This window comes from Caloenas nicobarica, chromosome 1 (assembly GCF_036013445.1).
Source record: "Caloenas nicobarica isolate bCalNic1 chromosome 1, bCalNic1.hap1, whole genome shotgun sequence".
NCBI classification, from domain to species: Eukaryota; Metazoa; Chordata; class Aves; order Columbiformes; family Columbidae; genus Caloenas; species Caloenas nicobarica.
In genome coordinates, this window is record NC_088245.1 from 197,167,259 (window position 1) to 197,239,347 (window position 72,089).

The following is a 72,089-nucleotide window of genomic DNA, read 5'->3' on the forward strand; positions in this document are numbered from 1 at the left end:
AAAGGTCTGTCTGACGTATCGTAGCAGAGTTGCGTGAGGAAAGACGCCGTCCTGCAGGGAAGGAAAGCGTGAACTCAGTCACGCCCGTGGGTACCAGCGTGAGAGAGCGGCGCCTGCTCTGGAGGGCAGAAAGCAGCTCGATCAACGCTCGCGGCGTTTTCCTTCCTTCCCTCCCTCACCTCGGTGCTATTTCCACGCTTGCTGGCAGACCAGCGGCTTCTGTGGTTCCTGCAGAAGTTCATGGTGGGTCTTTCCTCTAATTTCACAAGTGGATGTCGCATTCGTGGCCACAGCCGGGTCTGGGTTTGAAGGCAGCGGGCAGGGGCTGGCTGGGGTGCAGACAGCCCGGCTCTCAGGGGCTCGGCTGCCCCGACTGCGGGGAGCAATATCATAAACCTACGCACATTTGGGTTTTTTTTTCGCAGTTTCTATGATGGCACGACCGGAGCGCTGCTGCCACTCTGCTTTCCAGCGTTGCTGCGCGCCGAGGAGTGAGCGGAAGCCTGCACGCCTGCCCAGCCCCGCTGGCAGTGCTGGCCCTCAGCAGGGGTTGGTATCCCACTAAATTAGTTTTAAATGTCAAAAGAAAAGGGTGAGGCGAACAAATTATATTTCATTAAAAGCCTGATCCAGGTTTAGCATGGCGCAGCAGCCCCACTTCCCAGCAGCACGTGGCACACGAATAATTTCCATTTTCATCATGCTGACATTTTCCTTTCTCTGAAATAATTCTATAGATGTAGCCCATGCCGACCACGAGCAGCTCTGCTGCGTCCTGTGTGCACGGAGTTTCAGCGTTAATTAAACCACTTTGTCGCAGAAGGAGCCAAGGGAAACTAATTTCTTCTTGTATAAAATAAATCACTAAACAAACGCGACGTCGTCCCTCTCTGCAGTTCCTGGATCACCTGCCTCTCCTCGGCCGTGGGGACTGTGAGGAGACCCCAGACCCTGAGCTCAGGGGGCGGGTCAGGAGGGGGGGTCGCTGTGCTCTGCACCCCCCAAGCCTGTTTAACCGGGGCTGGGCGCCAGCAGGTCAAGTTTGCAAATGTGTCTCACCGCAGAGCCACCGCACCCGCAAGCACAGCAAGTGGGGCTGCGAGACGGCTGCAGCGAGGGAGCAGGTAGGAAAATACGCCACCTGAAACGGGGAGTTTTGCTACTGCATTCAGTCCATTATTTTCCCCCAAGGAAAAAAAGAGAATTTCTACTTCCAAAATTGGCAAGATAGAAATTAAATCCAGGTTTGTGCATATGTAAAAGCTTTGTATAGGTGGATGAAAACCAAATTCCTTCTCCCTGCCTCCCAAGCAGCTCTGGCGAGGACCCTGTGTGGTTTTTGCAGTTTTTCCCCTTCCCAAGGGCTGGAGTGTTGGGTCACCCAAACCTCCGCCACAGATCCGCTTCCAGGCGCAATCGGGGATGTCTGTGAGCCGACCTGGCCGTGGAAGGAGCCTGCCTGGCAAACGCCTGTCGCCCGCTCCTCATCCCCCATGCTCCCGCTGCTTACGCTTCATCCCCCTCACGTAAATTAATAGCGGTGTTTAATTTCTGTCATACTTACCTGCTGCTCTCGGCAAGTTCTGCTGGGGGGAAGGGGTTGGGAAAGGCCAAAAAAAAAAAAAAAGAAAAAGGTCCAAGAAAAGCGCTCAACCCTTCCTGTGGAGGTGATTAAATAGACACTGGGAACACCTGTACACCTACCATACGTCCCAGCACCAGCTGTTGGCCATGGGGAGAGTGGGGCAGCCCAGCTCCAGACCCCAGCCCCGTCCTGCCCTGCGGGACGCCGGCGAGGACAGGTCTCCTGGGTCTCCTACGAGCTGGTTTTAGGCAGGTCCTCCTCAGTCTGGAGCTTTTCCCAAGCTCTTCTTGGGGAGCCGTGTGGGGTCGGACAGCAGCTCCTTCCTTGGTGGTAGCCGCAGGACCCTAGGAAGCCGCTGCCTGGTTGGGAAGGTGCAGGGAAACAGGGTCCGTGACAGGGTATTTCAATAATTTTCAACACATTGCTGCTTCCGCCATGCTGAGTGTCTCAGGAGTGGGTCCTGGGGCTACTGAACACTCTGTCCTTACGCTGAAGAGCAGGGCGATGCTGGCATTTACTGCATGCACTCGTGTGCCCACACTAAACCTTTGTAGCCAAAGGGACAGTTCACACACTGAAGCAGAAAGTCTCTCATCCACTTCTTCAGCACAGACTGATCGCAAAGATCCTGCAAGGCTGGAGGACAGTGCCTGGAGCAGCCACAGAGATGCTTTCTCCTGCTTGGAAATGGTCTTGCAAGCAGCATCCCTGTGTGGTTGTACAACAGTCACTCCTGTAGCTCCTCTGAACGAGGTCATGCACTCTGCACATTAACTCTTGCCTTACGACCCAAGCCTGGTGACAGCTCAGGACATGCTCTAGGGCCTGTTACCTCTTGCTTTTTGCAGGGACGAGCTGATGGTTGTGGTTGGGCTGCAGGTTCCTGCCCAACCTGCCCTCTGCTCCTCAGCTCTTGGGATTCACAGCTCTCAGCTTTGGAGCAGCTCAGCTTCAACCCATCTCCTGCCCGCAGTTTGTGTCTGCGTCTGAGCTGGGTGAATGTGTTGTGGTTTTTTTTCTTTACTTGCCCTAAGCTGTGCCCTTGAGGGAACTGTGACTTGCAGGAAAAACAACCTGTCTTCTCCTTAGCTCCTCTGGGTGGGAGCTGCAGGTCAAGCCGAGCAGGATGGGGCCCTTGGAGGTGTGTGCGGATTCTTCAGACAGCTCTGCTCAGCCTGATAAATGCAGCAGAAGCCATTTGCACCTCTGAGGCTATAATGTGAGTCCTTCCTTTACCTGTGCTTTGGGGATGGAGGCTCTGCCCTCCAAAATCGCATTTTTTTACCTGGTGAGTAACATGGTGCTATTTTTTTAAAGGGAAAGGGTGCAGAGGATGCTTTTTCATTTCCTCCTCTACTGCAGATAGATTTCTGGATCTATCATGCAGAGATGCAATGCAAATGCTTTAGAGCTGGAGTGCCAAATTCATTCTCACTGGGGGCCACATCAGCCTCATGGCTGCCTTCAAAAGGCTGAATGTAATTTTAGGAGTAGTCACATTTATGAAGTCCTAAAACTACATTTGGCCTTTTGAAGGCAGCCGTGAGGCTGATGTGGCCCCCGGTGAGAATGAATTTGACACCCCTGCTGTAGAGAGAGCCTTTGAGCAGCAGCCCAAAGAAGCCAGCGGCGCTGCTCTGTGCAGCTCTGCAACCACCGAAACCTCGCCTCAGGTCATCGACCCGTCTCTCCTGGCTGGAGATGCGCTCATTCGCCCTGAGCCCTCTCGCTGTTTACATACAAGCTCTTTGCTTAAGCTCCAAGCATTGATTTAATGAAAAGTAGCTGCGACAATTCAAACAGCGCTTCAGGAGAAATAATGTTGTATTTCCACGTGGTGAGCGTGAAGGCTCAGCTGAGCTGAAGGTGACGGGGGCAGCTGGGCCACACCGCCCTGCCATACCCCAGCTTGGCTTCTGGCAATAAGGCGGCAGCGGTGCTCCGAGTCCAGCAGCAGATCAGAAAAATGCACTGCGACCACAAACCTGTACACTCATGGCCAAGCAGCCTCACGGCAGAGCTTGCAGAGGAACCAAAACCTGAAGTGCAGCAGCTCTTGGTGCCTGGCCTGGGAGCACCCCGGGAAGCGCTTCCCACCCCTCACATTGCACACAGGCAGCTGCCACAGCTCCCCCTCTGCTGCCGGTGCGACCCGCCGTGGTTCGGAGCACTCGGTGCTGAGCGCCCAGAGCAGCATCCCACAGCAGCATCCCAGAGGCAGCGCTGCCGTGTTTCCACCCAGCTGCCGGAGGGGGACCCGCGTGTTTGCGCCGGTGCCTCAGCACAGCCACAGCGCGGGCTCAGGCTGCGCAGGGCACACCACCAGATGTTCACAGCTCTGCAGAACATCTGCATCAAGCAAATCGCCCATGGTCACAACCGAGGTCACAAGGCGTCGCTACTTTTTGTTTTCAGGCCAGCTGCTCATTCCACCTGCATTCGTGCCACCTCGCTTGGCTCCTCGGCACCGGGCTGGCGGCTGCTCCTGCGCCCGCACGCGGGGAGGGAGCGGGCAGGACTGCGGGTCCCAGCAAGCCCGGCACAGGGAGCCCAGCCGGGCAACGCCACCGGGCAAAAAAGCACCATCCAACAGCTCCATGTATTCTGAATAGTCATTATATCACAGCTTATTGCAGCTTCTGCCGTATCTTTGCATCCATCAGATGATAACTATTTTCATTCTCTTCTACTCTAAATTCTATTCTGTCTACCCCACAACATTCTGAGCTCCACCACTAATAATTGCACCATGAAAGACAAGCAGATGTGTAGCAGCACTTGGAAGGAGAACAGGTCCCCTGGCAGGAAGTCTCCATCCAAATTCTGCTACTAAGTAACTGACATTGCTATTTAACCCCAGAGTTTTGGGCTTTTCAGTTAGTGAAATGACAGGAAAGCACCTATTAAATATTAATTACTGCGTTAAAAATGAACTGATAATCTACAATAATTTCATATGTTTGAAATCCTGTTTAAATTTACTCAGAGTGAGCAGTTCTGTTGTGCAGGTAGGAAAACAAGGCTGTCTACAACTCACTGCTGCCTTCTATGCTGCTCTTGAGGTGGTGGGTTTTTTTTTTTTTATGAAACAAAACCAGCCCATCGATGAGAAAAATGAATCTTTATTTTCTTCTCTAAAAGCAGAATCCATGTACAATTTTTTTTTGTACGGTTTAGAAGGTGGTTTTAAGATGTGAATAGTCACATCACAGAAATCATACAGAATAACCAGTGAAGGAACAAAGAGCCAGTATGACAATTGCTTTATCAAGTAGTCCAAACATTATTTTTAACTCATTTTTTTTGCTGGAGTGGACTTCAGGACAATATTAAAATCTCACCTAGTCAACACAAGTACAGAGATAATGATGGGGAAATGAACTACAAAACACAATTATTGCTGCTGTATTTGCATTTCTGTTTCCTGGCAGGATGTTCTGTAATATGCTGGTAAAACAGTTTTTAAATATCAGTTCCATCAAGAATGTCATTCACATAAATAAAAAGTAACCAACCAGCCAACCTAACTTGGTAAATAAGACTTCATCTGAGAGCACAAGAAAAAGTCAGCTTACAAAAAGCAGTGAGGTTTTGTTTTATAAGGTGAAGAGTAGGTTGTTACACCTTTGATGTGCTTAAACATCTACACAGATTTGGTTCGGAGTGTTCCCAACAGCCACAAACTGCGACCCCGGCTGAACGGCCCGTCAGCACCAGCGAGATCGCGGCTCTGCGTGGGTGCAGGCGGCTCCCCAGCTGTGCTCCAGATGTGCTCCTCCAGCCCCCAGTCCTCCCGCACTTACACACACACCTGGTTTTACTCAGGTCTCCTCTACCGCCACTGGGATCAGCGCACGTGAGTAACCTGTGCCCAAGCTGAGCGAATGTGTGAGCGCGCGGGAGACCGGGCTCTCCAGCGGCCATTAAACCTGAGAGCGGAGATGAGAACTATTGCCATCATTTAGCTTCGAAGGCAGACAGAGGAATAAACATTTCAAGCACGAGTTGTGGCAACCCTTTAAAACCTGAAAACGGAAGCTGGAACATTATTTAAAGCATACTTGTATCTATGAACACCGCGCAGTATTTGACGGTGCCGCTACAAACAGCTGGTGTCCCCTTGCAGTGCCCTGCCAGGGAAACCCAGCGCACAGAGAGGGGGTCACGTCCAAACAGACATTTCGCGTGCGATTTCGTGACTAGATGACCGGTTTCTGATGAAACCTTAATGAAACGTATTCTAGAACGTCTAAAGATGAAGTCTGAACGCCTCTGATGTTACCTAGCAAAAGGTTAGCTGGAACAGTAACACGGATGACTTTAGGATTAGTTACATGGTTAGTCTAAACAATGTGCACATAAATACTCAATTCAAACAAAATTCTTAAACTGTATTTCTCTAAAATGTACAAAGTATATAAAATGCATGATCTGACATTTATAAAAACTCAGCCCTTGTATAAAAAACCAAAAGAAGGCCATAGAGCTTTTTTTTGTCTTAAGTTTAAATCTATTGTTTTTTATCCTCAGCAGTTTTAGTTCCTATGATAAATAAAACATATAAACAGCACTCCACCACGGCCTTATAATGCAAGGAATAAATTAGCAAGAGTCACACTGTAAATCAAAATAAATAATTTCTAAATTATTTTTATTTAAAAAAATGGTATCTTTAATTGCACAGTATTTTAAATTTTCAGTAGCAATGAAAAGTCAGTTGGGTATTTTTCTAAATGCTCCAGAGAGTACGAAAACATTGTGTCTCATTTTTCAAGCTTTAGACATCGAAAACACCTTGGTCAAACCATCAATTGAAAACCGATGAATGTTTGGCAGTCTCTCAGTGCAGCCGGATGCTGCAGCATCTCTCACCCAAGGCATTTACTCCTCTGGCGCTCACCTTGCTGGGGCAAACGCCCCCGGCTTTCTGTTCCGAGTGAGGTACTCTGGTTTACACCGACAGCTTTGATACTTTTGGAAAAGTGTCCACCATTAGCTACGACCTTCACAGCAGAAGATCATCAACAGCTCAACAACAGCCCACACGCTCCAAGGCTGCACAAGTCCCCTTCCAGGGCTGTGCTGGGCCCGCGCGACTCCTTTTTGGGGTGTCACGCCAGCACATCAGGCTGCTGGCTCTCCCCACAGCTATTCTGCAGTGGGGGACCAAGCTACGATTCAGACACACCACAGAAAATAAGGACACCTTGAAAGGCATGATCTTACCTCAGATTATTAGCAGTAGGCTTAAACCCACTTGCCAAGTGTATGTGAGTGTCTATATATACATATACGTATATATATACACACATATACGTATATACATATATACATATATACGCACACACACCTATATTGAAAAAAAAAAATTACAACAAAGCTATTAATACTGTCATAGCCTGGGCATATTTAGCTCACAGTTAGGTTTAAAACTCTAAATATTGGCAACATGTTGTATACAAAACAGTCGTGGGCAGATGCCTAATGTAAATGTGCATTCAAAATACTGTGTATCTATATACTATTACTGATATAATAGCTTGGGATCGTATCTAAAAATATGGAGGTTTCTGCTAAGTATCAAAACAGCTCTCAAGTACTGAAGACAAGGGAAAGTGTTGCCCTCTCCTTGCGGTGGGACAGGCCTAATCTGAAGGTACTTGATCCTTCGCTGCAGTTCCAGCATTCGGCTGGGGCAGGGACAGGATCACTGAACCACCTTCACTGTTTTAGTAACACGGGATGCTACAGTTCATTTATTTGCATCAATGCAATTACATTGACAAATGTAGTATCTGACCAGTATCATTGCTTCACGTTTATTAGTGGTGTCCTTCCTAAAGGCTGTTAAATATACAGACTGATGGCTTCGTCGTGGAGGAGTTCACACGCAACTCCTCAGTATTATCACAGCAAAAACCAAGGAAATATCAAGGCCAATACTTTGTCCACAGCAAATCTGCTTTACCCAACACAAGAGAGTCTAAGGGGAACTAGCACATCATTGCACAACATTAAAAACCACCAGATTACTCCTTTTCTTATACTTTTAAAGCATTTTCAGTGCCTGAGCACAAAGCACAGAACCTATTACAGGAATTCTCTAGTAATCCACACACTTCCAGGGATTCAATACTGCATTGAACGCCCGCGGACGCAATCAATACTGAGAGCACACAGTCCCACGCGTCTCCTCGCACCGTTTTAACACCATGGCTGAGCCTGCTGAGCCCAGACCGCCCCGTGCACACGGCAGGGAGCGTTCCGATGCTCACGCGATAGGGAAAAAGACCAAACGCCTCTACTACATACACATTTCTGTTCATGCTTAAAGGAATTCAGCTTTTGGCAGAAGTAAATTCCTACATAAAAAATAAATGTAGAAACCCATTAAAAACACAATAATTGCATTACTAAAACAGCTGCATCTACACTATGGTGTAGTACTTAAGTGTAATTCAATTTCAAAAAATCTTAGTGTACAACTAAGATGAGGCCCATTTCCCAGTTCAAACCTCAGCGTCAGCACTGCATCGATCTCTACATTAAAACATGCTCTACGGATGGCGACCAACCAAACCCAGGGAAAAACTGTTGCCACGGATGAAGAAATCCTCTCCCTAAACAGCCAGACGGGACAGCGGCGCCGAGTCCCCCGGCACCGCCGCAGGGACGGGTGACAGATCCCGCAGCGCATCTGCAGCGGGAGCTGCGTGAGCACCACCTCCCGAATCGGTTTGCTGAACATGGTTCAGATTATTGGATGTGTCTATAAGCACAATGCTCTTTAGAAGCATTTACTGTATACCCAAACCCTACTCGTTGCAACACACGGTGTCGCGCAAGTAGTGAAAACGTCTTCGTATTCAAAGGTGCTTGGACATCATTTTCAGGCAGCATTTTACCTTTATTTTAGTGAGTTCCCACTACAAAGATTTTAGAAGGAAGAAGATGCCAATACTTTCTTTTCTTCTTTTTAACATGTGAAACTGAGACAGACACCTAAATAAATACCTACTTTTACTTGCCTAAACCTGTTCTATGCCCGAAATCTCTAATTTTTTAAATAAGGGATAAAATGTTGCCCAAAAGACTAGTTATACATTTGTGTTTCTACTTAATCTACAAATCAAAATAGTTCTCAGTTAAAAAGATACAATTTGTATCAACAGTAAAAGGTACTTTCTGGTTCTTCAGGGCCTTACTTTAAATTCCAGCAAGCGTACCAAAATTATCAGCAGTAATAGTGTAAGCTAGTGATTTTTTTTAACACTGAACATCGTTACAATGGATGAAAACCTAAAACTGTTGGCAACTATGTCACATAAGTACATCTGACATCAATTGCAAAATCTATTTCTATTATATATATATAAAAAAAGCTTATGAAGTGCTAGTAAAACCCATGACTTAAAACCAGAAATATCCCTTACTAATACTAAAACAGACTTGGTTTGTCTGTTTCTAAAACTACACTATTTGTGGCAAGAATCGGGCCTACACGATGCAACAGGCCAAAAACTAGTATCAGGAACACCTACAGTATCTTCTCGCAACCCTCCCCTCTCCAACCGAAACAGAATCAAAAGAAAAAAAAAGTTTAAGTTATTATTTTGAGCTACAATATCATTACCATAGTGCAGTCAATAAATGTTGCATATCCTCAACACACAAAACCTTTTCAGGCCAGCCTTGATAAATAGCAAGAAAAATCAAACAGTATCTTAAATACAAAACTTGCATTGAGATAATTAAATTCATTTAAAAACAGGTAAATATTTTATGAAAAGCGTATTTTATCCAGTACACTTGTGCAGCAATACAAATTAAAAACACGCGAAACAAATAAACGAGACCCTACGATTTCAGGCCCCCTTCTACTGACCAGAAATACACAGAGCTGGGTAACAACACGGGGGAACTGAAACAGGGTGGCCTGGTTTGGGGACGTTCTGAGAGTTTGCAGCTCCCGCTTGCTTCAAAGGGGGCTGTGAATTCTCAGCATCTTTCAAAATCAGGCAATAAGGCTTTTACCTTGTCCATAAATTAGTAAAAAAAACATTTTTTTTTTTTCCTCTGACTGCATCTGATCTTACTGATCAACTGCATCAACAAAACATGTAACTACTTAAACGAAACAAAGAAAGCAATGAAAAGTGCCGTACTGTAAATTACCAATATATTGTTACCCATTTCACTGTCAACTGGTAACCTAATTATTTGTTTAAAAAAAAAATGAAGTCAGTGCTGTAGTAAATCTTTGTTTCCTATAAATAGATGATTATAGCACAAAAAAGCTCACAAAACCAACCAACCAACCAAACATACATACTTACGCTGTTGTAAAAAGTTCAAAAACTTGGCTTGAAAATTGCCTGCCAGAAGTAGTAAAATCCTCTTTCTGCAGGTTGTTTTAATACCACACAGCCCAAGGACAAACATCCAGCAAGTTAAAAAATGAAAACAAAAATCCCAACAACATGTAATAAGGATAGAAAGTGCTGCATATAAACCCCTGATGCACCAAAGATTATAACCAGAGACCACAGGTTTTTCATATATATATATATGTATATATATTAATTTAAACTGGAACATTCTCCAGCTGTGAAAATAGCCTTTTAAAATTTTTCAAACTAGAACACAAAACATATCTGGTACTTCCGATGCATGGGGCTATACATACAGACTCCATGATACAGTATTTCACATAAACGGATTACTATATAACCTCCTTGCTGAGAAGGAGATCGCAAATGCTATTGTAGCAAACCTCCCTCAGCGTCAGAGCTGAGCTGAAAACTACTCGACACCACAAAGATGCATCATCTCTCAATAACCCAGCTGAGATTTTTCCACCAAGATGGCTGCAGCGAGCTGCTGAGCGTCCGTCACGTGAGGGTTCTTCTTCATAACGATCCTCACAAGATCGGGGGGGAAGATGTTGCAGAGGTTAATGTAAACCTTCTCCCGGGTGTCTGGGTGCCTTGGAGGGTCTTGAGGGATTCCACAGTAAGGTACGCGCCAGGTCTGGTCCTGCTGTTCAGGTAAGCTTTGGAAGGCAAACTGCTCGTAACACGGCTGTGTGGGGTTACTGGGCAAGGAGTAGGTCTGGCGGAAGCCGTACGCATCCATCCCGTAGCTCTGCCTATCCCAACTTCCAAGCCCATCTTGGCCAGAATAAGGCTTTCTGTGTCTCAATGGAGAGTTATCATATAAACGTGAGTCTGAAATGCTGTCTATTCTCGTGGACACGAGGGCTCTTCCCAGATGCATGGTCTTTGAATGTGACGAACTCTGAGACGTGGAGTAGTCGTTCGGACAACTAGAGCGAGCACTGACTGTTGGATGCTGTAGATGCACAGCCATGTATGGAACTGGAGGTTTGTGGTGATGCTTTGGTTCTTCGTGACTATAGCTTTGCACTCGCGTGAGAGGCTCGTGGTAGCTCTGTAGGAAGGGCTGAGTGTTAAGGCGGCCATGGGGGTGCATGTGTTGGCACTTCAAGTTCTCCTCCAGCTGTGGGTCAGGTGAACTCATGTAAGAGCGGTCGCTGTAACCCACGTAGGAATCACTGCTACCGCAGCTAACACTCCCTTCGCTGCTGCAGTCGGAAGCTACAGAGCTAATCCTATAGTCTGTGTCCAAGGAGAAGCACCTTTCAGGACTACGTGGACCAGATATACTGAGATTTGAATACGCACTCAGCATAGAGTAATAGCCTACATCCACAGGTGACTCACATTTTGGATACGGGTCATAAGGCATTGGTGTTCCGTGATTTTTGGTTGCCATCATCACTGTAGGATACTGTCCCTGTGGTCTTTGATCCTGAGGTGGGAAGTGAACTCCGGATGGAAGGCCGTTAGTCAAAGGTGCAGTACTTTGGGGTTTTGCAGCAGGGGAACATGGTATACTAACTAAAGAAGGTACAGACCTGGTTTCCAACTTGTTTTTGGTGGGAAGCTTTTCCTCCAAGTCTTGATAGACTTGAGTCCTTATACTAGGATCCGATTGCCTCTTTGGAGCAGCACGTTTCAGCTCAGAAGTGCTGTCATTTTTAGTGCTACAGGGAACACTATTGCTTTTTACGAGTCCTCCTTCACTTGTGGTTTTGGCAGCTGTGCTTCTAGACATGGCACGAAGTTCATCAGCTACAGATCGCTGAGGCTGATTTCCTCTTTCTGGATGATAGTATTTGCATTTGTGTCCATAGGTACATTTCTTCCCTATTAATACAAACATAATCAGGTAAAAAAACTTCAGTGAAAATCTGTTAATAATCAAACAACGGAAATGCTCCTCATTAAAATTTTTATTGATGATTTGAAAAACCTTGCAAATGGTTTTGTGCGACACAGAGTGAGATCTAAGATCTCCTCTCTTGTATTGTGGGGCAAAAGAGGCAGTGGTGGTGTGCTGCAGCTAGTGCTCCAGGAATGCACACCAACACTATCAGCCACATTTTGAGCTGAACATGACACTGTCAGGGGGTCTGTAGACACCTGCTCTATTGGGCCAAGGAGATACACAGGCAGAAAACTTAACAGGAAAGTCCCACAGAGTCATAAGACCAGCAGGTTTCAGTTCAGTCCAGAAGGTTTTGTGCCTGTGGGGATGCTAATTGGCTAACGTCAGACAGCTCAATCGATTTTCTGGAAGAAAACTTGAATGTCTTATGACCAAATCACATTAGAAAAGGGCTTTCTGGAGCCTGCAGAATTTAGGTGCTGTTTTGGATCTATTCCTATGATTAATGAAGTTGCTCCTTTAGTTCAACTAGTAGATAGAAATGTTCTCTAACTAACGTGAAAAAAAATCAGTTCAGTTTCCACCATCAGCTCAGCATTTCAAACATTCTCAGGTGAAGGCAACAATGTAAAAACCTCTGTTGAAAAGCTTTTCTTTTTGGCAGTGTTAAAATAAAGTGGGAGCTTCATCCCCAGTCCCAGCAGTACAGAAAACCAACAAATTAAACCAAATTACCGTATGGACACGGTTGCTTCTTATGTTCTGGTACAATAGGCTTCTTCCTAAGAAAATTGTCCAGACTTGGGCCATGGCGGCCAAGAGGATCATCAGGAGGCATAAATCTACAAAGAAAAAAAAAATTATGGAGGCAAACAAGCCTTTTCATATTCTTTATGCAATGACCAAGAACCTCATGACTGTGTCCTACACCATAACCTTCCATGCTGGTATTTTTAAGCCTGGAAACTTTGAGAGCTCTTTTGAAAGGCCACCTTTCTGCTGCATGTACTGCCTGAGAGATGAGTCATAGAAACAGACTGTGTGGACACCCCTAGTCTGCTTCAGAGACCTTCAGTCCAGCTCAGCTGGCTGCTCTGTGGCAAAGCCAGGCTGCACACAACCCCTTCCCAAGCCAAAGTTAAGGGCAGCAATATGGGCAGCGAATTCGTAAAATGCGACAACTAACTTCGCAAAACTGTGCCCATTGTGTAGGATTCTTGGATCAGTACTTAGGCACTCAAATACGAGTGTGTGCTTGGCAGAGTACTGAGTCCCTCCCAGTGCAAGAAGCCACCAGTAGTAACTGCAGTCGATCTGTATGCCAGGGTATGAAGGTACCACAGATGGATCTAAGCAGACAGTTGAACTAGAGACCTCCAGAGCTTCATTCCAAAATGGGTTTTTCTATGACTCTAGGATTTAGGAGTCTAACCACAGGCACTCAAAAATGCTGGCTCAGTATATCAAAAGAATTTGAATATTATACCATAGCATACATCAAATATAGCATATACATTGGCATACACCAAAAGGGGAAGAAATAGCACAAAAAGACATAAAGACATTGTTATAAAAAAGCTATACCAAAAGACAGAGTTCTAGTATTTTTAATCAGAAGACCAAACCTATGATCAACCATTCCTCTTGTTTTCCTACATGTACCTAATGATTTGGGTGTAAGAGAAAAAAATCATACAAGTGTTCAAACTGTCCTTTCCTCAATTATTTTAGTGGCACGTATAAAGACAGTATGACTTACTTGTCATTAACAAATGAATACATCAGCAAGCGTTCATCTATGAACTTCTTCCATTCGGGCTTTTCATTAGCTAGATCCCTGTAGTTATCATTAGAAACAATGATGCCATCTGACTCAAAGGCCAACTTCACAATAAATCGGTCATCGTAGCACACCACCCTTCTCCCTTGCACCCGGCGGGATGGTGTGAACACAAGAATCTTCTCCTTTTCTAATTTACGCAAGATTTCTTGATCTACAAGGAATAGGAATCAACAGTTAGAAAAATAAAGGAAAGAAGATGTTTGTTTTATCTCCAAAGACATCAGACTTGAGGAAGAAAATCCAAGCATTTAGGACTAAACATGTCTTAAATGGTTACAGTCCAGCAGAAAGCGTTTGTTATACAATATTTGAAGTTACAGTCGGCAGTCAATTGGCAATACTTAAAAAAAACCAAACCCAAACCACACTGAAACCTCCTTCTCCACACAATTTCTCCGAGACCATCACAGGGGACTTTGTTCATGTTGCTGTGGTTAAAAGAAATGTGGCATCTCAAAATGCCTGTGAAAAATTCCTCCGGTTGACAAGAGGGGGAAAGAAAAATCTTCAATCTTATGTTTTGGCAAATAGAAGGGCTATACGCTAGCACAGCCAAGGGCTTCCCATAACTGAGCTCCTTGGTAAAGACAGACCCTTTGTGGTTCCCAGCAAGAAACAGACTTTGAAATAATTCCAGAAGCTCACATTAATGGGATTGTCTCATAAAAGTTTCTGCCCATCAAGAGAAGGGGTTACTACTAGTACCTATAAGGACTAGAAAATCCACATTCTGTGCAAACAGTCAGGCTCTTCACAAATCATCAAATCATTCCAGTTAGAAGAGACTCTCCAGATCATTGAGTCCAACCATAACCTAACTCTAGCACTAAACCGTGTCCCTAAGAACCTCGTCTATGAGCCTTTCAAACACCTAATGCTAACAGCATCCCCTAAAAAGACGTCTAATGTCACCTTATAACAAAGAAAAAATGTGGGGGGGGTTGTTTAATTTTATTTTACTTCCAGTAATAGTTCAGAACATATCTCTCCTTGAAGGGTTTACGGTTTTACATAAGAAGTCTTAGCAAATCCAAACAGATTTATCTTTAACCCTGCAAAATAACTAACATTTTAGCTAATTCCTTCTTATCTTACACAGTCCGTAAATCACCTATCCAAAAGCATTAGTGTGTCCAGTTCTGGGCTCCCCAGTTCAAGAAAGACAAGGAATTACTGGAGGGAGTCCAGCAGCAGGCTATGAAGATGATGAGGGGTCTGCAGCATCTTTCTTATGAGGAAAGACTGAGAGAGCTGGGTGTGTTCAGCCTGGAGAAGAGAAGGCTGGGACGGGACCTCATCAATGTTTATAAATATCTCAAAGGTGCGGTCAAGAGGATGGACCAGACTCTTTTCAATGGTGCCCAGCAATAGGATGAGGGGCAATGGGCACAGACTGAAGCACAGGAGGTTCCATCTGAATATGACGAAAAACTTCTCTACTTGGAGGGTGCCAGAGCCCTGGAACAGGCTGCACAGAGAGGTTGTGGAGTCTCCTTCTCTGGAGACATTCAGAACCCGCCTGGACACATTCCTGTGTGATCTGCTCTGGTGAACCTGCTTTAGCAGGTGGGTTGGACTAGATGATCTCCGGAGGTCCCTTCCAACCCAAACCATTCTGTGGTTCTCTGTGTGGGACCTGGAGATCCTGAGCAGCTTTGAAAGATGGCCTAAAGAGCTTGGTCTGAACTAAGGTTATGGACCTAGGTGCAGGTGCAGGGCACCTAGCACTGAAGCACAGACCCCTTGTGTTGATTCTCCTAGCTATCACTCTTCTCAGAGCACACAAGCTATGAAAGAAAAGTAAACACAAAGCTAGGCAACATCTAAAACGGCAGAAGATGCTTATGCAGTGAATATGAGTCACAGGTCATAATAATGGTTTAGATCTTAAATTACTCAACTGTTGCAGTACAAGAAACTTGACAGGGAACGTGTTCCATCTAGGGAAAAAAAAGACTCCAACAGGAAGAAATATATCACTAATGTTACATATAAGCACTATATTTGATACAAGCATTTATCTGCTTAGTAGAAAAAGCACAAGATTTAAAATGAAATCCAAACTTTTTGTATTTACACACCTCCACCCAACCATGTAACGATGAATAAGAGTGTGATGGAAGGTTATGTTTTTCCTCACTACCGAAGAATAAAAAAAATCTGCCATGTGATGACTGGCAGGTAATAATAAGAAAGATGCAGCTGTTGTTTGATTCAAGCAGCTTAGTAAGTTTGTTGATGACAGAGAATTGAGGGGAGCTGTCAACACTCTTGAGGGCAGAGAGTCCCTGCAGAGGGATCTGGACAAATTGGAGAACTGGGCAATCACCAACTGCATGAAGTTCAACAAGAGCAAGTGCTGGATTTTGCACTTGGGACACAGCAACCCTGGCTGTACATACAGACTGGGGGATGAGAGGCTGGAAAGCAGCTCTGCAGAGAAGGATCTAGGGGTTCTGGTCAGTGGCAAGTTGAACATGATCCAACAGTGTCCCTGGCAGCCAAGAGGGCAACCGTGTCCTGGTGCATCCAGCCCAGCACGGCCAGCCGGGCAGGGAGGGGATTGTCCCGCTCTGCTCTGCACTGGTGCGGCCTCACCTGGAGCACTGGGTGCGGTTCTGGGTGACACAGGATAAAAAGCATGTAAAGCTACTGGAGAGTGTCCAGAAGAGGGACAAGAAGTTGGTGAAGGGCTTGATGAGGAAGCCGTATGAGGAGCGGCTAAAGTCACTTGGTTTGTTCAGCCTGGAGAAGAGGAGACTGAGAGACCTCATTGCGGTCTACAGCTCCCTCACAAGGGCAGGAGGAGGGGCAGGCACTGATCTCTTCTCTTTAGTGACCAATGACAGAACCTGAGGGAATGGCAGGAAGATGTGCCAGGGAAGGTTTAGGTTGGACATTAGGAAAAGGTTCTTCCCCCAGAGGGTGGTGGAGCACTGGAACAGGCTCCCCAGGGAGGTGTCACGGCCCCAAGCCTGGCAGTGTTCAAGAAGAGAGTCTTCCTACTTTCTTGTAACTCCTATTGGGGCTTCTGGACCTATCCACAGCTCCAGCAAATGTCACAGTTTATCTCTAAATAGCCAAATCTTTATGACTTAGCCAATGCTCTTCTCATACCTCAAACACTAGTACAGTGAAAAAGAAAGGCTGCACAATGCCTGTGACGAGGGGAGAACAGCAGCTTTCCACACATTTCTTGCATTAACCTGGTATGTTCCAGTAGCAACCAAGCAAATGTGAAGATCTTTCCAAATATTCGAAAATGCATGTGGTAATCAAAACATATTCTTTTAAAATTCCATATTCTTTTAAAAGCCACAGCTACTACTCTCAAAAGCTTCTCTCCCTTTAAAAGTAGCCACGTTTAAAAACAAAACAAAACAAACCCCCTATAAACCCCAATTGTCTCTCCCTCCTTAATTCTAGGGGTGTTTTTTAACCCTGAATTCTCATCTGCTTCACCTTTAGGGCAGAGGAAGGATGACTCTCCAGCCTTCGCACAGAATCAATTGGTTTGTTCAAGAATAAATGCCTTCATCAATTTTTTTTTCCTAGATAAACAGGTTCAAAATTAAGATTTTCAAAAGCTATCTCACTTGTTAATAGTAACGATGAAAAGGGGAACTGTTCCTTTTCTGTCAGAATAATTCCCGTAACCCCAAGCACAGGCAGTGACTCACCGTAGGTGACGGGCACACAGGCCAGCCTGGCAGAATCTGCTCACCACACGCAAGACTACCCAGTGAATCACTAACTTGAAATCTCTTCACTGCTAATGCCACACGGGCGTAACAGATTTTAAAAATGGCAATTACATTCTTCAAGAAATAAGCAGCAACATTAATGGAACATTTATCAGGTGAGCAGAAATGGAAGATTTGGAGAAGGCACTGCTTTCTTTTTCCTTCCTGAAGATTGCAATGAAGTTACTACACCAAATATACTTCCTATTATAGTCTTTCATTTCTAAAGATTTGTTCATGTGAGTAGTAGCACTTATGATGTGCAAAGCATCAAACAAACCAGCAAAGGTGGAACAGAGCTTACCTGTGATAAGAGCATCAGGTCTCGACTGTTCTTTCCTCCATGCTGGCACAAACACTGTAACATCCTTGTGGCCTCTTTCCAAAAACCAGTCTACTGCCAACTTGATCCCCCGACAAGAAAATACTTCTTTGTTCCCATGGCTGAAACACACATTAAAATTCCTTATTATATGACTGTAAACAGAACACAAAGAAACACGTATCTCAAAGCCACACTCTTCACTTGCACCATGCTAAAGGCAGCTGGGAGTCAGTCTGAGCCTTGCCCACATGTTGCCATCACTTGCAAAATGGTGTGGAAGAGGGATGCCACATCTACCGAACATTTTTAGCGTCTGTACACAGAGTCAACAAGTAAGGAAAAATATAAGCAGAGAGTGTTAAAAAACCTCATAACCCAACCAAAAGTACGGGGTTTAACAGGCACCGTGGAGACCTGATGAGGGAAGAGTTCGATGTGTTTAGGAAATGCCACGGATGAGTATGGAGCACTGGTGTGAATGGTGGCAGGGGAAGAGACAGCAGATCCCCACTGCAGGAGCTCCATGATGTCCCATCTGAACAGGGAAAGAGAGAGGAGAAGGACTCTAAGCGCAAGGTGGGGGAACGCACTCTGCAGGACAGATCAGGCAAACTGGAGAGACTGTCCAAAATCAACAGGAATTTGCCTAGTACTGCATTTCAGAAGGAGAAATTAATTGTGTATTCAGCAGAAACCCATCAGACACAAGCAAAACAAAAGATGGGCATCTGTTGAGCAATAACTGTCTGAGGTAAGGCAAGAAACACAATTATGTCATTTTCTAAAGGCAGATGTATCTTCAGCCAGCTTCTACATCCAGTTTCAGGCATGACATATTACAAAAGACACAGAGGAACTGGAAAGAATGCAAAACAAAGTCAAACAAGGCCTACGGGGCAAGGCTGAAGGAAGTGCATTTAGTTTATATGGAAAAAAAAGGCAGCCTGTTCAAGAACAAAACAATCTTCAATATATAGAACACAATTAAAATAGAGGACAGCAATCAACCATAGGGTGTTGATGGAAAAGTTTTGGTAGCAGGGGGCTGCAGGGTCAGGGGCTGCCCCGTGCTGGGCATGCCTGGGTCCAGCTGGCTCCATAACAGAGAAGAAGGGAATGAGGGACCACCAAGGCCAGAGGAGGAGGAGGTGTCCATGGGGAGCAGATAACACCCCAGAGACACCACAGCCTGTGGAGAAAGGGAAGAAAAGCACGAGAGGAAGGAACAGCAGAGAGAAACGGCCATGTCCTAACCAAAGGAAAACTGAAGCAGGAAAAAATGATCCTTCACTAATATTGTTGGCCTTGAGGGAGGAAAAAATAAATAAAATTGCTTTGGGGTTTTGTATGCTGGTGGTCCCGTACTGGTATGTTGGTTCTTAAGGTTTCTGCAGGGCCCATCAGTGGCTCAGCTCATTGCCCAGCTTTGGGCAGCTCAGCCCCCTGCACTGGCCTTGCTGTGTGCCCCTTGGGTAACTTCTGACTCTCATTCCTGTAAAACTGATGGAGCTGTCATTTCTTCACTTCCAGATGCAGCCCCCATAATAAAGCTTGTCTGAAAAAGTTGGAAGTTCTCTTTCTGTGAAGAGACCGGGAGGAAAGAAATACTCCTCCTGTCACAGGGCAGTGTTAGATTAATGGCTGGACTCGATGATCTTGAGTATCTCTTCCAACCAAAGTGATTCTATGACCCCAACACCTGGTGCCATTCACTGCCTCTCTGAAGGGACCACGGCACCTGTGGCCATGATGATGGGGAGGAGAAGTGTCTGGGTGAAGTGAGCCTGGGAAAAGGAAAGGACAGATGTTTTTCCCCTTAAGTGTTTTAATGTTTTTCTTTTTTGTTACCTGTTATCTGAATCAGTAATTAAATATTTATATTAATCTTCCAATAGAAATATTCTATTCTATTCTATTCCATTCCATTCCCCTGAAGTTCAGTCTGTTTGGCAGGCAAGAGTATTGGTGAGTGATTTCTCTGTCATTATTTTGATCCATGAGTTTTCTTGCTCCTGTTCCTCCTATTTTTTCTCCTGTTCTGCTGGCGGGGGGAGCAAGCACCCAACTGGGTGGGTGCCCGGGTACCAGCCACGGCTGATCCACCATAGTCCCACTGGGCAAGGACAGAAAAGTCCTTGACTAGCGTAAGGAACAGTAAAGCAATATGTTAGAAAAAGCATTCTAACTGATCAATGGGACAGTCTGCCCATGGATTTGGGAATCTGCTCACTGTACACTTTGCAGAAGAAGTCAGATGGCTCCTCTGGGGCCAGTCTGGGTACTCCATGCCCAGGAGAAGAGCAACTTCTCTGGGGTCTCTCCCAAGCCTGCCACTCTATGCAGCAGAAGAAACGCAGGGGCATGGCAGCAAGCCGGTACCTTTTGCCAGGCTGACTTGTCCTGGGTAGCACGTATGCCACAATCTGCTCTCCACAAAGGTAAAAGACAATTCTTTCACCATGGAGTGATTTGTATAGGGGACAATATGACGACAGACAGACACAGGGATCCTGAAAGTTTCTCCTACTTGCATGTTTTGAGGTAAATAGAAACACCAGGAAGTTATTTAAAAACTCTTTTTTTTTTCCTTAGCAGTACCTACTATTTCCAGCTTTCTAAAACACAGCACTGCCGTACGTTCCTTGGTACTTTGAGGGAGCCTGAGTAATTATGCCATGAAAGAAGTGACACAGTAAAAGTGAGAAAAATTTTGAAACAGTGTTCAGGTTCCAGAAGCCTGTGAGGGAGGTGGTGTACACGTTCACCTGTATCTAGGTGTTGAGAGAGTCATGGCCAACACCTCTCACAAAGCATCATCCTCAGCAGAGGCTGTGTTGAAGCTCACAGGCCCCCCAAAAAAGGAAAAAAAAAGAAAAGAAAAAGGGGACAAAAAAGAGCCCACTACCACTATCTGCATTTAAGTGAGGAACTGTCCTACCTCCTAATGATGCTGAGAGATGGGACCCAGAAACATAATTGTATACCAAGATCATGCAATTGTTGCCAGCTATAATAATCAAAGTTTGTAGATTTTAGCTGGCACAGGGTTTTAAGTCCATCTTTGTTGCCTACGGGGCTATACTAGAAACACTGGCAGAAGCAAGACATTGATGTATCTTAATATTCTGTTTAGCTATGGGAATAGCCCTCTGCAATAATACATTCCCTGTTGTGTACAGCAACATCATGTAATACACTATTACAATTACATTGTAATAACACTATAATAAAGTACATAGCAATATTTTTTCTAGGCATGTTTTGTATTATACAATTATTCTTGTGCTTGTTTGGCTGAAAGAGTAGCATCTTTGCATATTTCATTACTTCCCAGGAACGGGAAACCAAACCACACACTTGTATGCCACATTTAAAATGCACATGCACACATGCGTAGAAAAAATGGCCAACGGTATTTCCAGCCATGGCAAGTCTAATTACATTTCCCCTCGACAACAAAAAATCAGGACACGTGGGTTTATTCAGCATCCAGTGGGCAGCCCTAAGGCCTCCTTTGCAAAGCCTGAGATACAAGAAGTTACTGTTCCTGCTATCGGCAGGTCACAGGCACCATAAACATATTGCGATCCCTTTTAAACAGTCAGGAAGAGCTTGTTCCAGATACTAAATTCCAATGAAATCACTGTACTGTTATTACTCTAAACAATCTCCATGGTTTCAAATGGATAAAACCACTTTTCACTCCTGACAGCGAACAAGTGTTTTGTTAAGACTGAAGTTTAGTTACAGTATGTTTCTTCCCATAAGTCTCAGAAATTATTTCTGGAATGAACTCCTGGCCTCTCTGAAATAAATTGATGTTCTTGCCTATTGGTTTCCACCAGGTTGGAATTCAAGCCACACTTCTAAAGGCAGAGGACCAGGCAGTTCATCCTGAACGTAAATTTTAAATATACTTAAACTCTAAGAAACAGAAGTGGGAAACGCATTACAATACATACTAGCTTTTCTGCATTGCTGAGCAACTGGATTTATAGCTTGTATAAATCCTCACATTTTTTCCACTCCTTTTCATATACATGCCTAAGCTGGTATCTGAGTGGATACAAATTCCAAGAATTTTAAATGATTTGTGAGAAAGTCTGACGAAGATGTGCAATTAAAATCTGTTCTTTTCTTCTGTTTTGTTGTCATGCAGATTTGATGCTCTCCTTTTTGTGATCTTCGTGCTTCATCAGCTTGATGATACATCAGATAGTGAAAAGACTGAAATCATGCTTCTTCCTCTAACTTTTTCCCTTCTGATTAGTTGTAAAGAAGAGGAGAAATGTTTGTAATTCTTTGTCAAGAAACTTTCCTTTAAAAATCTCTTCCCAATTGTTACAAGTATGTGAAAGCTCAGAGCAGTCAGGATGACAGCTGTAGCCCTGGGTGAGATACTGGTGTATTCTGCTTCAGTTCTGCTTACTGACTATATTTAATCTACCACTGAGTTGATGGAAGATAAAGTATATTCCTTAAGAAGTATCCATTTCATATCGTGCACAAACAATTCTTTTTATCACCACTTTTATATATTTGGTCTGTTGATAGCTGCGGTTTTAGTTTTAAAAGAAAAAAAAAGGGCAACATTTCCTGAGCAAAAATCAATCAATCAATCATTTTCTAGGCCATCAGAGTTAGAAGAAAGTGATAAGATACAATGAGAACATTTTCGTTTTCTCCACCACCTTCCTAGTCCCCAGATGCGATTTTCAAGTTACTAACTCTCCCTCCCTCTACTCTGCCCTGGTGAGGCTGTATCTGGAGTGTTGTGTCCAGTCCTGGGCTCCCCAGTTTAAGAAGGACAAGGAACTACTGAAGGGAGTCCAGTGGAGGGCTACGAAGATCATTAGGGGCCTAGAGCACCTTTCTTACGAGAAGAGACTGAGAGAGCTGGGTCCGTTCAGCCTGGAGAAGAGAAGGCTGAGAGGGGATCTCAACAATGCTTATAAATATCTCAAGGGTGGGTGTCAAGAGGATGGGACCAGACTCTTTTCAACGGTGCCCAACAATAGGATGAGGGGCAATGGGCACAGACTGAAGCACAGGAGGTTCCATCTGAATATGACGAAAAACTTCTCTACTTGGAGGGTGCCAGAGCCCTGGAACAGGCTGCACAGAGAGGTTGTGGAGTCTCCTTCTCTGGAGACATTCAGAACCCGCCTGGACACATTCCTGTGTGATCTGCTCTGGTGAACCTGGTTTAGCAGGTGGGTTGGACTAGATGATCTCCAGAGGTCCCTTCCAACCTCAACCGTTCTGTGATTCTGTGAAAAGTGTTGTGGTATTAATATACTCCTAAAACACCGACTGCTTATAATAATTGCAAGACTTCTGGCATGCTCTAACCCAATACTCAAACCAACAGGGAGCTCTCAGACTTTGAAAGCTACAAAAAACATACACACTGATGACATGAGACATTAGAGCTGAGGTCTACAGTAAAGTCTGTTGTAATATGCATACAGGTTTTGATACAACCAAAATCTCAACACATCAAGATACTTCCCACGTAAAAGCATAATGACTAAAAGCAGGAACAAAAAAAATAAAACACAGATCAGCCCAGTAAATTTAGAGAGTTACTGAACTATTTTATTTCATTGTGTTAGAGCAGGAAAACAGTGTTCAGTCCATAGCATAGAGAGATAAGGATTTCCACTCGTTATCAGATTACTGACTCGTCAGCCTGGTGGCTGGCTAGTCTTTTTTATTTTTTTATAAAAGCTCCACTAATTTCCTAATCACAGTAATAATTCGTCCCAAAGCATTTCTCAGTAACCTGGCCCCTCTATCAGCTCTGCATTTGTCCCTTAAATATACATTTTGGTGCTGACACAAAACAAATGAAACAGTTCCCAAATTTGTGGTTGTTTGGGATTTTTTTGTTATTATTGTTGTTGTTTTTTCGTCTTCCCATTGGCCCATGAGAAATTACTCCAGTGCTTTGAGGTCTTTGAAGGAAAAAAGCCTTGGAAGCTGTAACACCTTTCAAAATGTCTTTTGTCCGTAGGGCTTCCAACACCAGGGCACTGTACAGAGAGTGGCAAGTGTGGTCACCAGCCAGACACGTACCTGGGCATCTGACTGAGCGCAAGTCACGCACTAGGCAGTCAGAGGGCAGAAAAGGTAAAGAGAAGTTATATTCAAATCTGCCAGTGACAAGCTCCTATCCACGTGATTGTGGCTTGTTGGAAAAATATTTTTATCTATTCCTTAAAGTGACTTCTCAAAATAACCTAAGAATCAAGTCAGGCTGTGAGGAAAATGCTGCGTTAGACTGCCGGTGCCACTGAAAGATGAACATCTGAATCAAGACACCAAGGTACCATCACATCTACCCAGCTCAGCAACCCACTCACTGAGAAGAGGCTAATGCAGCTTAATTGTTAATTAGATTGTTACACAGGCGATTAAATTGCCAGATGAAAACTATGTCTGGCATAGATGAGACAAATCAAATCATCCTCTGGTTGATCCTGCAGGGAGTGATTTGCAGTTGTGGAAAAACTTCTGTGTAGACAGGGTATCAGCAAACCTTATCACCATGTTCCAGTCCAAAGAAGAGTGAGAGTCCCTTTTTACAAGGAGTCATATGGAAAAGACAAGGGGTAATGGGTGCAAGATCCTCCTGGGGAGATTCCAATTAGACTCAAGAGGAAGATTTTTTTACAATGAGAACAATCAGCCATTGGAATAATCTCCCCAGGGAAGTGGTGGGTTCCCCAACATCGGACACTTGTAAGATCTGGCTGAACAGGGTGCTGGGCCATCTTGTCTAGACTGTGTTGGACCAGGTGATCCTTGAGGTCCCTTCCAACCTGGTATTCTAAGATTCTATCATTATGATTCTTTCACTATGGCCACATGACCTACTTCATGGTTAACACAGCAGTACAAGACTCAGTTGCCTAAGCAGAGGTGTCTAATGCTGTTTTAGGCCCCTTAGGGTATCTCACGCTTCCTCCAGCTGAATGCCGTTCCTGAACAGCACTGGGGTTTCTGTTGTGTCTGTCAGGCCTGGATATATGTTTCTGATGCCACCAAGCACCTAGAATATTCACAGATGGCTGGATAGCTGGGCACAAAAGCTGTAAGAAAACTGTAAAATACCTGTTTTAAATGGGAGTGCATTTAACTAAAAAACAGAACTCCCAAATCAGCATTGTCCTCTGACAAATAAGTATGCAATGGTTATCTCACAGTGTGTTTTCCGTTGCACAATGAAGTACCATCAAGCGCTATTTAAACATACAGGCCAAGGTTTTCCAAAGGGGGAAACTGAAGTGCATCACCTCCATGGACTGGGAATCCTCAGGGTAAAGTTTTCAGAAGAATGTAATTGCTCAAAACAAGATTCATTTATTTCAGCCTGCAAACCCAGAAGGCACATGATCAAAATGCTTCAGTTCTTTTGCCTATATCATCTAAAAGTGGTTGTCTAAAAATTATAATACAGCAAATAAAATATCCTATTATTTGCTTATCAGTGTTGTCTTCATGTTGCTCTCTCCGTAAGCACAGCAGACTGTTGCCTGTATGTCTTCAACAGAGTTTTACGTACATTTTCGTAAAATTTGAAATTCATTCTTTTCGCTGTTAGCAAAGAAAGTCTGAAGGCACCCAGGTTCAGCCAGAGAAAACTAACAAAAATTTTCCCACTGTCTTTGTAACCAACAACTCTGTTCCTTATTCCTTACTTCTTGGTTGTAAAAGCCTGTCTTTGATTACAGTAAAGGGAAGAATCACAGCAATAACCAATTTTAGGCAATTTTCAGCATCCCAACCTTACCCTTTTTAAGGCCAAGCAAAGGAAAAGGACTGTGCAAATATCCTGCAGTATATTTCTCTCTTCAGAAGGAACTCCCTCTCTTTCAACTTCAGCAGTAAAGGGAAGTATTAAAATGAAAGGGCAAAATAGAACATCAAAAGTTTGCCTCTGCTGCCTCATAAAAAACAGGACCTTGTCTCCCTCATTCCAGACTGTGGAGGCTCAGCTGAGGAGGCCGAGGATGCATGAAGAGCAGGTTCAAGAACACGCTGGAGAACAGACAGATGTAGGGGTGAAGAGCTGATAATCAGCTGTTGCTAGATGCACACAAATCACTTTCTTTCGCCTACCTCAGTTATGTAAAGGGAAAATTTACAGTAGCTTAAATCTCATCACACAGAACACAGAACTACTATTGACTGAAATGTGCTACCTGTCTAGTATCTATGCTGTGCAGTTTACACTAGAGTGCATTGTTGTAGCAGTGGAAAAATGCCTTTCCTACTCCTGTGGACTAGGGTTCTAAATGAAGATTTTGCATCACAGTATTATGATCTACATGCAAAAAAACCCCACCTTATGAAGCAGGGTTAGAGCTACACAGTTCTCTGGAAAGCCAACAGAGGTCACTGCTCAGGTATGGCCTGATGGAATCCTGCGTCCTCTCCCTCAGTCCAGCCCCACTCTTGGCTGTGGGAAATGTCTATCAAGAGCTCCACCGCTGCTCTGGGGCATTCTCTAATTTGCTGTTCAGCTCTGATTTCCAGTTTACACCCACACACAGAAAAATTAGTCTCATCTGTAAGAGCACTCTAACAGAAGACTTCAGGTGTGTTAGGCTTAAATGCATAGTCATCTTTCCTCTTCTGGAAAAGGAATAAGTCGATACCATGAAAACTAGAATAATGAAAGAACAAGACCAGATTTGAAGCATCCCATAGAAACTAAATGGTGATTCTTCAAGTCATAGCCTGTAAAAGCCACCTATTTGCTATTCAGTTGAAAGAGTGGGTTTGCTTTGTTTTTAAAACTTTAACCAATTTGTACTCTTTAGTCAATATTGGATCTTTAAACTTGAAATACATGAGATGCATCTGATCAACTGTTTTCAGTTTAAGGCAAAAATGACAAGCAATGCCATCTCAAAGTATAAGAAAAGCTTTCCAAGCATTAGCAAAAGGCAGAGGTTTTTTTTTTTTTTAACTACAGTTTGCTGAAGCAGCTTGTCTGGAGCAGGAGTAGTCACCAGCCTAGACCACCATACTCTGGCTCTGGCTGGCCAGAGTAAGTTATTCCGGCCAAAGTCTTGTTCTGTGTTGCCCTCAAGGAACTCACAAATCCACCCATAATCAGTTATGTACATGCAACCAGTTACACAAATACGAACATCCAGTCACCTAATCAGACATACCCTTCCTCCTTTGTGTCAGACGCAGCTGCTCTCCCAACCACAACAACACTGGGTTTCATTTACAGGTCTAGTGGAAAAATAAACCTTTCTGATTTTTTTTTCTCTGAATTAGGAAGCTGCGTCAACTCATTACGCAGCTGTGCAGCCACTAGATGAGATGCAAGTAGGAAAGCATCCCTGGCAGTGAGATAGAGGCGAGGCTGACAGTAGGTCACTCTCTATGTCACTCCTTAGGTATTTTATGAAACTGCATCCTTAGTCATGCAATGGAGAGACAGAGCAGCATACTGTGTTTGATCCTTCCAGAAGAGGACAGCTCTCTCATCCTCCTTGTATTATTGGACATCACTCACTCCAACCTTCTCCACAAAACTTCCTCCCCCTCCCGCTTCAAATACATCCTTTAAAGCAAAATTAGCAGTTCTTATCTAGAATAATTCTAATAGTATATGATATCATCAAGTATGTGTATTACAACAACACGGGAGTAAGAATATAGATCACAGTCTACCCATTTCTGTGAGAATGAATGAGAGAGCTCCCAAGGATCTCTCTCAAAAGATTATCTACAGTTTTGCTTAGGGCACATGCCCGTTTCTCTTTAGCAACTCTGAAGTGAACTCATTTCCCATAGCTTTGGAAAGCAAAGAGGAAAGAACAGACTGTGACAATTTATAGTTTAGTTACTCATAACAAGACCCTGGACATTTAGATACAGAAATTTCAACAAGATTGTCTGAACTGCAGGTGAATTTCTATCTCTCTCCCACTTCTTTCATGTGTAAAAGCTGAAATCTTTAAGTATTTAAAGTGCTTATTTACTATTACTTATTTTCTTGAAGGGGAAAGGACAGATCCTGCTGGTAAACAACTGGTTTGCACAGCTGGTGTCAGCAACAGGGAGTCAGTCATCTTTTACAAACATGGGACCAACTTTCATAATCAAGGATTGATTTCTAGGTAAAGGTGGGATCCACTTGACCAAGCAGAACAAAAGCACCTTTACCAACTGGCTGACCAAAAGCAGGGCAAAAGCGTCTTTGCCAACACTCTGGCCAACACAGCAAGGCATGAGCAATCCACGAAGTTTCTGGAGTGCATTGATGATAACTTCTTTACATGGGTGACTGAGGACCCAATGAGGGAATGAGGTCCCAGTGTTGGACCTCATACTTACAAACAAAGAACAACTGGTCAGAGATGTGAAGGTCAGGGGCAGCCTTGGCTGCAGTGACCATGAGTGGTGGAATTCAGGATCCTGTGAAGAAGAACCAAGGCAAAAAGCAGAATCACAATCTCAGACTTCAGGAGAGCAGACTTTGGCCTGTTCAGGAGAATCCCAATATGATATGACCCAGGAGAGAAGAGAGGCACAGGAGGGCTGGTTCATTTTCAAGGATCACCTCCACCAAGATCAAGATTGGTCCACTCCGATGTGCAGGAAGTTGGGCAAAGGTGACAGAGCAAGGCCTTCCCTCAGCAGAAGTTAGGGAACATGAAACTGGGACATTCCCAAACTGCTGGGCCCTGATGGGATGCCCACAAGCATGCTGAGGGAGTTGGTTTATGACACTGCAAGGTCACTCTTGGTAATCTCTGAAAGGCTACAGTAACTGGGGACCAGAAGAGAGAAAATATTCTGTATGTCTTCAGGGCAGGCAAGAAAGATAATTCGGAGAACTACAGGCTGGTCAGCCTCACCTTGATCCCTGTAAAGGTGACAGAAGCCCTGAGGAGAAGGACTGGGGGATGCTGGTTGATGAGAAGCTCAATATGTCAGCAACATGAGCCTGCAGCCCAGAAAGCCAACCATATCCTGGGCTGCAGCGAAGGAAGCGTGACCAGAAGGTCAAGGGTGGTGATTCTGCCTCTATACTCCACTCTCATGAGAATCCACCTGCAGTACTTGCGTTCAGCTCTGGGGTCTCCAACAGGAGAAGGACATGGACCTGCTGGAGAGGGTCCAGAGGAGGGCCACAATGATAATCAGAGGGCTGGAGCACCTCTCCTATGAAGACAAGCTGAGACAGTTGGGCTTGTTCAGCCTGGAGAAGAGAAGGCTCCAGGAAGACCTTATAGCAGCCTTCCAGTACCTAAAGGGAGCCTACAAGAAAGCCGGAGAGGGATTTCTTACAAGGGCATGTAGTGATAAGACGAGGGGTAATGGCTTTAAATTGAAAAGACAGGAGATTTAGATTAGATATAAGGAAGAAATTATTTACCATGAAGGTGGTGAGGCACTGGAACGGGCTGCCCAGAGAAGCTGTGGACGCCCCATCCCTGGAAGTGTTCAAGGCCAGGTTGGATGGGGCTTTGAGCAACCTGGTCCAGTGGAAGGTGTCCCTGCCCATGGCAGGGGGGTTGGAACTAGATGATCTTTAAAGTCCCTTCCAACTCAAAACCATTCGATGATGCTATGAGCCCTTTCCTTACAAATTATGTAGATTGGGTGAAGACAATTTGGAACAGTCAGCATGGATTTATGAAGGGGAAATACAGTTGACCAACCCCACAGCCTTCTATGGTGAGATGACTGGCTCAGTGGATTAGGAGAGCAGTGGATGCTGCTTATGGTGGCTTTAACATAGTTTTTGACACTGTCTCTTATAACATCCTCACTGACAAACTAATGAAGTATGGGCATGGTAAGAGGACAGAGAGGTGGACTGAAATCTGGCTGAACTGCTGCCCTCTAAGGATTATGATTAAGTGGCATAAAGTCCAGCTGGAGGCCAATCAGTACTGGTGTACCCCAGGGACTGATACTGGGGAAAGCATCGCTTAACATCTTCATCAATGATAATGGGACAGAGCACACCCGTGGCAAGTTTGCAGAGGATGCATGACTGGGAGGAACACAGCAGGTGGGTGTACTGCCATTCAGAGGCAACCTGGCAGGGCAGAGACATGGGCCAGCAGGTACCTAACAAGTTCAACAGAGGGAAATGCCAATCCTGCACCTGGAGAGGACTCGCATCAGGCATCAGTACAGGCTGGGGCCAAACACCTGGAGAGTGACTCTGAAAATAAGGACCTTGGGGTTCTGCTGAACAACGAGGTGACCATGAGCCAGCAATGTGCATTTGCAGCACAGGAGGCCAACAGCCTCCCAGGCTGCATTAGGAAAAGTGTTGCTAGGAGGTCGAGGGAGGTGATCCTTCCTTCCCCTCTGCTCAGCCTTTGTGAGTTTGTGAGTTTGGCTCATTTTATGTAGGTGGTCAAGAAACTAAATTGAGCATAGGAAGGCAGGTCCTAAATATTTATGCTAATAGCTTAATAAACATTATGGAAAAGTGACTGAGCTACTTCTGGAATGTGTTCAGCGCAGTTCGTGGGAGAAGTCCAACCACCAAGTCTGAACTGTGCTAACTAGCTAACACATAACTGTTTTGGATTTATCTGAAATACAACCCAAACCCATTTGAGAAGTCCCTGGGTAACTTCTTATTGGGTACCAGAATAGTGTTTGTTCCAACTGGAAATACTTCCTTTACAGCTCAAATTGCACAAAAAGATTAGGAATGACACATCAGGTAGAAAGAACTCACAGGAATACCCCATTTACAAAAAAGTAATATCCTTGCTTTATTGGCTAACACATCTACTGGAGAAAACAGAAACTCATATTGGCATAAATAAAAGCTGTATTTAAATATCATTTTTCAAAGCCTCATTTAAAGGTAATTGACTTGATTGGGAGCTAAAAAAAACCCACCCTGGGCCTTTAGCCCTGAAATGTCTTGCACAAACTTTTATTACTAAGCTAATGAAAACCACATCCATCAAGTCATCAGAAAACTAAAATTGACCTTCTAAACCATAGTGCTAGTAATCAGATAATCCTTATGAGTTATCCAATTAGTTACTAATCAATTTGTCATTTAGTCATTTATACAGCCATAAAAAAAACCATCTCTCAGCACGTGTCTGCCATTTCCTTCTCCCTCTAATTACCGATGAAGCATGAACCGCCTGCCTCCCCGCTGACAAGCTTCTTGCTCTGCACCTGGGGCCAGGATGGGTGAATGCTGTAGGCAAATGTTATCCGTGGGCGTGTAAGCGAAAGTCTAAAGCGCAGTAATCTCAGGAATTAATGGCAATAAAACCTAACTCCAAATCTGATAACCAAGGCTAATTTTACCGACAGACCAATTATCACAGAACAGCCTACCAAGGAGAAGTTAAGCCACTTAATTCTAAATTGCTACTTTAGAATCTTAAGAAATCTTATATTTTCTTCAACCTCCTGCATGTAACTGGATACACCAATTGCTCATAGCAATGGTGCCTACCAAAAATTAATTAAGTACTAGACTGGCAGTGGGAAGGAGAGATTTGACAGCTGCCTACAAAGGGAGACTGGCATTACCCCATGGTTGTTCTAACAGTGAGTACAAACCACCAAACTCTCACAGACCGTTAGCCTGATCACACGATTGGCATACCGTGTGGCTGATGAACATACTTGCGAGACAACCTGCTCTCAGTTTTAGGTAATTATAGCGAGCATCAGTGCTTGAATGGGACAAGGTCATTCTGTTTCCATTTAAATATAAAAGCAAAAGCTTCATGGTCACATACCTCATTGCAACGTTGCTGCCATCAATAACTATTGGCCTCAGGTTGTCACCGTCCTCCGTCACATCCTGCTGCAGCGGAGACTCTGATCTCTGAGACTCTATGGAAGACGCTTCACGCATTACACTAGTGTTAGCATTAGTTACAGTCTGATCAGTCTCAGTTTTATTCCCGAGTTTGACAAGTTCTCCCAAAATATCATTTGTTAAAGCATCAGTACCAAGTTTATTTAATACAAGTTGAACCTGCTCTTCAGAGTAACCCAATTTAAGTGCAAACTCCAGTTTGGTTTGATATTCTTTCACCACATCAGGGGTCTTTTTGACTTCCTTAGGTACTATTTGAGCCTCTTCTATCTTAAAGTCTTGGAAGATTTCATTTCTTTTTAGTGTATGAGGCCCTAAGCAAGGAGATCGGCACAGCTGTCGGTGAGTCTTAGGTAATAAATGTGATTCTGATGCAGAACTATTCAGTCTCTCTGAATCATTATCAGAATTTGTGCTTTCTTCAGAGTCACAGCTGGAGCTTCCAGAAGTCTCTTCAGATGCCTCCTTGTCTACATCCTCTTTCCTAGAATTAACCTTATCCATCGTTGGCTTCTCCGCCATTGACCAAGGTACAATTGCATTTATTTGTGTGCCAGTGCTCCCCACATAAAGGTGGCCTAAGTCACGCCCCAGATGATCCTTCAAGCCCATGAAGCTGCTGCATGTACTTGACTCCACTTTGCTGTTTTGCTTGTATTCCTGAATATAAAGTGTCCCGTATTCCTAAAGAGAGAAAAAAAAACCATTGCAACTGGTTACACATATTACTTGGTTTGTATTTGCTTGCTGCTTCTTCAGAACTGCATTTATTCTCTCCCAGCAGAGATTTTTTTTTTTAAACATAGAAAACTTTTTTTGAAAAACTTTTCCTAAGGAATATACATAGGTAAGCAGATGAACAACTGATCATCTGTTTTCTGAGTGTATCTAATGCTTTTACTTGAACATTTCTAGAAATGGGTTTATGAAGGAACAGGAAGCCAAACGCTGCAAGTTTACCTACCGTAATGCAAAGACAGAAGTCTTGTCACAATTTAAAGGAAACAAGATGTTTCTTCTATCTTAAACCAGTATTGAACCACCAACAAAAAATGCAGCTATAAAATACAAGTACTAGAAAAACTTTTTAAACTAAACTCTCTGTTGAACAGAAATAAACTAGCATAGTACTAGATTATCTGGCTTATTAGGTAAATATAAGACATCCTAACACATCAATTAGTAGCAGAAAACATTAGTAAATAAAAACATATTGGTCCTAAAACCCACTATCAGTTCACTGAATACACTCAAACTATTTCTGAATTCCCTTACAGAGTGATAATTAAGTCAAGAAAGACTAACTGCTCTCACCAGAGTGCTGCATTACTAACACATACAGCATTTAGAGACAGGGATTGATCTAATGGCCAATAAAGCCAATGGAAGTCTTTGCACTGATTGCAACAGACCATTCATCAAGGCAACAAAATTAAAAACTGATTTCAATGCTCAGACTAGTTTTGTGCAAGCTTTTTGCTGAATCAAAACTAAATATATAGATAGAAGTCATGTAGGAAGAATGAAAGAAGAAAAGCTGCAGTTTTCTGAACTTCATACACTTGCCACATCAGTTTTTCTGGAGGAATTTTGCATAATGGTAGTTATACAGAAATTTGCTACCCATTTCATTACAAAGATTACTTCTGCAATCTACACTTAAAAGAAGATTGCTACATCTTTCCCTTATTTTGTTATTTTAAACAGGAATCTCTGCTAATTGCTTCAATAAAAGATAAATTATTTCTCACAGATAAAAATAGACCATATGGACTAATTGTAGGGCAAGGTTACAATGAAAAAGAATAATTTACATTAAGGAAAGACTATGAAACAAAGAGTTCTTTCACACTTCCACCTTGCAAGGCAGAACATAAAAGTAAGATATAGAGGCAAAGGATTTCACTTGAACTTGACAGATACATTACAGACACAAATTTCATCAAGGAGGATATACTGAGAAAAAACATGATGTCAAACAGAAACTCTTGATCATTACTAATACAAATTACAGGTATGTCTCACAAACAGCCAAAATTTCTGACAGCAAATACATTAATTCTCCCCTCCCAGCATTTAAGAGTGACTCAGTATTTTTAAAATAAGGTGTACTTTACTCTCCTCGGGACAAAACTTTGAGAATTCACACAAAAGAAATTCATTTTGGGTTTAAAACTAGAGAGAATAAAGCAAAAATTCCAATCCGTGGTTTAGTAAAAGCAGACTCAATGGGCACTGAGTGCCAAGCATCACCACTGTGGTGGAGCTTTTTGGTTATGGGGCAAAACCCCCTTACTTTACCTAAGCTTTTCTAGTTAAAATAAATAAATGAAAATATATAACCACTGTTTCACCTCCAATACCTTAATCCAGGCAAGACTGATATGAAAGAAAATACTCAAGTTCCATTTAGATCTGATCTTGCTAGAAGGCAGCAGGGCTATAATACTCTCAAGCAGTGTATCAAGGAATATTACGTTCTCTTCACTTGAAGCTTTAGGATTTCCAGCAAAACCACCGATTAAACACAACGAGAATTTAGGAAATTAACCTTTTCACACAGTGATTTATTAACTAACGTAATGCACTCAATGCCACAGTGCTAGTAACAAATCACAACAATATCCCAATAAAAGGATACAGTTAAAAAACCCAACACTGTGGCCCTCACAGAACTGACACCCAAAAAAAAAAAAAAAAAATCTCTCAAACAAGAAACCCCTATTGGAAGCGAGGCTGCTTAGCAACAGCCTTTAGTTGCTAGGATGCGCTCCTTTAACATACCATCATGAATACTAGCACAGCAAAAGAATAATTTGGTATGAACAAAAGCCCATGAAAGAGAGCGGGACTTAAGTGCGTCTGGTTTCCCCTCAGAGAACAATGCAGCTGCCAAACCGATCTGGAAGGCCCGACATTATTGTTCCACCAACCTCACAATCTGCTCTGACTCGAGGAAGTCTAGTTAATGGGCAACACTTTTAAGCTGGACTGAAAAGTTGAGCTGGCTCATGTACCGCCGCTGCAGAATACGGGGAGATAATGGGTCACTGCCTAAATCCGTGTACTGTGAAATGTCATTTTAGTATTGAACTAAGAGTAGAGTGAGGGTTTTTTTGGAAGGGGGGACGAGGAGGTTGCATATTAACAGCATGGAATAAACAAAGCTTGAAGTGCACAGATTATAAAGAGGATTTTTTTTTAAATTGTCAGTTAAAATAATACTTAAGTCATTCTCCAATCGCTTCTTCCTTGAAGTTTAAGTGCTTTATAGCAACTACAATCATACGACCCTCCAGTGGGATTCAAAGAAGTCACTAGCATATGAATGCGTCGGAAGATCTGGCATTATATGAAACGTACTCTAGATGATTTGCACATCAACTGCCTATGAAAAATGACCATAAACTGAGCTTTGTCCATTGTTGGGAATGTATACATAATCAGCCCCACATCTATCTGCTTTATGTCTCCTGTCAATCTCCATCTTGCTCCAGTATACAATGGCTTCTTTTACACAGAACTCTACTGTTTTTCAGAAACTATTTAAAGTGGGTGATATGAGCAGCAGCTTTAAAATCTGCAACAGACAGTATACAGTCATCATACTATTGCTTTAAAAGTGTAGTTAAAATAATGTTTATACAGTAAGTCCAAAGCTAAAGATTCTAAAATAGTTTTGCATAAGCAGTTCCCTATTCCTGGCATTTGGCCTAAACCCTGCACACAAATTATTTATTTTCAGCCAAATTTTTACAATGTCTGTGAACTTTGTTTGTGGTCAGCAGCATCTCTTAGAAATGCTAGACTTTGGAGGTCCCAACATGATGTCCTGTATCAGATTCATTGATTAGAACCACGCAAATCAGATGTCCCTGTTGAGCATTGCTGGAATTGATGATTTTGTCTTGATTTGGTTAGTGAAGAGCAACATGCCAGAGAGTCTATGTGAATGAATGTGTATTCCAAATAAACACTAGTGTACCTATATATAGGACAATGAAGCTCATGAAAACCACAAAAGGTCACATTTATCCAAGGAGTAACATCAGATAAGAACTCTTTGCAAAGAACTCTCACTATGCACATATGGTTTTAAAGTATGCTTACTGATACAACACAATATAGCTAAGAAAAATATCTGCTATCAATTCTGACTCAATTGAGAAACAAATGAACAAACAAAAATCAGCCAAAAAATTCTTGTCAAGAAAGTCTTTAACTTTTGGCTATGCTTACCACAGCTGAGTAACAAAGCTTGTATTTATAAATAAGTTAATAAAATGAGTAACTCCCAATTTAGATGCATTTATGATAACGTAAGTTTTAAACTACAACCTGTTTAAAACTACAAAATCTACAGAACCTACACTAGGTTCACTGTTAAAGGCTTAAATCACTGTATTACTGAGTCAAAGACATTTATCAAGTATAACTGTAATACCTCAGATGAGCACTGTGCTACTACACTGTAGAAGTGTAACCTTTTCCCATTTCTTAGAAGTCACCACTATTTTCCGCTAACCATTAACAACAATCAGCTCATTAATTCACCTTCACACAAAACACAAATATTTCTCAAAGGGATGCAAGCGAGTAGATCACCTAATCTTTTAATGTGTATTCAGACTATCTTCCACTTAGAATTGAGCATAAGAAAAGCAGTTTAATGCAAATTTAGTTCACAGAGGAAAATAAGAGTAAATGAGCACATCATGTGGCACAGTATAACAGAAATTGTGTATTCTCAAAAGACTGTCGAAAGTTTCTGAACATACATTCTACAGTGAAATAGTTCAGCATGTTTTCACACTGGCAGGCTTTTCTAAGTCTTCTAAACACAAAATGGAAAATACTGAAATCCCAGTTTGTTGAAACACTGTCATTACTTGTCACAAACAGGAGAGCAGAGCTGATCAGAGAAGAAAAAAAAACGCATGTATCAGTTATCCAAATGATAAAGATACTGCAACAATGCAAATAAAATAATGAATATGTAATAAATACCTACTGCTGTAGTTTCTATGTATTTAATTACCATTGTATTTCAGTGAGTGCTGTTGTCTGCATCATTCTATCCAACAAAGGAAGGATGTCCCATTGAACAGATTGGTTAATGCTCTGGGGCAACAGATGTCTACTGGAACTGCAGGAGACCAGCAACTGGTGGCCTGCCCATCTTCTGAAAACTTTCAATAGACTCATGCATATGTTCACACAATAGGGCATGTGGTAGAAATGCAAACCTCTTTTTAACCCTTTTATATGCTCTCTTTCCCTCCCAACTGATGTATGAAAGTCTTTGGGGGTTTTTTGGTGGTTTTTTTGTTTTTTGCTTTTTTCTTTACAGGATCCTTGGAACACAGGCTCATGGAGTATATAGTGCTTGTTCTTCAGCCTCACATCTGAACTCAAAATATAAAACAAACAGATTAGAAACTTTATAAAAATAGCCAGGCTAGATCTAACATGCTTATAAATAGCTTTGAAAGCACAAAACCTTTGACTGGAACATGTTCTCATCTGAGAGCATCCTAATGCTCTATCTCGCACTACAGTATCTTCAGGTAGCCCACAATGGAGCTCCTCCTGTTTTCACAAACACAGGAAATTTCATCCATTGTATGTTATAATAGCAAAGTTGTTTGATTGGTTTTTTCTTACAAGCTTTTTCTACCAGCAACAAACTAAAGTAAATAACAGCTTATTTGGGGCGGGGGAAAAAAAAAAAAAAAAAAGGGTAAATACCTATAACTTGAAGTTGAAACCTCCTCTTCCCCTCAGGGGGCTAGAGGAGAATTGGTTCCATTCATGGCTACTGCCTACCATTTTCAAATTCTTGCAAACAACACCATTGCTGATGCTTTTGAAAGCTCCTTAATAGAAAACACTGGGTGAGATCATCGCTCTTTAATACACTTGGTCTTCAGACATAACTATTTTTCTTTCCCTCTTTTTTCCAAGAGGGAGACCCAAAGCGTGCAAGTCTCAGCTGACACACACACTAGCTACGTTGTCTGAATGCAAACTGATGTGCTGAAACACCAGAAAGGTGAAATGTCCCGTTTCTGCAGAGAAGCCCCTATACTTACGTTCGCTGGAAAACACACAGACATTGGTTTCCTGTAGCTGTTCCAGAAGCAACTCCTTAACACGATTTCAGCTGCAGACTTGAGGCAAGCAAGCAGAACAATGACCGGCCGAACAGATGGACCCACGATGTCTTTGCTTAACCTACTCCTGCGCGGCCGCGGAGCCAATCACAACCCGCAGCGCCCACAATTAGTTGGCTGGGCAGATGCGAGGCAACCTCCCACCCACCCTGCGTCAGGTTCGGAGCTGTCTCAGATAAGCAAGTTGATGTCATTCTCGGGGTCTGCCCCGGGCAGCATGTGTATTAACGAGGGGTGTGCAGCAACAATAGGCCATACAAAAGAGACTAGCAGGCAGCTGCTGTACGAGAGCCAGAGTCATTAGGGAGCAGGCTGCCAACAAGAAACACCTGGCTTGGGCAGACTTCAGCTTCTCCTCATTGTTTCTAATTCATGAAACAAAGAAAGGAATTATTTTTAAGTAGTAAAAGTTGCGAGTTCCTATTAAAATATATCAGTCGTATGGAATATAATCCCTTCTATTATGGAAACAAAAAGTTCTTTGTAAGGAAAAATATTAAAGAGAAATAAATCAGTAGCTGTTTGCATTTCCCTTTTCTTTTTTGCAAAATTACTCATATTGGTACAAAGTGCAAGGAGGTATGAAAGGAGCCCACACTAAACACTGAAATGTATTCAGAAGCTGCTTTCTGAATTTCCTGACACTTTTGTACATCAGTCAACAAATGTAATAAACTTGCATTTGCACACAACTCTAACAGAGATCTTGTGGGTAATTTCAAAGGAAGGTGAAACGGACTAAACTAAGACCATGTGATATTAATATGCGGAATAATGGATATTTTTAAGCAGTGGCATTGAAACATTAGGGCACTTGATAGAGAGGAATTATGAATCACTCTTTTGTTCTTGAGTCACTCATATTTTTTTGCAACAGAACTTTTTTCCCTTTTATTTCACAGATCCATTCTAGATGCCAAGACCTTCCCATCTCTTTGCAACAACTAAATATCTGAACACAGGTCAGGAGCTAAGCCATTGCCAGCTTTTTATTGTTTTTATTTTTATTGAAGTAAGCCACATGGAAACACAAACTCCAGTCCATCCCTCCTCTCACTGCCCAACATTTCCAATATCACCAAGCCCTGCAACACTCATATTTAGCGATCTAACAATAGTAAGGTTTGATGCTTGATAAAAAAGGTGGAGCCATGTGGACTTTGAAACAAAAAGTTGCCATTGCTGTTAACCTCACTGAAGACAGCTCAGTGTAGCTAAGGAGGGGATTCATTTGCAATTGTTCATCTGAATGACTACTAGAAAAGTGGATTTACTCAACTTCAGCATCATCACTGAAAGCAATACTAAGAACCACACAGGCAGCTGTCCTCCTCTGCTTGGGAGGACAGGCTATCTGCTGGGAAACATCCACTGTGATTTAAAATAAGGAAAGAATAAGAATAGGTTTGTTAGAAAAGTTGTGAGTAATTTCCCAAGCTTTATGTGGATATTAAAGTGATTCAACACAGTAAATGGAATCCCACACCATCATGTTATTACACTGATGTATTTATCATGTGCCCAGATACTAAGCTGCAAAGCAGAAACCCCAACTGCAGTTTGTCTGCACTTTCCATTGAACACTCCCAAGAACAACAACTAACACCGCTATTTTGGAGCTTTTAAGCTAGAGGCGGGAGGAGGCTCCTCACTAATTTCTGCCACTGTGAACACAAAGAGTGAGAGAAAGCTACCCACGAGCACAGTGGGACGCCTGATCTCCAGCACCGGATTAAGCCTCTTTGCAAACAGCGAATAAAAGCAGTGATCTGAAAAAGCTAATCAGTCCCTGCTGTGGTATTTAGACTACCTCAGTTGCCAGTATTGGATAATGTTAAGCATATTAAAACTTCTGTAGGCAAAATATGAAGCCAGTCCAGCTCACCTATGTCCAAGAATTGCTCTGAAACACAAGCAGGGTCACCTGGCTAGTCATTAGCTGAATATCTCCCTGATTAGAGCCAGGCACTGCTCTTGCAATACCAGAAATGCTTCTTTTGGCAGAGGACATGTACGATACCCTTTATGTACATCTGTAACAAATTGAGAACTTCATAGCACAGAACTGGTACACTTAGGGCTCTACAAGCACAACCAGGGCAAGTGTATTGATCTGGCCTAAAAATCTGCCTTAAAAATTAGGTTGTAAGACTTTTACTTGCAAAGACCTGCCTCCTCAATGTCTTTTCTAGTACCAGTAAGAATACTCCCACTCCCAGCAACTTGCCATACTCCCAAGTTCGTGTCTTCAGGGAACCAGGTATAAACTTTAGTTGCAGATTATTGTTCATGCTAACCCCATCCTGCAGCACTGTGACCAAAGTCAGAACAGACAGAATCTCAAGATTTACATTATATTGCTTAATTTACAGAAAATATTCTAGCAAGCTGCAGATGCATGAATTAAGATGACATTTTCTAATTCAACTTTGTGTACAATGTCAGTTACTTAAACCAGCTGCCTGTTCTGGAAGCATCTTCTCAGCTCTTCCCTAAAACAAGTTGGGCTGTCCAAGGTTTACAACATGCCAGACTGTCCTATTAAATCATGTTTGTGATGACAGAATAGCATTCGTAGACAATGCTTCCTAATGGGAATGATGAGGTCAACAAAAAAAACCCATAGGAAGTAACACTGTGGCTCTCCTGTCTTATCTGTGAGAGGCTGTAACAGCATCACGAGAAGTTAGGCAGCGCAAATGGACAAAACAAGTTCTACTTCTTGTGCTAAAACTTCCAAATCCAATAATCTGACTAATTCAGCAGTCGCCAATTACCGTATTTAAAATACAAAAAGTTAAATCAAGTCACCAAAACACAGCAAACGTAACAGCTCTTCAAATTTTTGGTATTGAAATGTCGGTAAGCTATAAACACCTATTTTTGTGGCTCCTAGAGTTTGGACATCATGTACATCCTCAGCTCCCTAATACCACTTGATTAAACAGCAGGGCTGCACAAAATCATGAACTGGCTGTAGGTGACGGACTCAGGGACTCCATAGTGGAAGATTTCCAAAGGGCACCCACCAAGGCGATGGGATGCTGCAGAGACAGGGACCAGGGTGAACCTCTTGGCTGGGCGAGGGGTGGGAAGGAGAGGGTCCCCTCCCACCCGCTGCCCAGTTTGGTATGAAAAGCATGCACGGGAGGAGCAGAGAGACCAAAGGAGGGAGAGCTGGAGCAGCTGGGAAATTCAGACAGCGTAGGCTGAAGATATTAGGGACGTGCTACTATAAGGGGAAAAAAACCAAACCAAACCAAAAAGAAACAACAAAAAAAACCTAAAAAAAAAGGCTGCTAGTTCTTGCCAACTCCTGTTGTTTCAAACACATTGAAAACAAAGACTTATTTAAAAAGAAATCATTTTATGCAAGCATACAAAATTGTCATTCTGTAATTCAAGTGGTATTATTGCAGCAATTAGAAAGACAACTTGCCCCATAAATGTATTTCATTATCTTTTATTGCAGAACTTTATGCTAAGCCTCCAGTAATAAATGATACATTTGCAAGAATACACTGCACAAGTTAATCAATCACATACCATTGCATTTATGAAATAGAAATAAAAGTTGTATGTTACAGAGAAAACTCATTGCTGTGCCACTGCAAAATATCCTACATACACTGTTGGACTTAGGAGCTGTAAGAAAGGTGCTTACCTTTAAAATTATGATGTGGTAATACAACAGAAATTCTTGTTTTCCAGCTAGTATGTTAAGAGATGCAAAGTATCTCAAGTATAACACTTTGAAAGAAGTTTACTTACTTTTGAGGAATGGTAAGTGGTGCTATAGACTGTGTTTACACAGCCATAAAAACAAAAAAAACCACCACAACTCTACAGACACGCAGAGGAGTGAATTATATTACCAGTAAAAAGCGCCTAGAATTCAGAAAAACAACTGATATTACGATAAAGATGAGTAATACTCTGCCTAGAGAATATCTAGACTTAAAAAAAAAATTATATATATATATATAGGGTCAATTGCATTTTCAAATGCAGTGTAGTTTCTCTGTAGAAAAATACGTACTTTCAAACACATTAAAACAAAGCAGCAAAGAGTTGTTTCACTTCTGGAAAGAAGACTCAGCTGTCTATTGTTATCCTTAAAGTTTAAAAAAGCAGCGATGCATTCTCCAGCAGGCCATCATCTCAAGAGAGTTAGGAGGTCTCCAGTTTCTAGTATAATCCAGTTAGAGTATGAGTACTGACTGCATGCAAGCCTTGAGGAAACTGTTGCTACATCACGACATCCTCTAATATGTTTTGAAGAGGAAAAACCTAAGTTTTATCATGATGCAGCAATTATGTTTTTGCTGACTAGGAGTATAAACAGCTCCAGCCTTTGCATGCCTGTGGGTAGACAAAGACCACGGCCATGAGCTGTTTGTCATGAGAAGACACGGTGCTCACCAGAGGAGCCCAACAGGCTCCAGCCAAACCAGCCACTGCGCAGGCAGCGCAAAGCAGCATCCTGCAAAGACTCCCACATCACCCGTCAGCACCGCAGTGAGAAGTTACTCTTCAAATGAAACCCATTTTCTGAAGCAAAGACTAATTTTGAAAGTAAGTAGTATCAGGGTAATGTCTTCCTTTACTAGAGACATAAATAATTCGATCATTTCCATGGTTTGGCTGGTTAAGGTTCAATTTTGCCACTATGCCTGTGTCTGTAGGGGTAGATCCTTTCAGTCCCTGCTCTGATAAAGCCACATGGAAGAACTACCCCAGCCTGCGATTCTTCCTTTAGTACTGTGGCCTCAGGTGCCATTTCCTGTCTGGAAAAAAAAATAAAATCTTTTTATTTTACTTAAAAATGCAAATATAAGGGAAAAATACAACAGCTGCCACTAGCACTGAGAGGTATGTCTAACAGTCTTTTTAGCTTTCTTTAAAACTGCACTTTAATCTATTATCTTGTATTTGTTTCTGCCCTTTCAGGGGATACAGGAGACTAAAACATCTTAAGTTATTAAGAAAATTTCTTAGATTAAAAATCAAAAAAAAGAAGAAATTAAAAAATCTTCTGCCACTGTTTTTCAAATTTCAGTGTACAGACGCCAAACGGTCTATCCTATTTTTACGCAGTTTGCCAAAGGAACCCAAGCAAATCCAAGTGGTAGTTCAGCTACTTAGATTCTAGACCTTCAAACCCTACCAGAAGGTTTTCAGGAGTTTGCAAGCCAGAAAATGCTGAAGACCTCTGCTGTACACTGAGATGGCTGTCGAGCAACTGCTCTCATCAATGCCAGGGCGGCGTGGAACATGCTGCCGATTTCTGCAACAAATGGGGGAACAGTGCTTATTTAAAGATTATCACTGGAGGGCACTCTGTTGAATTTCTTTCTTAATTTTGTTATTTATGAATTAAAGCTGAGACACTGAGATACAAAGCACACTCAAAAAACAAAAAGGGTTTCCAGTGATACATGTTAGATTTGATCTCTTCCCACTTCCAGAATGAGTCACGCTGTCTGGATGCTTTCTGAGCACGAAAATTTGAACTAATTAACTTTCCCTGTGACAATATTGGGCGGCCAGACAATGCCTACAACTGTACTAAGTGTAAGCTGTCATGCTTAGCAAAGTACTTTTATTCAAATTTGTTCTGTCAGAAGAAAATCCTCTAACAAAACTAACATGGTTATGTGGAAAAAAAAAGTATTCTCTTCATTTAAATACAAATTTAAGAGACTTAGCTAGTCAACCTAACATCTTTCATCTGTGCCACAGACTATTATTAAGAGTCTGAAAGGCTTGTCAGAGGAAAATAGGCCTCTCAAACTGTCTAGTGACATGGCCAGGTTGTGTTTCAGGTCATGCTGCTGGCAACAGAGCTCCATAATCTCCGGGGTTCCTGGACAGACTTCAAGGTGTTGGTTGGACTCTGCGTCGCCCTAAATGGCTTCACAGGGTTATGCTTATTTGAGAGACAATTCCTGTGCCTGTACCACACGGCTGCAGTTGTCATTTTGGACTGGAGCCTTCTGCGAGAGAGCTGCCAGCAGCGGATTTTCTGCAAGACTTTCAGCCTTGCCATTTACTCTCTACCAGAATGAAGGAGCCAGAGAATATGTTAAGGTCCAATTTTTTAGCTGGATTGAGTAAGTTAAGAATCAGAGAAGACAGAGATAGTCACACAGTTTGTCAAGACACACTTAGTATATAATTATTTCTCACTTCATGGGAAAGCTTATAAAAGACCTGACAAGTAGCAACAATAGCCAGATCTTAGAGAAAGTGGGTTACTGTAGCTGTAAATCCAAGTTCAAAAATAAACAGAAAGAAAATAGCTGCACAGAAGTCTGACTACTTGTCAATTAGGTATGGTGTTTCTTCAGATTTACTGGATCCCAGAACTCAGAAGAAACTACCAGGAAGTCCCCACACTGAACTACATACACCAGGCTTTGAAATCCTAGTAATTTATACACTAATAAAACAGTTTGCCCAGTTCTGTTTAAGAACGTAATATATCGAAAAGAGACAAACCATCTGTTAGTGATTTCACGTAATTTTTGTAGGTCTTCAGAGTCTCACAGTAATTTCATTCTGAGCTCAGAAGTTTGCAACTTTAAAAGTAGAAATTAATACTGCAGACCAAATTTCCTTATGTTTAGCCTCCACTTTATTAATATTTTCTCTTACCTTCCCCCCCCCCCCCTTTTTTTTTTAAGTTGGAAAACCAAGTAGATTTTAGTCCTGTGAAGACCTGCACAGATTCCTTCATTAAGTTTAATATTTGAGCCCTTTTTGGCCCCCAGAGCTCACATTTTGCTTTTCAGAGTCCCACCTTGTCATGAAGTTAGATCTGACAATGACAGATGCAAATGGGAAGCCTTCATTCAGAACTGGTGATGCTACTAACGTTTAGAATTAAATAATCTAGTTTGGAAGGGATCTCCAGAGGTCAGCTAGTCCAACAAACTCTCACTCAACTTTAGTAGGATGCTCAGTGCCTTTTCCAGGTCAACTTCTGAGCATCCCAAGGCTGGAAATTCCACAAACTTCCAAGGCACCTGTCCCAGTGTTGAAGTATCATCATGATGCCATTTTTATTCATTTCCAGCCAAAATTTCTTCACTGTAACTTGCGACTGCTGTCTTTTGTCCTTTTGCTGCAGTACTTCTGTCTTCTCTATAGCCTCACATTATGCAGCTGAAGACAGCAATAAGATCCCGCTTAGGGATCCCGCTTAGGCTTAGTCTTGCCTTAGTAAGGCTGAACCAATTCAGCTCTCCCAGTCTCTCCTTGTACGTGATGTGCTTCAGTCCCCCAGCCACCCTGGTAGCTGTCGACTGGACTGGCTCCAGTAAAGTCAGTGCCTTCTGTCCTTGGAGACCAAAACTGGACACAGTGCTCCAAATGCAATCTCATCAGTGCCAAAAAAGAGGCAAACGATCACTCCACTTGATCTGCTGGCTATACTCTTGCTAATACAGCCTATTTGGCCTCATTACCTATTTTTGCAACCTCATCTTGCACTTACCAAGGGATGAAGCTTCACTTTCCACAAAAGCATTCCATCTCAGTGGATGAACTAAACTCTACTTACAATGCCTGCTGGAGGCATTTGTTTTCATCCGCCTGCTCCAAGCATTTTCTCTCCAGAGCTCCCCCAGGCATACCGACAAATGCATCTATGCTGCAGCTGAACAATTCAAACTGCTCATGGAAGTATGCGAAGCACAGCAAGAAAGATCAGTCTTAAGGCAACGACACTTGTTTTCACACTAATGAGTTTGTTATCTGAGGTCCCTCTTGCGACAGCTGTACACATCAAAAGGTAACTGATTTATAACAAACTACTGCCTGTAACTTAGGAAGGTGTCCCATGGGAACTGCAGATTGCCACCACAGCCTCAAAAAACTTTGGAGCTGCCAGTTTTATAAAACAAATCAGATGAAAGATCATCACCAAATACTGAATAAAACCTTGTGGAGAGACCAGGCATGTAACCAATACAGTTAAACTTATCAAAGTGAAAGATCAATTATTCTGAGTCTTGAAAAAGACTGGCTGTGTAATTTCACAATGCAAACAGATGCTAAATGTCTCTGAAGTTCCATAGTTTAATTTCGTGTAATTCATCAGGCAAAGGTGGTTTACCAAGTTCCACTTATAACACAAGAGATGATCATTCAGAGAATGTAGAGAGCTCACAAGAAAGTAAGTCCAAACTTTGGATGAGTCTTGGCAGTAAGGTCAAACTCCAGCTAGTGGGTACCACCTAAATATATGAGCCACACAGTGTTTTGCTGGAACCAGATGAACGCCACATCAATGTATGCATGATACCAGATGTTATCTTCTTCCACACAATAGCTAAAATAAAAAGCTATTAACAGACAAGCAAAGAGGTGGCTGAGGAAACAACAGCTGGAGCAGAAAACTCTGATTTTAATCTTTCAGCTGTAAGCACAGGCTGTAGCTCAGCAACAACTTCAAGAAACCCAGACTGTAATCCCAACAGCGACAGTTCCAGAAACACTAATGAATCCAACTCACAGCTCAGCAAGAGCAGCGAAAGCCCAGTTGGCAGCCCAGTAAGAATAGCAGCAGCAATCCCAGAAGCAGCTGCTACAGAGACTCGTGAACCCAGGTGCACAGCCCTGGGCACTTGTACAACACAGCCCTTCCCCAGCCAGAACAAACCATTTCCAGAGGTGTATCTGGCATTACAAACAGTATGTATTGGAATTACTGCTGAAGGAGAAATCGTCTGAGGTTTTCAAATCAGTTTAATGTTTTAAGGTGGAAAGGCCTTTGCAGATGCTGCTGCAGCAAAATATGAGGCTCTCAGACCTTCCACTTAGATAACGTGGAGATCTCCATGAAAGGGTTGACGGTACTTTTTACAGGAGAAATGTCTCTCAGCAAAGATGAGGCCATGCATTGATGCTGGAAATATCAGATAACTCAGTGATTCAAACATTAGCTTTACAGATGACGAAGGACTGAAAAGATCTGTGAAGAGTCAGGGCACCAACTATAATAGAACGGTGACTCGAAAAAGCATAGAGATGAGGATTTATAGTTACCAGCTACTTACGTTAACAGTTTGCAGAACAAAAGGAGACTAGGAAAGTAACTTCTGTTAAAGGAAATAATACAATCTGTCCCTCTTCCGGCTAATCACTGCCAAACCGCCAAGTTTCATTAGTCTTAAGATAAAAGGTTGAAGTCACAGCACAATAGAAATTTTCAGCTCATCGCAAAACTTCAAAGTTTGATGGGACTGATTCACTGATTTCGCAACTTAACACATTACTTTTTACAGCTCATAGGGGAGGATGGTTCATAGAAATGGTCATTTAGGAATTATCTTGACAGGTTTTGTAAATTAGTAAAGGACTTACAGATTTAAGACTCTTCCCAGCCTCTGAGCTTTACCTACTTGCAGCAAGCAGACCGCTTTTCAGATATTTGCAATAACCTGCATCACATTTACTGCTGAACACCTCCAGCTTCACTGACTTTGCCATCTCTGGCACTCCCCTTCAACTTTCAACCACCTCCCAAGACATTCCTTCCATACCAAAAGAAATTACTGTATTTCTTCCATTGGGAGGATTATTAACCTCCATTAAACTCTCCTTCACTCCCAAATACTGAATGTCTTGCTTTGTCTCTCCCTCCTCTCTCTCTACTCTTTTCTCAAAATATCAACTCCCTATTAAGTAAAATCCCTCATTCTGAACATAGCTTTAGTTTCCTCACTATCCGCTCTCAAGAAAGCTGTAATTGTAACAAAGAATATAATTTAAATACTTCATATAATCTTGCAGAAGTTTTATGCAAAGGAGCTATTTATCCTGAAAGAACTCAGAACCAAAACACTTTGGTCTAAAATAGAGATACCGGGAGCTGTAAATGTGAGGACATAGGTGCTTTCTACATTTAAAGGACAGCAGACCCTGGAGTGGTCTAGCATTCTCTTCTGTATCTATCTACCATACACACACACACATACATGGACATATACATGCATATACATCTCCCAGGGAGGAGGATGACATACATCCAATTTTAAAGTGTTACCCTGGTATCATAAATCAATCAAATACAACCTTAAAATGCCCAGATAGTCAGGATAGTGTGGTGTGTGCTGGGAGATGAGCCTGGAAGAATGACGAATCTTGCAGTTGCAGAGTGTGAGCTTCATTACTCCCCAGGGCAAACTGAAAAGGTCTTGTCTGGACCTTTCCAGTCGGGATAGCAGAAGTACAAGTCTGAAAATTAAAGTACTGTTTCAAAACATTCTCCCTCTGAAGCTATGATTCAAGAATGAAAGGAGCTTTAGTTTACCAAAAAGCTAAAATAATTCCGTAACTGGGGAATATGATATCCTTGGAGAACGGGAAAGTCAGTGTCAAGCCCAGTACTTCATACTAAGCAAAATACAATTTGAATTTTTGGGAGTGCAAGTTCAGCCTTTTACCAAGAAATGTGATCTCCCCGAAATAATCAACCCTGATGGGTGAAGGAGAAATGCCTAGTTCAACTACACAGAAAGCCCCAAGGTTATGAAAACCTTCCTCAGTTTCTGCCCATCACGAAACAACACAGTAAGGAACATACTTTTTGACAGAGCCTCAAACTGTCACACAAAAACATTTAAAGATGCAGAGCTTTACAGTGAAAAATATCCATAGATTGTTTTTCTCCTCTTAACTCTGGAAAGCTGCCTATTCCACATGACATGCAGAGGAAAAAATATGGTGAGAGAGAAAAAAAAAAAACAATTAAAAAAAAAAAGAAGAAGAAGAAAGTGAGGGGGCGGGGAGAGGGACAAGGGGAGAGAAATGCCTCATAACTCTACCAAGAAGGCAATTATAAGCAGATTACAATTGATTTTCTATGTATGTGCTAACTGGAAATGACTACAGCTTGAGATCAGGAGGTAAGAAAAATGACTCTGCTTCTTGTTACACCATCTCACCTCTGGTTTTGTTATATTCTACCTTTAACGTACAATTTAGTAACTAAACTGAAGTGTCACTTCTTTCAAGCATAAAAACACGGGCTTGTTCAATTAATGGGTTTCTTCTTTCAAACATATAGTAGAAGTAGTACATTTATTGTAAATATTTAGCAATCTTTAAGACAGGAGGCATTTTAAACACAACTATACATAATAACAGATATAAAGCATCACTATACAATAACTGTCTGAGGACAAAAGCATTTCAGTCTCTTCATAGAAACAACTTACTGCAGTCTTTGTAAAACAGCTGTTTCTTACGATACCAGATATAGTTTCCGGTACCACAAGACGCAAAAACGAAGTGTAACCATCTTAATCACTGATCAGGCCGCTGGCTAGCTGCCATGGCAACAAACACTACAGAAATGAGTGAACAACCAAATCTCTCTTGAATAACTTTTAAAAGCCCCTCATCCATGATTTCCTAGTTACATGTGGGAGACAGAAAAAGCAGCGGAATAATATTTACAGAACAGGAAAAAGAGGAGTTACATGTCACACATTTTCTAACCTTCCTCTTAGTTACTATAACGCCCCCGCCCCTTTCTTACTACTGTCACCTTCTTTCAGGTACTTCAGTTTTTAAGAATTTAAAATACAGACTACAAAGGGATCCCTGACTGGAAGCTAAGGCTAGCAAAATTCAGATTAGGATTTTACTTAATAAAAGTGCAACCAGTGAAAAACTACACAGACTAAGTGTTCAACAGCAGATTTCTTTTTAAGTACTCGTTCAAGCCAGATGTTACAGATCTGACACAGAAAATACCAAACAAGATTTAATGACTTCTGTAATGAAAGAAGTCAAACTAAATCACACACCTCCTTCCTACTGAACACAGAGTTGCTTAGCCATAGCCATTTCTAGTACAACAAAAACTGACCTGAGCCAAGCAAGTTCCTCTTTTCACTTCACACTGACTTTAAATTGTCTGTTTTCAGCTCACTTAAAGAGTATTTTCAACTGCATGTAGGATGTATAAGGCTTCACAGAAGAAAATCTCATACAGTTTTTGACTTATCTACGTAAAATTTAACACTAAATAGTTTCGTCAACTATCAAACTGAATCCCCAATCTTTTCAAGTTTCATTGACTGCAAGCCTAGTTTTCTTCAAAAGAATAAACCAGCTCTGGAATACCAATAATGTTTTTAAAGGCTGGTACCACCCAGAGAAGCAGCAGTGAAATCACTCCAGTGGACTGTTGCTCAGCTCAGCAGTCAGCCTGAAATGCACAATCTACACAGATGAGTCAAGCCTGGATAATCCCTTCATGCTCTGTCAGGTTGAGTGTATGGCGTTTGTTTTTAAATTGCATACCTTCAACAAACTCGACCTCTCTTTGCATTTACATTGTAAGATGACATTTTTTAAAGAATATTTTGATTTGCAAATGCCTAAAAACATTACTAGTGGAGCTCTATCAGGACCTCATAAATAATAACTGCCTTTTTAAGAGGATCACAAATAGTAATGGTTAATTAGAAGACCACTGACTGCTGCCCTATGGAAGTCTAGTGTAGTAATAAAGCTGTAACAATCGTGTTGGACTAAAATCATAAATATGGCAAGATTTGTGGAGAGATTAAATATCTTGAATTGGTTCAACTACCTCCTTTAGGGGAAAAAAAAGTTTTTGAATTCTGAAGACTAATTGGTCTAATTAATAAAAAAGAAGGTAGGAAGAATATACAAACCCCTTTCCCTATTTCCCTAAAATTGTTGGTTTGTGTTTCATACTGACATAATAAATTCTCTTTAAAACGACATGCTCGGATTTTGATTCATTCACTACAGTACACTTTGTTGAGGTGTAACCTAAGCCTGGAGCATCACCAGATACAAAATTTAGCTAATTAAAATTTATCTAAAACAGTACTGGCAGAAGCGTTATTGTGAACTCACTGGTTTGCTATGTGGGCACAGGCTAAGTGGTCAGGAGATGTGGAAGACTAATTACCCCACCACTTTGAAAACCCTGACATACTTGAATGGTTTATTTTCTTTTCAGATCAAAAGACTCTGCTACTGCTATCTTAAGTATTCTGTTAATTCCGTAATCCTAAGAGCCACAATTATGAATGATGTCTCTGCTTTGCAAACACAGGCAGAGAGTACAACACAGTAAACAAGACATTTCAATACTTCTGCTGTTAAAGCAGCGTGGTCTGCTGTTCCGTGGGATGGGTCTACTTAAGCCAACTTTCAGCAACACCATCGCATGAGGGCTATTTGGCCCCGTCAAAGCTGGCAAAGGGAGTCAGGCACGGGAGTGCCAAACAGGACCAGGATGGGCTGCAGAAGGTGCTGTACAAACACAGCACAGCGGTTTCCTCCCCCGGGGGCATCATAAAATAACGTCACCGCTCCACAAATACAACCGTACATGCCCGGCATTACTCAGACATGCCTGCAGTATTAGGTCCAAAACACACAGGTGAATGAAAATTATTTTTTAAGAGAAATTGCAACTTAAAAGCCACCGCTGGATCTGAGAATGGTTCCGCCAAAGCTTTTAGAGGTTTTTGCCTATTACGGTTTGGTTAAATAGAGCAAGCCAATTTACACAGCCGGTTCTCTCACCCAAAGTGCAGAGAATAAATCTCCACTGTTCTCACAGAATTATTAAAAACCTCCTCCAAAACCCGAAAGTTAGAAGCAGGGGAAGAGCAGGGTAGGCAGAGTACCTGAAATAACTTTTAAATTCCTTCTCAGACTCCCGGTACCAGCGGGTACGCGTGTCCCGGCGGTCGCTCCTAAAGCCGCGGCGGCACCAGCACCGGGGGCAGCCCAGCGGGGTCGGCCCGGCCCGGCGCTGCGGGGACACACGGCCGCTCCCGCCGCGGTCGGCAGCGACGAGGTGGAGAAAAACTTTCCGCAGGGACGGGGCCCACCGAGGGGCCGGCCGCGGGGCCTGCCGGGGCACGGGGCGGCCGGCGCCGGCCTGCCGGCCCCCCGGGGTGGCGGGACGGAGAGACCGGGCTGTGTCCTACCTCCCCGGGAAGCACCGAGCGGCGGCGGCTCCTTCGCCCCGCGGCCTCCGCCGCCCGAGCGACCTCCGCCGGGCGACCTCGGGGAGGCGCCGGGGGCAGGGCCGGCGCCGCGGCCCCGTGTTGACAAACGCGCCGGCTCGGCCCCGGCAATGGGCGGCGCCGGGGCGGGAGCGCGGAGCGGAGCGGGGCAGCCGCCGCCGGCCACGGCACGGCCCCCGGCGCCATGGCTGCGGGCCGCCGCGCACCGCGCCCTGCACCCCGCCCTGCACCCCGCCCCGCCCGGAGCCGGGACCCCCGGAGCCCCCGCGCCGCCCCCAGCCACCCACCTGCAGCCTGCCGGCAGCCGCATGCCGTGAGGAGGGCGGCCCGCCCCACCGCTGCGGGCGGGAGGAGCGGCGGCGAGGTCGCCTTCCCGTCGCCCGCCGCCCGCCTCATGCCCGCGGCCCTGCGGGGCGCTCCGCCGGGCCCTGCAGCCAGCCCGCCGGGCCCCCCTCGCCGCCGGGCCGCCGGCCCCCCCCCGCCTCCCGCCGCGCCGCCGGGAGGCCGGGCCGGGGTGGGCAGGGCCGGGGCGGGCGGGCGGCACCTGCTGCCGGGGCGCGACGAAAGCTGACAGGGGAACCGCCCGCCCCGCAGCTCGGCCCAGCGCCGTGAGGGCCCGGCCCGGCCTTCGCAGCGGCCTGCGGTGGTGGGCGGCGGAGGGACGCGGGCCACCCGCCGTGTAGTGATTCCCGCCCGGGCGTGAAGGCCGCCGTAGTGCCACCCTCCCGAAACAGCGAGACGTTACCGGCTGGGCTAGAGGGCGGGCACCGCGCGGGAGCGGTCCGGCCGGCGCTGGCGGCGCGGCCTGGGCGAAGGGTCCTCCCCGCCCGGCACAGGTCCGGCTGCCATCTGAGAGGATCTCCGGTGCCTACGGACAGTCACTGTTCAAGGCTCCCCGTGCCTCGCTGTCCCTGTCGATGGAGAAAGGGAGGTCGTCGGAAAGCTTTTTGCCGAGGATCACAAACTCAGGCTGTGGTGGAGTTGGTAGAAACCTTAATTTCCGTCCCGTGTTCTAATTATGAGACGTTTCCTCCCACCCCGCAGTTACTTCTGTGCAGATGAAGTAATGGAGCTCTTCACCATCCCACCCTGCCTTCTGTGCTGCTGCCGGGGCGGCTGAGCGCCAGGAGGCTGGTTGGAAGAGATGAATGAAACTCTGGTGTTGTGATTACGGCTCGTGAGCTGACTGAGCGTATCGTATACAAGATATGACATACAGCTCTTGCTACTCGCAGGCTGGAAGATCGTATATAAAATTATTATTCACCCCTATTCCACTATTGAAGTTTATAAAAGACTCTTCCAGTACCCAGCAAAAAATTTCTGAAGTTTTGCATCTAATCTACAAAATCCTACACAAAAATACAAGACTGAAGGGCCACTCCTCAGGGTTTACTTTTCTAATAAGAAGTGATAGATTTTCTTGGGCAGAAGATTGTAGAGGAACAGGACTATGTTGTTTTCCTGTATACGTTTCAATAAACCTTCCCTCTTAGAGCTGACGTAGTCTGTAAATGCAATAGCATGATTTTGTTTGTTCAACTCATCCAGTACGAGGTCTGTTGAATTCCTCGGTGTATCTCACCCCCATCTTAGACGTGAGTTTGGAGGGCTCAGCTCATCACGCACGAGGCTGGCTCTCTCCTCTGGTTAGCTGCTTAGATGTGCAGAAGGAGTTTGAGACTTGTTTCCTCAGTCCCAGACACGGTGATGCTGTTTCAGAAATGTGTGTGTCCAAATGGTGTGGTGTGGTGTCTAAATGTGACTATGAATATTAATTTAATAGAGAAAATCGGTGAAAACAAGACTAAAGAATTAGGCACTTGAACTGTGACTTTGCTGCTTATTATGGAAGCCTTTGCCGATGACTGAGGAGCGTATGAGTCAGTTAAAAGCACTGCAGTGCTGAAGAAAATGATTCTCAATTATCAGAATAAGAGAGAACAGAATAACGTGGAGTGGAATTGGTTTTGAAACTACTTAAAGTCACAAGGGAGTTTCACATTAACTTTTTTCCTTAGTATACAAGAGTTCCTGGTGAGTTTGACGGATCTTTTTGACCTCATCTCCTGTTTAGGAGAGATTGTGTTTCTGTAAACCTACAGTACCTGTGTAATTGGTTAAAATGTGCTAGTTATAAGCACAAGTTAAGTCTGCTCAAATGTGAGGTTTACTCAAAATGAAGTGAGCTGCTTGATGTCACCGCATTGCTCATTGGCAAAACCTCGTTTCCTCTCTATTACCTTAGGAAACAAGTTGCTTCCCTTTTAAAACAGAGATAGAGGAGTCAGAATCCAAGATTTTTCTGTCCCATGACCATAAACCTCAAATACAGCAGTAGTACCTTGGAAGGGAGGGCTGTACATGTTAAAATACTTTCTCTGAGTAGGACAGTCAGGTCTGGGGATTCATTCGCCACCAGCACTTCCCACATCTCCTCCTGGGTTTGGTTTCCCATTGTATGTCCACAGTCTTGCCCACATCACTGTTCTTCAGGTTTTGCCGAAACTCAGGATTTCCGTAGCTTCTCTGGGACTTTCACACATTGCAAAACACTTTCCTGGTCAGCAAATGGAGGAAAAAGTTGTTAATGAACGTGAATTCACTCATGGGATTAATCATTACTTAAGAAAAGGGAAAACAGGACCAGCTGCCTCATTCTGAAACCAGAACCTCCTTTGTTTCTAGAATCTGTATTTGCGTAACTACAACATAACAATACAGAATAACAAAAGTTTATAAACAATACCTTTTTCTATAGAACTGGCCTCCTCTACATGTTAGTTCTGATTTCCTTTCTGTCTTCTTTATGAATCTCTGTCAAGTCGGATTTGCTTTAGCAGCTTTGCCTGTTACCTCTTTTTTAATTAAAGAACTGCACCTTCATATTTTCAGAATTTCTTTACCATCTCAATTATGCTGTGCATTTAATCTGCCATTTCTGTTCTCCCCATATGAGCTACGGCTGTTTTCCATGACTTGAATATTTTCTGCCTGTGACATAGAGAATGCTTCTTCTGTTCCCACAGTTGTCCAACGAGCTGGCCAGTCTGTGTAGCTGAGCCTGCTCCGCACTCTCTTGGCTGGGAAACCTGCGTTTTGTGCCTCCATTCACAACAGCCCACTTCTCAGGTAACCCCTGCCCCAAACTCTCTTGATCAGGCTTGTTCTTGAGATTATCAGACGTGCCAGAGCAGATAACTGATTCCAGCAGGATGTCATCACTATTAGTGTCTGTTGTGTTTCTCTACTTAAATAACTGCTGCTTTACTTGAGGATCCTAAACATTAAGTTTGCTTCTCGCTGGCTTTCTGCTTCAGCCTTTTGAGTACCTTCTGAAGGTAGACCCTCATCCTTTCCTTTCTTCACTTAACCACAATTATGATCTGATCCCAAACTGGCATTCTCGAAATGTCCAGGTGATTTGACAGCTCTTTCTTTAGCCTCCGCCTGGCATTATTTTCCCTTTTCAGGCCACCACGTTTTGTCCAGTAACTTCTTAATCTCAGAATCTCATGGCGCTTCTGCCATTATTTGCGTAGAAAAGCCTGCATAGTTTATATGGCAAAGCTGCTACGACAATGTACATTTTGTTAATATATGTTACCACAGCAAGTGAGTCATGGACAATGTACTGTTACATTGTTTGGTACTGTACCTTGATATTCGGATAAAAAGCTGGGGCAACATCATCTGAATAGAGCTGCTATGGAGCTGGGGCTTAGCTAGGTAGATACCTGTGCCTGCAGAGTAGGCATCAACACCTGGTGTCAAAATGGGTCTACCAGGTAGGATCCTCTAGAACACTAGAACACTGCTAACTAGTCCTACATTTATACAGTCCTAAAATGACATTCAGCCCTTTGAAGGCAGCTGCGAGGCTGATGCGGCCCTCGGTGAAAATGAGTTTGACACCACTGCTCTAGAACCGAAATACAGCTCTGTTCAGTTCTAGGAGGAATTGCAGGCACATCGAAGGAGGGGATTAGGATGTTGACAAATACAAAACTGATCTAGAACACATAAGGCACAGCTCAGTGGGGACAACAGCAAGCTGCTAAGCCTGGGCAGGTATAAAAAATTGCACAAATTCAGGAAAAGGAACAACCGGTGAATAATAAATGTTCCGGAAAGGAATCTGGAGTCCACTGTAAGTCACAAGCTGAATATGAATCACCGAAGTGTTTTCATGGCAAACCCAGTAAATATCCCAGGAAGATGTATGTGTGGGAAGCAGTCTATGGGCTCTGTGCAGTGTTGGTAGGACACCAGTGAATGGGCTAATTTTGTGCACTGTAGCTCAAGAAGTATGTGAATCAACAGGAGACAGGGCAGGTGGCTACAAGAATGAGCAGAGGACAGGAAGATTAAAGGAGCTGGAGTTGTTCAGGCTAAAGAAGGCAAAAGAAAGACGTGCTAAGAGTCTTCATATACTTAAAGGCCGTTGCAAAGAAACAGGGAATAATCTGTTCTTCGTAGGTAGGGTAGGATGTAATGGACTTAAATTGCATCAAGGAGAAAAAGCTTTTTTAATGGTAACATTAGTGAGGCACAGCTTTATATTACAGACCGTGTAATATACAGAGCGTCTGCATTACTGGATGTCTTTAAGTATGTACTGGACAAATAGTAAGTGCTATTGATCTGGCATTGGAACTGGAGGATGGACTAGGTGACTAATCAAGGTCCATTCCAGACCTATTTTTCTGTGATTACATATAATCTGAGGCTTCTCATTAATCATCGTTCCTTTATCTAGTCCTGTTGTACATTCTGTTTTCTTTTCAAGTAGGATCCCCTGTCATTCCTGTGTTCTTTGGAGGACAAAAACATTTCTCTGAGTGTGACCAAAGCCTTTCTCATTTTCCTGGCAGCCCGCAGTGGACACAGACTGGTGACTTGTACTTCAGTGAGCTCTGAGGTATCTATGATAATTTCATGTGAGTCAAACATGAAATAAAAATTACTTCGATGACTGTTGTATGCCTCTTCAAGCACATTGCACATAAACCCTACATAATGTTAACATAAATCTGAGATTCTTTAGACACATGCTAGATAAAATTAATCTGTAAAATGTTATTTTGTCCCAGACCTATTTCACGCACGCAGTCCTAGATTCTCCAGTCTTCACTGCTAGGGGGCCATAGAAATGTTTAATGTGAACTGTACTATGTTACTTGTTTTCTAGGCATGATTTGCTTTTGCAAAGTCTCGTATATTTAAAAAAATGTAGTTTAACATTCATTTATACATAAATAGGTTATACCAAGAATAGCTGTTTGCTTGGCAGATCTAATCAACAGACAGCATGTCTGATAGGTTTTCTATTTTTTCTGACGAAATTATCTAGTCTAATTAGATATTACATCTTTCTACATACTTTTATTGTTAGAACCCTTTATCACTATGCCTAAGAGAGCAGACCTATGCACATTTTGGGAACCCTAGAATAAAAAAGCTATTGCAATAATTGCCAATGCTGAATATATTACTTGCAGGGCTTCTAAAGACAATGTCTATCAGGAGTTTAAACCTAACTTTTTTTCCCTTTCAGGACAACTTGGGTAAATTGTATAGTCATCCTTTCAGAGAATGAGGATTTTCTTCTTCTACTGATTTCTTGTTAAAGATTAATAGTGTGCTTTTCTACAAAAAACATGTATTGCCCATGCACCTGTGCTGATCAACATATTCATAGGTGATGTGGAAGAAGAGATGGGGAGTAAAGTGGCAAAATTTTGTGATAATACTGGGTTTCTCAGGGTCATAGAAATGAAAATCCAACAATGAAGAACTATTGACCTCATATGAGGCAAAGGATGTTGGAGTTGTAATAAAAATTCTGTGTTCTGCATAAAATGTCAGTGTTCAGCCATGCATAAAAACAAAGGTATTAAGGAAAGAATAGAAAACAGAAAGCATCATTATGCCTCTGTACAGGTTTATGGTCCTCCAGTTTTTTGAATGCTGCAAGCAGCTCTTGCCTTCATATCTGAAAAGAGATGCAGCAGATCTAGAAAAGAGATGTGCATGACCATGGATATGGGACAGCTTCCCCATGAGCTGTGGCTGATAGACAGACTCTACAGCCTGAAAAAGAAGCAGCCAAGAGAGGGTATGAGAGGGATCTGTAAACCGCAGATGACACGAAACACATGAACAGATTAACGGTCTCTCTTAATATAGGAGTTAGGGAGCATCAGATAAAATTGTCAGCTGTCAGGTTTCAGAGAGACAAAAGGAGAAATTCCCTGAAACTGTCAGTGTTTTCAGAAAGCAAGTGGATGTGTTCATGGAATAAAAACCCATCTAGAGCTGTTAAACACTAAGGTGCAGAGTTCTTTTTTTCAGCCAGTCCCTAAGACAGCCTCAAGCTCCAGGTTCCAACCCTACTGGAGCCTTTATACATGTGTTTATTATAGTGCCTATATATAGTTATATATAGGCAGAGGACATGTTCAGCTGGCCACTGTTGCAGAGCGGTGCTGGGCTGGACCGAGATGCATGTCCCAGTGTGAGCATTCTGACTTTTTTGTTTATGAGCCTGCTCACTGAGGAAGCTCTGAAACCCTTTGACTTGGCCGGGGCTGTGCTTCTGCAACCTCGCAGCACTGCAGGAGACACTTACCCTGGGAAGTGATCAAAAGAATAAGCAGGAGGCAGAAATCTGCCTTTGATAAGTCAGAGCTTTCTTTTTTTTTGAGTAAAAAAAAAAAAAACACCGATTGCCTTCTTCATCCATGGAAACAGACAAGCGTGGACAGATACCTGACTCCATTATCACCTTCTCCTTCACCATGAAAATGCCAAGCAAAGTCCTAAAGGCACTCTGAGGCCATAAAATGGGTCAATAATGCTGGGGGTGGGGGGAGCAGTGAAGAAATTCCCTTGCTGTGCTTGCTGGAGAGTGAATCAAGAGGATGCAAACCTACTTTCTGCAGCTGGGAGATGTCACTTGGGGGATCCCTGAAGTGGGTCAGGGCAGAGGTCATGCTCACTGTTCTCAAAATTTCCAGAGCATCAGCAAGAAGGAGACTGATCCACTGTCAACACATCCAGGGGCATGATTGAGAAATAGCAGGGGAATCTTCTTCCCAGCAGCACACAGGAAAGCAAGAGTTTGATGTTTGAAAATGTCTGACTGACGGAAATATTGAACAGGCTTTCACTCAGCAGGATGCGCACGTGTTGGCTTCTGGAGACCAGGAGGGACAGAAATCACCTCGAGCTGCAGCTTCTTGGAGAACTGGGAGACACTGTATAGCCAGCAAGTGAAGATTAGTGCTGAGGGATTCATCATACCTACAATCTCCTTTAGGCTGGGGAGAGCACCAGGAGAAGGTGGTAGAGAAAACAAATGGTAGCATAAGAAAAAGAATTTTTAGGAAGGTCTTTGTTGCCCCATATATTCGTCTGTTGCTACTGTCATGTTGCTTTTTAATGAATAAGGAAGGGAAGGATATGGGAGTGTAAAATGCCTTCATCCGATTTCTTCACTATGGGGTGGTTTTATTTTGAAGCAATGAAAATTCAAACGAGTAGTTGCTACAGCATTTCAAATTTTGAGTCAAAAACCTTGAAACATTGAGCATTTTTGGATTTATAAATTTTACAGAATTTTCACTAAGTAAAATAATTTGTGTTTACATCCTTAGTTGGGTTTTTTGATTCCTTGCTGAGGAAGAAATTTTCACTCTGAAATTTCCTTTAGTTTATCTTTAAATATTTTAAATGCCGAAAATTAAACTGGAAGAGCACTTGGGTGATAATTTTCAGATACTCAAATGTTGACTCTAGACGTTTTATTTTCTTCACAGCTGGCAAAAATTGGCAGAGCACTACAGAGGAACAAGCTCTTTTCTGTCCTTCTGCAGCCAGTATGGCTCTTGGTCATTTTCTGCTGTTTCACATGACAGTATTTTTTATTATAAGTTTTATAGCTCAGTGCTGTGGGTAGTTGGTGCTTTTGTAAGGTGAAGTGATACCATTTTGTTTCCTTCATTTTAGTAAAGTCTGATCTTACTGACGCAATGAAAGAATCAATGCTTGTGCTTTCTTTCCTGGAGGGGGGACGTATTTAGTATATAGTTCTGCTTCATAATGGCTCAGAAGTCAACGCAACAGTTACCAGAACTGAACAGAATGGCTTTCAATTGCAGTGAGAATTCATTTTTTTCAGGAACTGTGCAATTTGGCCAAAAGCTGCTAACTACATGCTACCATTTTCTTAGTGGTTTTGCATATCATTAATGAGATGGTAGTAATATCTTCTCTCCTAATGGTTCCTGTTCTTTATACTTCATCTCCTGGGAGAAGACAATCTCTACTTTATTCCTTCCATTTATATAATTTTTCTGCCCCCTTTTTTTGAACAAAGCCCTGAAAGCAAACAAGCATTAAACTGTCTCAGCTAAATGCTTAATTGTATTTGAGATAGCAATAATATGATAGCTGGGACTGAACATCCATGTTCTCAGATTTTGGTTCACTTTAATTTCCTTTCCAATTTTTGAACGAGCAGAGCAGTTTGCAGTGGGTATATTTCAGTCATGAGGCAAAAGTGACTTTTTACAATCATTTTTTAATTTGCTCCAGCCTTTGAGCCTCTTGGGGCCTATATCATCCATTCCTGGCCACTCTTGTACATCCTTATATGCAGAATCGTAGAAATCATAGAAAATATTATGAGAATAAGTGTCATTTGGCCCATCTTTGTACTCCACAGCAGGATCATCTCCACCTCAATTAGTCCTGAAGGTGTTTGTCCTACTTCTTGAGAATGCCTGGCAATGGAGACACCGTATACTTTGTAGGCAAAATGCTCCAGCACTGACTGGTATGTACTGTTTGAATAATTTCCCTGGGAAATGTCTCTCAAATAGTCTTCATGGGATTAATTCTATAAGTATGGATGTCTACAGGTATATATCTACAAATACTGTAGGTTTCTAAGCTTCTGCTAGAAGAAGTGGAGATCTGGATCTTGATTCAGTTGTCTCCAGATAGGTTGTGTACTCTTTACCCTTATTTATCATGTTGCCTCCCATCTTAGGCTTAACAAGTCCACTATTTCTTTAAATGCTGTTTATTCTCAAATCATCCTTTTGGTTCCTCTTTGGACTTCTCACAGCTGGTTCGCGTAGTTTTCACAATAAGGAACTTGAAACCAAACACGTGGTGGAAGAGAGACTGCATGGCATTACGTATATGCTGCGTGAACCCCAGCTTATCTTTTAGGACAGTGGGTGGGGAACTTAAATCAGAGGAAAAGCTCAGTTCCACTACATGACGGCGGAAGCAAAAGCAGTGAGTGCAGCTGCACAGTGCTCGCTCCAGGCTATACTTACTGCAAAGCCGAGCAGTAAGCAGGGACACACAAGGCCTGGTAGGAGAGGACCCAATTGAGAAAGCGTCATGTCAGCAAAAGTGTGCTGGCTCTTTCTAGATGATTTATGTCTACAGTGCTTTAAAAAATATACTCACAAATCCGAGGTGCCAGAAGTGCTCTTAAGAAACTTTATTATCTCGATCACTAGTTTAAGAAGGTATTGCCTTCATTCTTGAAGTGTGGAGTAAATTTTCAAGTTCACGTGTGGGGGAGGAATACTGAGAGGATTTTTTGCCTATATCTAAAAAGCAAGTGGATCTAAAAATATGCTCCATTGTAGCTCAGTGTTCAGAAATATTACTCTTTTCAGTTCTATTTTTATAAACAGCTTAAATGGTTTATAATAGTTCCTTAAAAAAATTCCTTATTACTGTAGTGCATCTTATGATGGAGGATAATTGTTTCTGAATTTTCTAATTGTTCGAGTGTCAATCAAACTATAAGAAACTCAGAACAATTTTGTGAGGATAACGGAGCAAACTTCAAGTGGAAAGAGTTGTCTGAGGTCAAAGGTAATACAAAGAAAATTCAGACAACTAGACTGGTATTAGGACTGTGGGAGAATGCACGAGTAGCTGCAAATAGCATTTGTAGTAAATCTGTACCACTTTGATCATACCTTGATTTTGTTATATATATATATATAAAACTTTATGTTGTTCAGGACTTGCTGACATAAAGAACAACCTGCTGCTTCTAGTTATTCAACTATTATTTATCGATTGTATTATTGTTACACTTAAAGGCTTACAGTAGGAGACTGAAGACTTGTTCTAGGTGTTGTACAAGCACAGAATGAAAAGAGGATGTCTGTCCCCTCCATAGCACCTTGCTTAGAACAAGAGAAGATAGATGCCACAGTCGGAGGCATGTGATCTGAACAACCATTGGTTTTGGAGATACGAAATGAGATATTTTGAGATCCTACGTAGACAATTCATTTTTTTCTCATTCGGAAGTGACTTTTCTACTGAAACTGTATGGTGAAAAAACCAAAATCATCAAAACTGAATTGAAATATCTTTTTAAAACCAAGTAGTTTTCTATATTTTCTTTAACTGACACGAGCACTTGTCCCAATTTGGCGTGGATAATTTTTTTCAGTTCTTGAAAATTTTCCCAAGGTGAGAAAATTATTTCCTATCTGTCTCTTCCTCAGAGTACAGTGAGATGAGAGAAATCTCTTTGGTCTTGTTGACACAAGGATGCGTACAGTAAATTGTACAGCTCACTTTTAATGAACAATGAAGTAATTTTTAGTCAATCTCCCTGATTTTGACTTCTTCCAAGTAATACTTAGTAACAATTACTAAGTATGTCACTGGCGCTTTTCAAAATTTATAGTTAACCATGTCATAGGTGACCTCTGTTTAAGGACAGCTTCTTTCTAGGAGCACCATGAAAAGAAATGTTAAGAACAAATGGAAACCATGGCTCATAGTGTGGCATTTGAGAGGTGGGATGTGGAAAAGGCCCTGGCACTGGTTCTCTTTTTGTTTTTAACCTCAAATGTCAGGTTAATTTTAGTTACTGCTATTGCTTTTACTTTGTGTTCTATCTGTAGCTGGTCTGAATTTGCTGGAGCGTTGTAGACTATTGAAGCTAAGGCAGAGCTGACACTAAGTAGGGTTGATTCTGTGTCAACAGAAGATTTGGTATTGTTTAGACACACTGTCGTGAGGTGAAATCTCACCATCTATTTAAAAGTGACAACGTGAAGAGATTAACACATTAAAGAGGCATAATGATTTCCGATTTGATGTTTTAATATGTCCTATTGCAAAATTCACTGGCTTGATTGCCATGTGTGTAATTTCCCAAAATTACTTATGCAAAACACGTTGTGAAAGGGCGGAATCTTAGGCAGAGGTGAAAAGACAGCTCAGAAATGCTTTCCTAACCCAAATATACTTGCTCCATGCTAGACCTACCCTAAAAAGGGATGATTAATCTTTTAAATGTCTTGAAGGCCTCAAAAGTATTCCTGTGTTTCACTGTCTGTACAACACATTAACTACAATGTATTGTGATCGCCATCCTGGTTCAAGTAAAAATAATACTGCAGTTTTTTGTTACAATCCAAAATGAATTTAGTCCAGGTCTGGAGGAATGTACATAATGCTGGATGGAAAGCTGCTTCTCTGTCAGCAGCAGCATGTGGGTTTTCAGTAAACGAGGACATTTGGTGATGTTTCAGCATTCACAGATGAAAGGTAAGGAAGATTTACATTTATACATAAACGTGCACAGCATGGGGGAGGCTCGTCTGCCTCACTGCTTGCGGCAACTGTTCAGATGAAAATGAACACTTGTTAAGAGTACTATTCTGGGAAGTGCTAAGAGTCCATGCTGCACACTGCACCAAGGGCCCCAGGAGAAATACACCTTAGATGTGTGCCACACCACGCTCTGGCGAACAAGCGTATACTCAGCTTCAAAGGGTTATGGAGATAAATAAATTGCTTATTGACCAAACATAAAAGAGCTCAGCAGCTAGTGGTGGAGGTTCCACCGTATACCAGGAGCATCCATACTGTGTCCTAGGGAGAGACACAGGTTGATAAGAAAACTACGTTAGTACAATTACTAACCCAGCAGGAGGCAGGGATGTGGGAAGAGTCTGTGCCGTGTACCTGCCTTGGTACCAGAGCACTTGTGTTTCTGCCTTTAATGAAATCCCGTTTGGTTTGGGACAGGGCTTTATTGCAAAATCCTCAACGTATTTGTCTTACTGGAGGCAAATCTATATTGGTGTTTGCTGAGGGGATGAGTGCAGAGCCACTTTCTTCCTGGCACAGATGGGACAAATAGTGAGCTCTTGGGTGTCCCAGATCCACGTCGTGCTATAGGATCCTTATTGTTGGGGATGGCAGGAGTTGCTTGGTGGCAATATTGAACAGCTTTGATTTTAGCTCCTGTCCGTCTGTGGGTTTTCCCCACCACTAACAGCCCTGTGTAGTGAGTGTGTTCAGGGTTCTGGTGTCCAGGTGTTCTGCATGACATTTATGTTTGCTTTGCATCCTTGGGTAGCTTCTCTCCACAGGGATTTTGGTTGGCGAATAACCAAACTGCGCCTGTTTGTTAAGCAGAGGAACAGTTCCCTACCATGGAAGAAACGAATCCCCAGGCTGCTTCTTAGAGCTTTAACCTGTTGCAGACAGAGCTAGGTGTTCCTGAGACAATCTAATATCATGTTAGAGGGAACTGAAAAGAGTACTGAAAAGAAATCACAAGGCTACTGTCTTTGCCTTATCTAGATATTACTCAAAAGAGAATCACTTCTTCTCATATTTGCTGCTTTTTAGTAGGTAGCAGTGAGACTTTAATATAAGAGACAGATGCCTGACATCAGTCAGAATCTGAATTTAGTCTCACCTCTTTCTGCAAGAAGTATCGCTAACCTAAGATTAGAACCTTGCAGCTTTGGCTTGGCTTAGCTGTCTTAATAACAGCTTATAAGCATCTTGCCAAAATATTAGCATAATATGTACCAGGACTGGCTCTAGGAATACTGCTGTGTGAATCAAGTCTTTTTGTGTGCCGCTCCAAATGTGTTGCTGAAGGCTGTGGTTGCAGGAGGATGATAATCCAGTAATGGTTTGCACAAGGTTAAATTTGTATCCTGTTATCTGAACAGAGCTTGCAGCAAGTCTGAATGAAACTTGCTGTTCTTGCCTCATTTTCTGTTACTATATTTCCAGGATCATCTGCTAGTGTTACCGCATATATATTTGCATCACAATCTGTATGATTAATCTGCTATTTTTACACAGGTGGCAATCTTCTGTGTTAGGAAAATGCCAGGTCCTTGCCTTAGATATCACAACACTCTCCATATCAGTCCTTATTTTGACAATTAATTAAATTTGATTGAAATGATGCCATACCCCAGGGTTGACCTTCTTTTTATTTGAGAGTAGATGAATGTTTCCTTCTTTAATGCGATTTATTGTTTGGCTGGGTCAGAGTTATGTGTCCCAAAGAAGGCTAAACTTTAAAACAACAAGTAAAAATGCAGACTTCAGGTCAATTGATTCTCATCCATGTAGGGGAGAAATTTGTAAGATACTCAGTTTAGCGCACGCTAACCAGGTTAAGACCATGACTTCATTCTAGCTGACAGTGATGTATCTGATCTAGTTTAAAACTCAATTGCCTAAGTACCACTGGCAGTTTCGATGTGCTGGCGTGGTACCGCACGTGAGCTGGGAAACCTGACAGTGTGACTTTGGGGAAGCTCTGGTGACTCAGAGAGTTTCCCTGCTGCTCTGTTGCACGCCACTGACATTTGGCGTCAGTCTGACTGCTCACGTGTGTTCCTCAGCCCACTCCTGCAAACCTAAACTTCCTACTCTGAGGAGTCTGAGAAGGAATCAGTCTTCTTCAGGATCACCACTAAGTCTGGTGTATTTTTGTCTCTACTTTTCCAGCTACCCTAAAGTCACAGCACAATGAGTATTGGTACTATGAGAACTGCATTTTTAAAAATAAAAATTGAAAAAGCTATATACAGTAAAGCAGAAGATGTTTGAAAGTCATTGCTTTGTTTAAGGTCAAACACACAGAGATATGGCAGGTTCTTTCTTTTTCATTCAGCTACAAAGCTCTCAGGTTTCTCACTGAATCCAGTTCTTTGATGAGCCTCACTCTCAAATTTGCTTGTCTTGAAATGGATTCTGATTTGGGTTTAAACATATGTCAATATTTTTCTCCAGAAGCCTTCAAGAAAGATTTCAAGGAAGCCCTCAGATGAACCTCTGTAAAGTTCTCCGTGGTCTTTTGGAGTGCAGTTTCTAACCGTAAAAAGTAGCCACAGAAAATGAAATTCTATGTGAACATATTATTGGGGTATCCCTCTGAGACAGAATGTTTTTATTTATAAGGAGGTGAAAAAAATAAGTGATTACTGGTGCTTTATGGAAAGTAGTTATGAAGATACCAAAATGAATCTGGGAGCAATAGCGTGCTGGTGGTAAATGACTCCTCTCTTTCCCTGTGGCCCCCCAGGTCTGGCTTTCTTACACTGAGATACCATGATGTGTGCTAGAAGGCTGATAAAACCTTAAACAATTAGTTCTGTGCAGTTGGCAACTCCACTGATCATTGCACATGAAATAGCATTTTAGACTGAGCAGATACAGTTGCAAAATCTTTACTTTGGAGCTGCCTGATCCAGCTGAGAAAGGGGCTTCACAGTGCAGCTTCTCACGGTTCATTCCTGGCTTGATGGCACTTGTATTTCACTGCTCTCCTGTGGGGGATGCGTAGGAAACTGAGCCTTTTGGGAGGTTTTATTAAATTCTGTTATTGTAAACTACAATAAATGCAGCTGGTGCGGAAGTAAAGATCTCTTACGTGTGTTCATGTATTTTTAAGAGCTCCAGCTAATGCTTGGAGGAGGTTTTATATATATATATATTTATACATATATAAAAATATAAAATTAAGTACTTTCTGTATATTCATCTGTGAACTTGTTTTAGTCAGTGAGTAGCAATCAGATGAGGTATGTTTTAAATGTCTTTTTTTTTCCACTGGACCCCGACATCCATGTAGCATCAAGGAGGATGGCATTAATTACCCATACTGTGTGATGTTCTGCACTTGTTGCTTGTGCTATTTATTGCTTTCTATTGTCAGGAAGTGCAGTACTTAACAGGTATCTTGAAAAATTGTTTTATCTTGCCAGATTTTTCTCCCTATTTGATGAATGTTGTTTCACCAGAAAGGAATTTGATAGAGGGTTATTTTTCCCCCCTGCTCGGTGATTTAGTGCCAGGCTTTATGAAATGCTGATCTGTTGCTTTTCTTTCCAGAGAAAGCACTCAATGACAGTATCAACATTTAAGGGAAAAATGACTGATCACAGAGGTTACGCACTAGTGGTTATGGGAAGAGCCGTGTTCACTTCAAATGCAACTGCTAATGGGTTTTGCATTAAACTAAAAGTTATTGCAGTAACTTGCAGACCAGCCAGGGTCGTGTTTGTGTTAATCCTGCACCTGCACTCACTGCAGAAGAGTGTTGCTAGAACCTGTCAGACGGTGTTGGTCGCAGGAGCTCTGACGTGTGTTGCTTTTGGGTAAAGACTCCTGGAGTGCTCTGAGCAGCCGTGGTGCAGAGCTGCGGGCGCCAGGCTCTGTGTGCAGCCCCGGCCGGGAAGCGGCTGCTCCCAAATAGCAGCTCAGGGTGCTCAGAGTGACTGTCACACCGTCACCCCTGCTTGTGCTGAGTTCATAGCGCACTTCCCACTTGGTTTTGGCCTGGGACAGCTGATGCTCTGGTGGACAAAGCCTGGTTTAGCACAGGCCTGGGACTGTTCCCTGCAGGCAGTTTGGATGAGGCCAGTCTTTTGGTGGGTGGAGGGTATCTACATGGATGTGAGCCGTACTGTGCCAGCTGGTCAGATAAGAGTCACTGGCATGTTTATTTACTTGTACAGATGTGGTGTAATGGATAGTTGAATCTGCCTTAGTATCTGTGTTTTAATTATTCCTGTGTCATGGGTTTAGAAAGTATTACAGAAGTGCTATGAGAATAAATACATTGAGAAAAGGCAGTGAGGTGCTCAGAAAATGTGGCTACCATGACTACTTAAGCACCATTGATCAAACTGGAACACTATATTTAATGAATCTTTGCCATTTCTTTTCTTACTTTAATGTTCTTGCACGCACAGCATAGATGACACTCAAAAAGCATCAAGAAGTAAATGCATATAAGCCAGCTCCCCCAAAGTAAATGACAGGAGAAAAATAACCATGCCATCAAGGGCATGTATTACTATATTGCAAAGCATGTGAATGTTTTAATTGCTGCCAGGACTGAGTGAGCCTCTTGTTTTTCCTATCTGTTGTTCCTCTTTGTTTCCCTGTTTGACATAAGGAAAAGTATTTATAAGGCCCTCTTAAAAAAACCAGGTAGTGTGTTACCATCCCAAAAGCAGCTTTTTTTGCACGCAGGGCATCATTCTGGTCTCCTTTGCAGTACTTTGAACATGTAGCCTGACTTGAAGAATACAACATGCTGGCCAGAAGGCTGCCCCGATGGCATAGACACAGACAGAACTGTGATGAGCCATATGCCAGAGCATTTATGGCTTCATTATTATAACTCATTAGGTCTTAGTCAGCTTAAAAAGAACAACACTTGATTGTGCCAAGTGACAATGTGTTTGCTTCATGACTGTGCTCTGCTCTGTACTGTCTCTCCTCCCGGTACAGTGCCTGGTTTATGGAAAATGTTCCCTCAAAGCCTTTTGTGACCCTGGCACGAGCTTCCTGGGCCCCGCTGCTCCTGGCGTGGTGTGTGATGGAAGGTGTCCTCTGCTGGGGGATATTCTGGGTTCACGCCATAGCCAGGCCTGCTCCAGCTCCCTCAAGGTCAAAGGCAGTACCATGGTCTGAGAGAGGAATATTTAAAGCCCTGAATGTACTGGAGCTTGTTTACTGTCAGAGCAACTCTCACACACCAGCAGCTAAATAAATGCCAAACTAACTGCAGACTCACAAACATGGAAAGCCCTTCCAAGCTGAGCTTTTAGTTAAGAATCACTGTTCTCAAAATATCCATCTAGCTCATCCCATGGGTCACCTGAGCTATCTACTGAATTAAGGAGACCAGGAATTACTTTCTCTTTCAAGTGAAAATATGTGGCAGGTGTGAGCATCCTTTCCAAGGTAGAAGGCCAAGCTGAATGTTTCCTGTCCAAATTAAAGGTCAAATGTGCCAGCAGAGAATCACGGGAGCCAGAGCAAGATGCCACTAATGAGATATTTGAAACATCTTGGCTCAGGATGAAGCCTGGGCTGGAGGAACGAGGATCTGAAGCCCTTCTCTCTCCTGTCCTGCAAGATGTCACGGCCCTGAGCTCCAGCACTCTGTGTGCCATGTGTGCTCTGCCCATCAGTTTCCCTCGGCAGCAGGTTGCCCATCCCTCGTACCTGGCAGGGACTAGCTGCTTGTAGCCCTTTTGAAGTGATTATTTTGAAGGGCAGCAGCCTGAGGGAGGTGAGGTGGGGAGAAGGATGGGGAAGATGCTCACATAATTAACAGTTTCAGTTGCTGAAATTTGCGACTCAAATTTCATCCCCTAATCAGTACTATTTTCTTTAAAACACCAATTTATTCTCCAAGCTATAACACCAAGCTCCTCACCCAGCCCCTGGCCCTGGGCTTTGAGCTAGGAATGGGCAGGAGCCAGGGTACCAGTATGGCAGCCAGTACCAGGGAGCTCAGCCTCAAGCGAGGGTGGAGATCCCACTCGCAAGCTTTTAGGCAGGTTCAGAGTGCAGAGAGGAAAGACAAGAAGAGGCAGCAAAGTGTATTTGAGCAGGCCCAGAGGAGCAGGGCTGAGGATGAGGGACTCAACGAGCAGTTTTGCAGCTCTGTGCAAATCCAAGAGGCATTAAGGAGTGTCAAGGTGTTTGTGATGTTTCCTCCTTGATTCCCTAGCAGAATTGTCTGTGGCAAGTACTCACCTTACTTTTAGAATTGGTCCAGTCTTGGGATTTATTTTTTTTCCTGAGAGTAATTAAGATGCACAGAAAAAAATGTATTTTTTCCTGTGTTTCTACTGATGACTGCTGTCAGCCTGTTGCAGCTATTTTGCCTTGTCTATGTTAGAATTAGACTTGCTGTTAGTTGGTGTCCTGCATGGGCTTGCTCTGAGTCCACTAGCATCCTGCTTAGCTGGACCTGAAAGAACATTCATATAAATCCCAAATAAATTTAGGAAGTTCAATGCCATAAAGGGGAGACTGGTGACTGAGGCCAATCTGTCAGGACATTTCTTAGCCACTAGCTCTAGTAATGAATAAAAGCAGTGCTAATCACTCATCTTCTGCAAAACATTCCCCTTAAAGATGTCAAAAAAAAATTTTTGAAATTTGGACTATAATTTATTATGTCTTTAGGTTTTTCGGCTATGAAGATTGTGAAAAAGAAATGGAAAGTTAATGTGCCCTAAAAACTGAATAATAATATTTTTTTCTCCATTATGAAATGTAGCTTTTCCTGAACTCCTCTCCTGGTGGCTCAGCTCCAGCAGTGGGGCTGGACTTGCATTTTACATCTTTGAATGCTCCTGTGGTTGTTACTTGTGGTGATACCCAGACCGAATTTGTAGAAACAGTAGGCAAGAGAAGGGAAATTCAGTCTGAACATTTTGTCCTTGAAATTATGGGCACAAAGTTAATAACATAGCTAAGACCTTAATTAATGTTATTTTCAACCCCCTTTCTGAACCAGAGCTATTGATATCTCTGGTGTAATCTCCTAAATGCAACCCCACAAAAGCCTTCACCTGCATACCTCATTGTAGGAACCAGAGCACCTGATCACGTCCTTCTTTGTTGTCCTGTTCCATCAACCTTAAATACTGGTAGCTTTGCCTCAGCAGCAATGCCCTGGGCACGATTCGTCATGCTCTGTGCACTGACTCAGTACTCTGCACTTCCTAGTGAATCTAACCTTCTCTTTTCTTCTTCAAAGTCCTCGAGGGCAAAAAACTATTTGTTGGTAGTAGTTCTGCTTTTTTATGGACAAAGAAATTATTCTATTTATTTCTAGAGATGTACATTTACCTTTCATGTCCTTTTCCTTTTCTTGTTAGCTAAGAAGCTATTGCAAGTGTTTATTTTTCCCTTGGTGGATTTTTCCACATAATTAGTGAGAAATGGCGATTGCAGTGTTCACCATGTACTTCTGCTGTGGACAAATCACATTCAAGCACTGTGAAAAATGTAGTGTCATTTCCCACCAAATATAATGAACAATATTGTGTCGCCTACTGAGTGGCAATCTGTAAAACACTGACTGCTCAGGAATTGATGCAGAATGACAATTTAGTGGTTGATGTCTTCTGTTTACTGACAAAGCCTAGGTAATATACATTTGTAGTCTACAGGATGAGGTATAGTGCTTAATTTTTATTTCACGGAGTCCATCTGGAGGGGCCGGAGTGGACTGTGATGGTGATGTGTCTATTAAACACCCTCAGGAGTGACAGCCACACACGGCAAACAGAAGTGGGCTGGCCTTAGCCAGCTGTCTTGAGTACTGGTACCAGTCTAGCTGTGGTGCTTGTCTTGTGCCCTTCATCCTCGCCTGCTGACTGAAGCTGGCAGCTTTTGGGATGCAGACACAATCCCATTAACAGTGGAACCGGGATCAGAAACCTAGTCATTTCTAAAATTACTGCCTCTTGAGAGGACTGAGATAAATGGGCATCTTGGAGGATAAAAGGTCCTCCACCCCTTCATTTAAGCTTTTCAGCGAACCCACTTATGTTTTTGTTGAGATAAAGCAGAGGAACACTCTGTTAGTGTTTAGTGGCTACCCAAGCCAATCAGGTAAAGCTGAGGACTCAAAGGAATGTCATTAATTACTGTACGAAATCCTGGTTCTCCCACCAAGCAGCGTCCCTTAAGCAAAGCAACAATTCTTTGCTGCTACACCACGCAACATTCCCTCATTCAGTTGGTATGCAAGGGCACAGCTGCATGGCGGCAATCAAATGGGATGCAAAGGTAAAAAAAAGATTCTCAGTCATTTACTGGTACCTGGCTGACAGCCCTAATAACAGTAATTTAATGAATGATTCAATATTTTTTATAGGAGCAAGAAAAAGGTCAGTTCTTCACTGTTACGAGAACAAGATTTGTATCCCAGATGTCCAGCATGCAGTCCATTTACTATGTGCAACATCCTGAGAATAAACTCTGGGTTTAACTCTCCCAGGCAGATTCTGACTCAGGAAGAGCATGAAGGCCTGATCCCGTGTCCTTCAAAAACAAGGAGACTACTCTACTGGCCTCCCATATAATACAGATAAGGCCCTGACATTGGTTAGTTAGGTTAACTTCCACCACTGAAGTCAGTGAAATTGCTGAATATTTA

At 42.8% G+C, this 72,089-nt stretch overlaps 1 protein-coding gene across 1 annotated transcript; it reads right to left on the reverse strand.

Moving 5' to 3' along the window:
• Positions 1–4,720: 4,720 nt before the first annotated feature.
• Positions 4,721–51,865, reverse strand: ZC3H12C (zinc finger CCCH-type containing 12C). The gene is made up of 6 exons (XM_065637124.1): positions 51,455–51,865; positions 31,514–32,280; positions 17,727–17,866; positions 13,596–13,830; positions 12,572–12,678; positions 4,721–11,814 (listed from the first exon to the last, which is right to left on the reverse strand). The coding sequence occupies exons 2-6, from the start codon at positions 32,206–32,208 to the stop codon at positions 10,418–10,420; spliced, it is 2,574 nt and encodes an 857-aa protein (XP_065493196.1). The 5' UTR covers positions 32,209–32,280; positions 51,455–51,865; the 3' UTR covers positions 4,721–10,417.
• Between the last annotated feature and the right edge of the window lie 20,224 nt (positions 51,866–72,089).

Coding starts and splice junctions, on each gene's coding strand:
- ZC3H12C (XM_065637124.1), bottom strand. CDS start 32,208: ATGGGCTTGAAGGATCATCTGGGGCGTGACTTAGGCCACCTTTATGTG. Junction 13,831..17,726: donor ACCTGATGCTCTTATCACAG/GTAAGCTCTGTT, acceptor TATTCCTTGTAG/ATCAAGAAATCTTGCGTAAA. Junction 11,815..12,571: donor GAAGCAACCGTGTCCATACG/GTAATTTGGTTT, acceptor TTGTATTAATAG/GGAAGAAATGTACCTATGGA.